The 71521-nt window shown below is 45.1% G+C and overlaps 2 protein-coding genes across 3 annotated transcripts; both read left to right on the top strand.

Annotated features, from left to right (window-relative positions):
- Positions 1-734: 734 nt before the first annotated feature.
- SLU7 (spliceosome associated SLU7) lies at positions 735-19824 on the top strand. Its single transcript, XM_075541923.1, has 16 exons — positions 735-842; positions 4148-4332; positions 5505-5658; positions 5930-6010; positions 6277-6441; positions 7702-7770; positions 12538-12585; positions 12743-12874; positions 13090-13187; positions 13353-13420; positions 13553-13692; positions 14734-14895; positions 16547-16651; positions 16758-16829; positions 16946-17056; positions 18197-19824. Exons 2-16 carry the CDS (start codon positions 4163-4165, stop codon positions 18374-18376), a joined length of 1755 nt encoding a protein of 584 aa, XP_075398038.1. The 5' UTR covers positions 735-842; positions 4148-4162; the 3' UTR covers positions 18377-19824.
- Positions 19825-42825: 23001 nt separating this feature from the next.
- Positions 42826-71027, top strand: C1QTNF2 (C1q and TNF related 2). Of its 2 annotated transcripts, none has more exons than XM_075541920.1 (3): positions 42826-42973; positions 67197-67449; positions 70253-71027. In XM_075541920.1, exons 1-3 carry the CDS (start codon positions 42827-42829, stop codon positions 70864-70866), a joined length of 1014 nt encoding a protein of 337 aa, XP_075398035.1. In that variant the 5' UTR covers position 42826; the 3' UTR covers positions 70867-71027. The 2 variants fall into 2 exon arrangements, with proteins under 2 accessions (XP_075398035.1, XP_075398036.1); XM_075541921.1 differs by lacking the exon at positions 42826-42973 and adding an exon at positions 52486-52558.
- Positions 71028-71521: the final 494 nt, after the last annotated feature.

Below are 71521 nucleotides of genomic sequence, written 5' to 3'. Positions count from 1 at the left end.
TTTCAGGCTAGTTTGGCACTTTTATTCCTTCATCTGTTATTTTGCAGTCTTTGAGGTAGGAATGTACCTTTTCTATGTTTTACTTTTAGGAAGGAGTACATATTTATTTCAGAAAAATTTAAAGTATCTAGAGCAGATATAAAAATGGAAATTAAACAAAATAACTATTTTTTTTCAGTAACATTTTACATGTACACCCTAAGACAGGGATATCATCATCTCCTTCCCCAAATGTAAACCATTCAATAGTATTTCTTCCCAATGATAAAATACAGATTATGAAACAGGGCTTCCTGTACAACTATTAATGATTTGAGTCATTATCTTGGTCTTTCTTTCTCGATATCGTGTTATACTGTAAAGGGACGTTTGTGTTCACATCCTCCGCAATTTATACAGTAGTTGGCAACTAATCACTACTACTAATTTTAGCCTTTTAAAAATAACATCAGGAACTTCCTCATTTATTTCATAGTTTTCTACTGAGGCTTAAAATCTCTGCACTTCTGTCTGCTCATGACATTGTTTTTCATTTATCTCCCTTACAGCCCCAAGAATCTGAGGTCCCAACACACGTTACAGCTAAAAAACCTAACCAATTCTAAAGCTCACAGGTAAGAGAAACGGGTCGCCCTCACCTCCAACCAAGGTAATAGCGCGACCCCTACGGCTCCAAATCTCGCGAGATCTAGAGTACGCTTGCCTGCGACGATTGCGCATGTGCGGACTGTCCGCGAATTGCCGCGGTGGCTGCTGGGAGGCTGGGAGACTCCGGGAAGTAAACATTGTGCAGTTGACTTTTTCCCGTCGTCTGGTTTTGGGGTCGGCTCCTGCGGGATTGGGTAAGTAGATATTCTGAGGACATGGGGCATTAAGCTGGGGATCCTTGGAATATGGGTCGAAGATACGTACTCGCTCCTGGGGATGAACGCTTAGGTTGAGGGATGACCGGAGGCCTTGACGGTGAAGGAAACCACTGTCCTGCCTCGCAGACTTGGTCCCGAGCCAGCAAGACCTGCCGCATTAGAGAAGGACCCGAAACTTAGCCTCTCCTTTGTTGGGGTGATATGAAGTATGTCCTCGGGAAGCCTCAGTACTCCCCCGACTGGGTGGAAGGATTCTTCCAATACCCAAATTGATAACCTACCCGCTGCTGTCGAGTCAATTCTGACCCATAGCGACCTTCTGTGTAAGCCTTTTAAAAAAAAAATCATTTTATTGGGGGCTCATACAACTCTTATCACAATCCATACTTCCATCAATCGTATAACGCACATTTGTACATTCGTTACCTTCATCATTCTGAAAACATTTGCTCTCCACATAAGCCCCGGGCATCAACTCCTCATTTTTACCCCACTCCCCCCGCTTCCCCCTCCCTCATGAACCCTTGATAATTTATAAATTATTTTGTCATACCTTGCCCTGTCCGACGTCTCCTTTCACCCACTTTTCTGTTGTCTGTCCCCCAGGGAGGAGGTCACATATAGATCCTTGTAATCGGTTCCCCCTTTCCAACATTTGCTCATGCACCCATTTGTCTTCAGCTATTGTATCTGGGTGGTGAGCACACAGTGATAGGATTTTTTGTTCTTTGATGCCTGATAACTGAACCCATTGGCACCTGGTGATCACACAGACTGGTGTGCTTTTTCCATGTGGGATTTGTTGCTTCTGAGCTAGCTGTTTTTACCTTCAAGACCCTAGATGCTCTGTCTTTTGATAGCTGGCTCCATCAGCTTTCTTCACATTTGCTTATGTACCCGCTTTGTCTTCAGCGATCATGTTGGGAAGGTGAGCATTATGGAATGCCAGTTAAGTAGAACAAAGTGTTCTTGCATGGAGAGAGTACCCTATGTAAGTCTTCAGAGGAGCAGATAGCCCCCATCTTTTTTGTACGGAGTGGATCCAGATTGACAAGCTATGCAAAGTTCCTTTCTGGAAAAATGCCCTCTGAGTTTCTTTACATTAAAAAGGACTGTAAATAGTACATTCCTGAACCACTTTGAAGATCAAATGAGATAAAACAAGTATAATGCTAGACCGTGTTTTCAGCCTTCCAGTAAGTGTTCAGTGAAAGAGAGCTACTATTATTACTTACAGAAGGTAGCATCTAGACCCTGAACAGAGTGAAATCCTAATAAATACGTCTTGGTGGCTGCAATACTTTATTTTGCTTTACTTTTAATATTGCTGTCCCAGAAGGCAATGCGAGATAGAGTAAAACAAAGCACATCTAAGAACCGACTTTGAATCCAATTTGGGTTTAACTGCTGCTGTCTCTTATTAGCATGTGGTCTTAGGATAGTCGCTGAACCTATTTCTGGGCTTATAAATGATAGTAATAATATTTGTCATAATGCTTCGGTGTATTAGAGCGAAGATGGTTAAATCTGCTTTTACTCCTCTTCACAATTTAGACTGTAACGCAGGTTTTCTGTATCAGACATAGAACACCTTTGAGTGGTCTCCTGGACTTCCAGCCATTGAGCAATTCCATTGCTCATGATGAAGAGCTTATTTAAAGATCCAATGACCGGAAAAAGCATATTTTAGAGGAAAATTATAATAAGCAATTGGAGAAACACTGTCTGGTATCGTAGCCACTTATGGCTATAGAGCAATTGTAATATAACTAGACCTAAGAAGTGTAAAATAATTTTAAAATGTATTTTAAAGGATTAGATGACTTTAATGTTGATTGCTTGGAGTGATAGCTCGTCTGGGTGCACAGTTTGCTCAAAAATAACACTATCATAATGTGGAGAATGGATTGGAGACTAAAGGTAATAGCGTTGCAGATCAAGTGGCTGAATATGAATGCTGTTCAGGAGATGAAAGTAGCCAGCCTCAGTGATGAAATAGATATGAAGTGTGAACGAATATGTGTAAATAAGTGGATATTGACATGCATTTAGAGAGATAGCATTGGAAGCGGGCCAGATTCCAGGGGCAGGTTGTGAATCTGCACAAGGACCCATTGAGTTTAGTGTCGCTAAGAGCACTGTGTGGCGATGTCAAGTAACAGTTGGGTGTGAGTCTAAATATGAGAAGGCTAGAGTAGAGAAGTAGATTGAGGAGCCATGAGTGGGGTGTTGCCATGCTGAAACCTTGAATATACATAACCTGGTCCACTAATAGAATTTGCAGTGAAAGAGACTGTGTCTGAGCTTTGAGGAATTCAACATTAAACAACAAAGCAGAAGTTGCTGAACATGCAAAGGAGACAGGAAAAGCAGCCCGAGAAGTACAAGAAGAAGCAGGAGGGTGTGATAGCACGTAGCACACGCAGTAGGAGTAGAGCTGATCAGAAGGAACAGACTGGAATTAAGACCTTGATCCTTGATGTTTTTTGATTTTTTTCTTCAATTTGCCATCGAGTCAGTTTTAATGCATAGCAACCCTATAGGACAGAGTTGAACTGCCTCTATGGGTTTCCGCAGCTGTACATATTTATGGGAGTAGATAGCCTCATCTTTCTCCTATGGAGCAGCTGCTGGGTTAGAAGTACTGACCTTGCAATTAGCAGCTCAATGCATAAGCCACCATTTCACCGAGGATTACTGATACTCTTTGTTGAAGTGCTGAGCAGAGAGTAGGTTCTCGGGGACCCTTTGTACTCTCCTACATAGTATGGAACACTAACCCAGGGAGAAATGCGCTCCTCGGCACAGCCGGCCGCAGGCCCCTCAGGAATGCAGGAAGGAGGTGAGAAGAGTGCTCTTACATTTAGGGATTGCAATCAGTGTCACACAGTAAACTATATAAATTACTGAATGGAAAACCAAGTTGCTCTGTAAACTTTTATCCAAACTACAATAAACAGTCCCCCCACCCGCCCCCCAAAAAGCAATTGTGTGATAGAAAAACTTAAGACCATATACAGAAAGAGAAAATCAGGTATATATGAGTCAATATGTATAAGAAAATAAACCTGTATGTATGTCTGTGTTCACATATAAATTGGGAGCAAGGAAGAAATTATGTTAAAAGCATATGGAAATGTCTCTTGAGAAGATACCATCCTCTTCCAGATCGATGGAAGAATAAGAACTTATGTGTAACCCACAATATGAATGTATTTTGAATAGCTTACGTGATGAACTCATGAAAGCCTAATGTACATGGTAAACTTTATTCCCCTCAGAGGAAACAAGTAGCCATGTCGGCTGCAGCTGTGGAAGCAGCTAATGCTGCTCCCCTGACCGCGTCCAAAGAAGTGAGTTTGGAGGAGCCTAAGAAGATGACCAGGGAGGACTGGAGGAAGAAGAAGGAGCTGGAAGAGCAGCGGAAACTGGGGAATGCCCCTGCGGAGGTTGATGAGGAAGGAAAGTAAGTATTTCATTTCTTCTGCACATGGTGTACTCAAAACTCGTGTCTACTTAATCACAGTGCCCCCTTCTGTAAATTGTCGAGATGATAGCCTTACCTTTTGGGGGAGAAAAATGAGACTTTTTGTTCCCATGAAGATTTACAACCCTAGAAACCTACAGAGGGAGTTCTACTCTGTCCTATCAGGCAGTATCTTTACCATTTAATCATTTTTTATTATTATAATAAAAAACAATAGTCCCTTTCCACTCCCTATCTGACTCTCCAGAAATAAGTACATTGAAGTCTGTCATTGTTGAGTTTTTCTGTTTGAGATCCCATAAATAAACCAAACCCAATGCTAGCTCAGCACCCCTGTCAGCATAGATCAGAACTGCCCCACAATCTGTTACTCAGCACCTCCCAGCAATGAAAAGTTTCTACTGTAGCCCAAGATCCAGGATAAAGTGTGATATCTGCATGCTGGTTCCAGCGACTCCGGGGTGGGGGTGGGGGTGGGCCCACTTTGGGAAACAGTGCCCCCACCCCTAGTTTAATGGGTTGAAACCACTTGCCTTCCATTAACGTCCACACACTGTAACCACCATGCCACCAGAGCTCCTTGGATACCTCCATATTTCCAGGTCATGTGCTTACACTATTGTATTAATCATTCAACTCTGGGCATGATCCATTACCGTAGATACTCATGTAAAAGTCGAGGTTTCCACACATTTTTTAATGCAATTTTTGTGGTAAAATTTGGTGGCTTGGCTGATATTCGGGTCGATTTATACTCAAGTATATACGGTAACTTCCTGCTGTGTTAGAAAACCAAGTGATTAGCAAAATTGCCCTGTCTTCCTTTACTTCTCTTCCCCTCAGTAGTTCTATTACTACTCTTGGTTTCCTTGTTGGAAATTATTAATACGATTCGATTCCTTTTCCTCGTGGACACGGCCTGAAGGAGAAGGCGGGCGCAGAGGACTGAGCATCGGTAGCAAGGGGGTTTGAGGTGGTTCAAAGAGGAAGTTGCAGAAGCATCCAGGGCGGCTCAGTGACGGGGGCCCTAAAAACTTTTTTAATTCCCCTCATATTTCCACTTCTTCTCCCCACTACAAATGTATCTGCAATTTTTTAATATTTCTTCCCATCTTTATCCTTACATTATTTTCTCACCCCCCATTCCACAGAGACATCAACCCTCATATCCCTCAGTATATCTCTTCTGTGCCGTGGTATATCGATCCATCCAAAAGACCTACATTGAAGCACCAAAGGCCACAGCCAGAGAAGCAAAGGCAGTACAGCTCATCTGGAGAATGGTACAAGCGGGGCGTCAAAGAGGTGCGTGGGCACTTGGTACCTGTCCTTGTTTGTGTGGAGACTTCATATCAAGTACTTAATATTGTTATCTGGTGTATACAACCTGAGTTCTGCATTTTCTTTCATCATCTATTTAAATCCTTAAACTTCCCTGTTTATAAATTGTGTAGCGATTTCTAACTGGTTTTTCTCATTAAGGAATAAATCATTTCATTAGATATTATTATCATGACAGCCAATGTTATTTCTAACTTCAGCTAAATAAAATGCTTTTCTTTATATCCACATATAGAATTCCATCACTACAAAGTATCGAAAGGGAGCATGTGAAAATTGTGGGGCCATGACACACAAAAAGAAAGACTGCTTTGAGGTCAGTCTTCGATTGTTTTGAAAATTGCTACCAGAATCTGTTTCCTTCTTGTCAGAAAACTTAGTTTTATTTGGGTTAATTACTGGCACAATTTCAGTAAAAAATAATTTGTGTGGCTTGCTTTACTAACAAAAGTTTGTGTTGAAGATTAAGTGATAACTTGAGTTGTCCTATAGTATGTTTCTGCTAAGAGTATAAAAATTTTATGAAATTATGTTGTGGGTTGCCAGTACTTAAGAAAAATCACTTCTGCATCGGGTTTTCAGAGACCTAGGCGAGTTGGAGCAAAATTTACTGGTACTAATATAGCCCCAGATGAACATGTCCAGCCTCAGCTGGCCTTTGACTACGATGGCAAGAGGGACCGATGGAACGGCTACAATCCAGAAGAACACATGACAATTGTGGAAGAATATGCCAAAGTTGATCTGGTAAGTAGTCTTTTGCTTTTCTACTGCCCTGAAATATGCACTCTTGCTGTAGTTCTAATGGAGCAACTATTTTTAAATCTTAAAGCATTATAAGAACGGCGGTTTCAAACTGCTGACCTCTCAGTTAGCTTGCAGATGCATAACCCACTGTGCCACCAGCCCTCCTTACCGTAGTAGTAGTAGGCCTAATTGAATAGTGAAGATAAAAATGTGCTAGCCCTATTTTGAAACCTTTATTTCTATTTGATTCTTTAAAAGGTCTATATTTTCATACTGAGATTGGAAAAGTTACTAGAACATGAAAACAGCTTGGTAGCTGCAGCTTTTGGCCGTTTGTCCTTGTTAACATTTTTTTGTATTTTGCCCATGAAGCTCTCTTAGTTGACGCACACAACACTTGTTCCAGAGAATTGAACTTTATTTCAATTCAGCCTTATTGTTTTCTGTTAGGATTTCACCTACTTACTCCCATTTGTTTAAAACTAGTCACACTGCATTATTCTTAAATTACATGTAAGGTTTAAAATTCTTGAGATTTCACATAAAAATCTGGGTTTTATCCTTTCTTGAACACTGGGGCAAGTAGTATAACTTGGGCGTGCCAGGGAGTCATCTGGAGGTAGGTGACTCCTACCCCTTTTAGACAGAGGGGATGCTCTATGAGGTTAACTCCAGATGCTGCTGGTCTCATTCTATATAAACTGTTTGGTCCAAACAGAAATTTACAACCCTCTTGTCTAGACCAGAGGGCTTCACACTGTTTAAACAGGGGGCCAGTTCACTGTCCCTCAGACCCGTTGGAGGGCCGGACTATAGTTTAAGAAAAAACTATGAACAAATTCCTATGCACACTGCACATACCTTATTTTGAAGTAAAAAACAAAACAGGGCAAAAACACCCGGCGGGCCGGATAAATGTCCTTGGTGGGCTGCATCCGCAGGCTGCAGTTTGAGGCCCCCTGGTAGACAGTCATCGCTCTTGGGGAAACGGCTGATTCTTGCCAGCATTCATGCTGTTATTCTGTTTACCTTCATTGAGCTTCCCTGTCCTTCTGAATGTCTCATCTTTGCTCTAGGGAAAATGCCAGGATGGTCCTAGATCTTACCCTAGATCTTAGAGCTAGAGAAGTCTTAGCATATTATTATTATTGGCCAGTGACCTTTTCTGGAAGTAATAAAGTTATTCTTTTTACGTAAATATAAAGTTAAATGGCCATCTGAATATTGTAAGTAAATTTTATGTTTCTGCTTTTTTCTAAGGCAAAACGAACACTGAAAGCCCAAAAACTACAAGAAGAATTGGCCTCTGGAAAATTAGTGGAACAGGCTGTAAGTAATGAAAGCAACCAGCTTTAAAAATGCTAAACTCGTGGTAATCTGAGAAATGAAAAATGAAATCGTTATATTTTTATCTTTCCAATGGAAAAGCTTTTAGAAGAACTGTTGAGGATGAAGAGTAAAACTGACATTTTTTTTAAAACAATTTATTGGGGCTCATACCATTCTTATCACAGTTCATGCATATACATACATCAATTGTATAAAGCACATCTGTACAGTCTTTGCCCTAATCATTTTTTTCTCTTTTCTTTTTTTACATTTTATTAGGGACTCATACAACTCTTACCACAATCCATACATATACATACATCAGTTGTATAAAACACATCCATACATTCCCTGCCCCAATCATTCTCAAGGCATTTGCTCTCCACTTAAGCCCCTTGCATCAGGTCCTCCTTTTTTTTCCCCTCCCTCCCCATTCTCCCCTCCCCCATGTGCCCTTGGTAATTATACATCGTTATTTTGTCATATCTTGCCCTATCCGGAATCTCCCTTCCCCCCCTCTCTGCTGTCCCTCTCCCAGGGAAGAGGTCATATGCGGATCCTTGTCATCAGTTCCCCCTTTCCAACCCACTCACCCTCCACTCTCCCAGCATCGTCCCTCACACCCTTGGTCCTGAAGGTATCATCCACCCTGGATTCCCTGTGCCTCCAGCCCTCATATGTACCAGTGTACAGCCTCTGTCCTATCCAGCCCTGCAAGGTAGAATTCTGATCATGGTAGTTGGGGGGAGGAAGCACCCAGGATCTGGGGGAAAGCTGTGTTCTTCATCGATACTACCTCACACCCTAATTAACCCATCTCCTCTCCTAAACCCCTCTATGAGGGGATCTCCATTGGCCGACACTTGGGCCTTGGGTCTCCACTCTGCACTTCCCCCTTCATTTAATATGGTATATATATACATATATACATATACACATACATACACACACTTATATCTTTTTTTTTTTTGCATGATGCCTTATACCTGGTCCCTTGGCACCTCGTGATCGCACTGGCCGGTGTGCTTCTTCCATGTGGACTTATAAAACCGACATTTTTAATACTGCTCACAGAATATAAATTGATGGAGCTAATATAGAAAGGAGAGTGCCATAAAGAATTTACATACTCCTTTAAAATTTAAATTATTAAATTGATCCATCAAAAAAATGTTCCAGAAGCCAGAATGATCATATGCAAAGATGTTCTTTGTTCTTATAATTGAACTACACAAAGTATCTTCAATAAAAAGTAATATCTTTTCATTCAATTTTTCCATCAACTTTGTAAAGTCCCTTGGATGTAATGCTCTGTGAAGCTTTTCCTGTAGTCACTAAATATAGAGCTGTAGCATTATTTAATTTTAGATAATTGAGCATTGTTGATATGTCAAAAACCGTTTAAGAAATTATGTGATCAAATTTCCCTCTCCTATTTCTGTTCACCCCATCTCTGTGTGTCCCACCCCAATAACTTTTGTTTTGCTTATGCAGTTATTTAGGATTTTTGTAGCTATAAATGCATATTATTATTCCCACCCCCATTTTATTTTTTAAAAAAGGTCGCAAATTCTCATGCATGTTCTAGCACCTCAGATACAATCGCTTTTCTTTTTAACATTGTGTTGTGTTTTAGGTAAACGTTTACATGGCCAATTAGTTTACCAATGAATAATTCTTATACAAACTGTTCCATGGCATTGATTTATATCCTCTCAATCTGTTAACTCTCCCTCCATTTGCACCCTGGTTCCCCTGTGTCTCTCCACCTTCTCCTCTAGGCTTTCGGGTAAATGGTGCCCCTTTGCTCTTGTGTAGTTCATTGCTCCATGGAGAATAGTCCTCGTAGGTGTTCCTGTTCACAGGCCAGTCTAGGGCTGAGACGTGGCCTCTGGAAGTGGCTTTACTTACAAGGTAGAAGGATGATCTAGGGCAGTAGTCTTAGGGTTCCTACCACCTCAGTCAAACTAATAAGTCTGCTCACTTTTGTTGTACATTTTCCTTCCTAAGCCAGGCTTCCTGTTCTGTTCCTTTGGACTAATGCAGCGGTGCTCAACCTTCCTCATGCTGTGACCCTTTCATACACTTCCTCATGTTGGGGTGACCCCCCCAACCACAACATTATTTTCGTTGCTACTTCATAACTGTCATTTTGCTACTGTTAAGAATCGGGCAACCCTGTGAAAGGGTCATTTGACCCTCAAAGGGGTTGCAACCCACAGCTTGAGAACCGCTTGGGCTAATGGCTTCTTTGAGTCTTTGGTTTCTTTCATTCTCCTTTCTTCTAGCTGAGACTAGGATATTGAATGTTATTTTGTATATATTTTATTTTAGAAGGTTATTTTTATGAATTATGTTATGCCAGTTGATCTAGATATCTCTTCCTCAGTCTTCAAGCCCTGTAGCTCAGTCCTGTGAGGTGTTTGTAAGATCTAAGATGTTCTCATAACTGTACCCCCTGGTACTCTATTATGTTTATAAATGTACATGTAGTACATAAAAATGTTAGAAATAGCCACAGCTGTGCCTGTGTATGCGCCAGGGTTGAATCCCATATGACCTCCCACAGCTATGTAACATGCATACCTGCTTATGATCCACTCCCAGATTCTTCATAGTGTTATTGGAGGATTGTATATGTGAATAGTATTTACTGTCATTGTCCTTCATTCTTGCGTACTTCTCAATGTCTTCCTTTTCTTTGGTCAGTTGTATATTCCTATGCTTTGTATTTCTGTGGTGTGTATTGACTTCCCCTTCAATATATCTAGTTAGTGTTTCTCTCTTCCTCCTACACCCTACCCTCATCCCTGATAACCATCAAACAATGTTCCATTCTGTGGGTACACCTGTTCTGTCTGACTTTTTGTAATTTCTGATTACATATTTGTTCTTTTGTTATTGACTTCATTTAGCATAATGTCTTCTAGACTTATCTACTTCATAAGCTATTTCACAGATTCATCATCACTTGATAATTATGTATTATTCCATTGCATGTGTGTAACATTGTTTATCCAGTCATACATTGATGGACACTGGGTTGCTTCTATCTTTTTGTTATTGTGAGTAATGCTACAAAGAACTTGGATATGTGTGTTTGTTCATGTCACAGCTCTTGTTTCTGCCTAAGAGTGAGACTGCTGTGTCGTGTGATATTTCCATTCTAGCGTTTTAAGGACACACTATACTGTTTTCAATAGGCTTATACCATGTTAATCTCACCAACAATGTACAGGAGTTCCAGTCTCCTCTCCCCACAAACCCACCAATGTTTGTTGCTCATTGTTTCTTTGATCAGTTTTCTATTTCTTTGATATTTCTGCGTGACATGGTATCTTGTAGTTTTGATTTCTATCTCTCTAATGAATAATGGTCATGAGCATCTTTACATGATCTCTTGACCTTCAAAATGTCCTTTTGGTGAATTAACTATTCGTGTTCTTTGCTCAGTTTTTAACTCAATTATTTGTCTTTTTGCTGATGAAGTGTTCTATACATTTTAGTTATTTGACCCTTGTCAGATAATGTCAATGACAAAAGTTTTTCTCAATCTTTAAGCTCCCTTTGTATTTTAATGAGCGTGCTTTAATTTTTAGGAGGTCCATTTATCCAGTTTATCTTCTATTGTTTGTATATTTTTTAGTTTCGTTTGATAGGCTGTGTGTGTCATAAATTGGGACCCCAACTTTGTCCCTGTGTTTTCTTCCATGCACTTTATGGGAGTTTTAGGTTTGAGATTTAGGCCTTTGATCCATTATGGATTTGTTACATGTTGTTGTGAGGTCTGGATCCAGTTTTACTTTGCTGCAGATGGACGTCCAGTTTTGCCAGCATAACATGTTAAAAAGTCATTCTCTTCCCCCATTAAATGAGTTTCAGGTCTTTGTCAGAGATCAACTTCCCTAGCTGGATGGGTTTCTGGGTACTCGCTTCCGCTCCATGGTCTACGTGCCTGCCTCTTATTAGTGCCAGGCTATGTAATAGCTTCTGAAGCCCCTTACTTTGTTGTTCTTCAGTGATGCTCTAACTATGGATGACTTCTTTCCATGTAAAGTTGGAGATTAGTTTTTTTCATTTTGTTAAAGGAATGCTGTTGGAATTTGCACTTAGAATCAATTGTTTCTAGATCATTTTGAAGAATACTGACTTTTTTATTGTGCTTAGTTTCCTATCCATGAGCATAGTATGTTTCTCCATTTACGTAGTTCTCTTTTGGTAAGATCACTTTTAATGGTTACTCAGTGTTCCGTTATGGTCATTAATTATACTACCATGCCTCTATTGTTAAAATAGATTTCCCCCCTAGTTTTTGCTACTGGAGGCAATATTATAAATCACATTGTTGTACATACATTTTTATATAATTGACCTATCAATGCATTCTTTTATCTTGCTGTTAATATGCAATCAAGTTGATTCCAAGGCATACAAGCATTGTATGGCAGAGTAGAACCTACAACCTTGATGGTAGCAGCTGGGTGATTAACCATTGTGCCACCCGGGTTTCTTATTGACGATCTTCATCATCTGATTATCTCATAAGAGATAATCTTGGGTGAGTGAAACTCTGTAGAAATTCTCTGGCTTTGTAAGTAGCCTAATAAAATTACTCGGGATATCATGCTTCTATTCAGAACTTCGGTTTTCATTACAACAGAAATATGAGAATTTGTTATGTTAGAAGTAAATATGTTTTTAAAGTATCAGTTAATCATTGATTCAGTTAATAAGATTACAAATTCTTTTTCTTCTTTCGTCATGCAGAATTCTCCAAAACACCAGTGGGGAGAAGAAGAACCAAACTCTCAGATGGTGAGAAATATTTACTGGGCATGGGTAATCAGTAGAGCTCTGTGCTGGCGTGAAGAAGAGCTTCACCTGTAGCTTTAAGTAACACCAGCGATGAAAGGAAAACAAGAATGAGATGGTGAGTTTTTCTCTTAACAGAATCCCCTCTGTGTCTTCTCAGGAAAAAGAACATAATAGCGAAGATGAAGATGAAGATAAATATGCTGATGATATTGACATGCCAGGACAGAATTTTGACTCCAAGAGACGAATTACTGTCCGCAATCTGAGAATTAGAGAAGATATTGCAAAAGTAAGTCTTGTCAGCGTAGCATATGTATTTGAAAAGACACTCGTCTTTTCAGCCTAAATTTTATTGACTGACAGAATTATTTAAAGATGAAGTATTGTCATCTGTATCCCATACACCTATTTAACATATCCTGAGTAGCACGTCCTACCAATCCACTCAAATCTTTTTGCTATAAGTAAACATTGATGTGGTCTTTAAACTTTTGTTTCTTCCAGTATTTGCGGAACTTAGATCCGAATTCTGCTTATTATGACCCCAAAACGAGAGCGATGAGGGAGAACCCCTATGCCAATGCAGGAAAGAACCCAGATGAGTAAGTAGCATGTTAAATTTATACATTTCAAGATGAGCTAGGGAAGATTGCAAGCATAAAACGAAATCTTTAAAATCAGATGAACTTCCTGTGTGATTGGGTATTAAAAGCATGAACTTTCCTTAATCAGTTTGTCTGAAGCTTTTTTTTTATTTGTGTTTACAGAGTTAGTTATGCAGGAGATAACTTTGTCCGTTACACAGGAGATACCATTTCAATGGCTCAGACACAATGTACGTAATGTTCTTATATTAAGACATTTTTACATCAACTCCTAAGATAATTGGAATCTGTTTTAAGCTGGTTTTCAAGAATGGTGGGACACATGTAACTGTCCACTCAGTGGATGTTTTTCATTACCCTAGTGTTTGCTTGGGAAGCCTATGACAAGGGATCGGAAGTGCATCTGCAGGCAGATCCTACAAAACTCGAGCTGTTGTATAGATCCTTCAAAGTTAAGAAGGAAGATTTCAAAGAACAGCAGAAAGAAAGCATCCTGGAAAAGGTAATTTTGGCAGAAATGCTTCGAGAAGAATGATATTGACAGCAGTTATTAGGTAACCGGCATTTGTTTTGCATTGGGAATGAAATAGCAAACATTCCCTTTTACAGCACAAGGATGATTCCTTTCTTTCCATTGTCTTAGTCCATTTTTAGACACTTTCTTAATGTGCACAGGCCTCCAATATTTTATAGTATATGCAACTTCCAGCCCAAACCAGCCCATTGATGTCGAGTCAATTTTAACCATAGGGACCTTGTGGGGCAGTACAGCTGTGCGGCAGGGCTCCAAGGCTGCCATTCCGGCAGCAGCAGACTGCCACATTGGTCTCTTACAGAAGACCACCAGCTAGGAGCTGAGGGCTTAACTACTTCTCCACTAGGGTCCCAAAGGGAGGGGGAGGCATCAACCCAAAATTAGGGAGCTCAAATCAGAAATTGGCTAGCTTTTACAGCAAAATAAACCATCTGAAAATATAGTCTCTTGGAATAAACGTCATTTCTCATGATCTGTATGTCAGCTGGGTCTCCTGGTGTGGGCCCACTCAGCTGTGGGGTGATCTGAGATGCCTCACTCATATATCCAGCAGTTACCAGGCTATCTATCCAAACCTAAGAGATTGTCACCTCTAATAGTCATCTCAGCACCATAAACACTCATCTCAAGCTGGCTAGTCCTTCCTGCCCCTCTCGTCCGTGGTAGGCGCAGAGAATAGCAGTAGAAAGCACACCTGCTTTTCGGGTGTTTGCTTGCCTCATGCTTTCCATTTTCCAGATGGGCAAAGCGAGTAGGAAGAGCCCATGTCTTCATAGGAGGAGCAGTCGGGTCATGCAGCACAATGCTATGCCCACAGGGACACGAGGAATTTAGGAACTGTGTTGGCATTTGTGTGTGTGTGTGTGTGTGTGTTTTCTCCACTTACTTTACAAGACAAAGCCTCACAAAGAATGTTCCTTTTGTCTTCTGTTTGGGACTAACCCTTCAGTAAAGATAAGAGTGCTCTTCCTTGTTCTGATTTCTTTAATAATGCCCAATTTCTTTTAGTATGGTGGCCAAGAACACCTGGATGCTCCTCCAGCTGAACTGCTTTTAGCTCAGACCGAGGACTACGTAGAGTACTCCAGACATGGGACAGTCATCAAAGGACAGGAGCGGGCTGTTGCCTGTTCCAAGTATGAGGAGGACGTCAAGATCAACAATCACACAGTATGTGCCACTGACAGCGTTTTTGCTCTGGGTTGAACTTTTACTGTAATGCACTAGCTAGCTATTGTTAGGCTGTTTTTCATTTTGAATTTTGATTTTGTATAATGTTCTTTTCCCCCATTGTATATCTACCCCTTAGATTCAGAATTTTCTTAGCATTTGGCCTATGTGCTTTGTCTATGTGTATGCACACACGTTTCTCATATTTATTTATGTACGTGTTTATATATAATTTTTATATTTAAAAACCTTGCTGAAACATTTAGAAATTACAGATAACGTAATGCTTCACCTTCAAACACTATTTTGTGCAACTTCTAAAAATATTTGTCCTACATAAATACAGTAACATCATATTTCAGAAAATTAGCGTCAGTTCTCTAATATCATCGAAAACCTGGCCTATAACCCCATTTTGAAAAATAGACCCCAAAATGTCTTCTTCCAAACCAAACTGCTACCAATTCAATGCCAACTCATAGTGACCCCGCAGGACAGGTCAGAACTGCCCTGTGAACTTTGAAGACTACAACTGTTGAGGAGTTGAAAACCCTATCTTTCTTCCAAGGAGTGGTTTCAAACTGCTGACCTGGCAGTTAACAGCCCAACATGTAAACACTACACACCAGGGCTCCTCAGATGTCTTCTTAATATCTCTTTATTTTCAAGTCAGTATCTATTAAAAAGTTTATGTTAGTTATTATTTTAGTTTAATAGCTAAAAGTTTATTTTAGTTATTATTTGGATATTATGTCTTTTTAGTCCCTGTTTTCTAAATGTTTCCCTCGCCTTTTTGGTATTGATCGTTGAATAGGTCCGTCTCATTGCCTTAAAAGACTCCTATGACTATTTCCTTTTAGTATCATAAGTTATAAATTGGAATTTAGGTCTAAAACTTGATTGGATAGGTATCAGTTAATCACTTTTTTCAGTAATACTTCATAGGTTGTATAAGATACTTCATATGCCATCTTAGCAGAAAGCGTATAATGCCCATTGCTCTTATCTTGAAGTAGCCAAACTAATTGCCTTTATAAATCTTAGGTCAAAAATTCCGTTACCCCTAGGAACTAGGAGCCCTGGTGGTGTAGTGGGTACGCATTGGACTACTAGCGACTGCAAGTCAGCAGTTCAAACCACAGCTGCTCCGTGAGCCTTTCAGCTCCCATAAAGAGTTCCAGTCTCAGACTCTCACAGGGGCAGTTCTTCCCTGCCCCGTAGGGTCGCTGTGAGTCAGCATCGACTGGACGGCAGGGAGGGGTTCTTTGTTTTTTAATATAAGCCATCCCACGTATGAGTGACGTGAACCAGGCAGATTATACAAACTGGAGAACACAGATTCAGCCTAATGGGGCCATCCATGGTTATTTTAAAAACCAGGAGATGCCATGTGGAATATAGACTAGCTTTCCCAACCCTTCTGAATTTTTCAGAAAAAGTTCATTGTGTGTATTAAAAGATTTGAGGGGATAGAACATCAGACCATTGAAACAAAGGGCTTTTTTCTCACATTGAGGCCCAGCTCTCCTCTCCCTGTCAGTCAGCCTGTTAGCCAACTAGTTCCCTTCCACATTACCGTCTCAAGGGACTGTGTTGTTTAGTACTCTTAGCCACTTGGAGATGTCTCTTAGCGTGTCGCCTCTCTTTGCAGCATATCTGGGGGTCCTACTGGAAAGAAGGGCGATGGGGCTACAGATGCTGCCACTCTTTGGTCAAGTATTCCTACTGTACTGGAGAAGCCGGGAAGGAGCTGGCTGTGAGTACTAGGCACCTGTAGGAAGCCTCTTATATTTCAAATTCTAACTTTGCCCCCGATGGTTGTAGCTGTCACGCTCAAGCCAGATTCTGCTTTTGTGTCTCAGAACGCAGAGGAATGTCTTCCCAGTGATGACGCCGGAGAAGAGCCCGTGAGAAAGCCGCAAACCCTCATGGAGGTGCGTCCACTCACTCTTCCTGAATGTTGAAGTCCTGGAAGGGGGACGGCTTTTAAATGTGACACCCGAAGTTTGTTTTGACTTCTGTAACGCTGTTCTTCAACCCTCCCTCTCAGATACACCAGGAAAAACTGAAGGAGGATAAAAAGAAGAAGAAGAAGAAGAAGAAACATCAAAAGAGCAGTTCTGACAGTGACAGTGAGGAAAAGCGGGAAAAGCTGAAAAAGGTACTTTGTGACGTCTGGGTAGGAAGCTCTCTCGGAAAACCAACCCTAGGGCCTGCGTAATTGCCTGACTCCCTGTAGAAGGTTTGGAATTAGAAACGGGCATCCTGGTAGTACAGTGGTTAAGGACGTGGCTGCTAACCCAAAGAACCCACCCAGCCACTCCACCGGAGAAAAGATCTAGTGATTTGCCTCCTACCAAGGCTTCAGCGTAGTGAATCCCAAGGGACAGTTGGTCTGCTCTGTCTCTAGGGTCTAGAGCACTGGTTCCCAGCCTTCCTAAGGCCGCGACCCTTTCAGACACTTCCTCGTGTTGTGGTGATTTCCCCCCCCCCCCAACCATAAAATGATTTCGTTGCTACTTTATACTGTAATTCTGCTACTGTTATGAATTGGACGACCTCTGTGAAGGGGTCATTCGGCCCCCAAAGGGGTTACGACCCACAGGTTGAGAACTGTTGGGGTCTATAGAAATTGAAACCTACTCGATGTAAACAGGTAACAATTAGAGTGCATATTTTTGTGGGTCTAAGAATTGAGTTCTTGTGTTAGAATGCGCAGAAGAAATGTGTTTTGCAGTTGTTATTTTAGAGTTATAGACATATTTCCCAGAGTGAATGACCTTCCTAACTACTATCATTTTAAAATTTCACTAAGTTTTTGGGAAACATCAAATTCAGTCTCCCAGAAGCATTAGTTGCAGGCTTGTATCAGTAAAAATTGAACTCCATTCAGTTTTTCTTATTAAATAGCATTTTATTAGTAATGACCACAAATGGCAGAGACTGTTTGTGCTCTATGAAAATATTGCACCAACCGAACCGCCCTCTGTAGAGCGACTCCACAGGAGTCTGCCATTGTGAGTTTCTGAGACTGCACCTCTCTGCGGGGCTAGGAAGCCCCATCTCTCTCCCTCGGAGCGGCTGGTGTGGAGATGCTCGCTGTGCAGTTGGCAGCCCAGTGAGTAACCAGTATGCCACCGGAGCTCCGTGAGGCTGCCAGTGGATGCGCAGCCTGAGCCCTAGCATACCCTCCAGGTTTGGATGCAGTAGATCACGTTCAGGGGACCTTGGTACTCTGCCCCTTGTGAGCAAAAAAGATGTGCTCTAAAGCCGTGGCACTCATTTGTCCCGCTCATTACAGGCACTGAATGCAGAAGAGGCCCGTCTTCTTCACGTCAAAGAGACCATGCAAATTGATGAGCGGAAACGGCCTTACAATAGTATTTATGAAGTCCAGGAACCGACGGAAGAAGAAATGGAGGCTTACAGGATGAAGCGGCAGAGACCAGACGACCCCATGGCCTCTTTCCTTGGCCAGTAGAAAGGAGTCAGAAGATCATCCAAAACGGACACAACTTTCATGTTCCTCTCAGCTTCTGGCTGATCATAGTAGAGGGCAAATCCTTTTCCGCTCTTGTTCCTGTTGCATTATTAAAGCTCCCAGAAGTTCCGTAGTACATTTATTCCCTTCCATGCTGAAGAAACAAAAGAGAACATACATAAAATGAGATTTCAAACTTTCGTTTTATGAGGATAATGTGGAAGAGTCCCAGGTGGGTGCCTGAGTGCCCTCTGCCCAACATGTCTTACTCTCAAAATTAATCCTCAAATGGTGAAGCCTTTTAATGTTTATACACACATTTAAATGGAGATTAATTTTTCTCAAAAATGCTTCCTTTTTTAATTACTGGTAACTCTAAATAGAGTTATTTGAAATATGTATTGGCTTTTCTTAAGGTAAGGAACTACAGCTGAAAACATTGGTCGCCCTGGGCTTTGGATCGCTGAAAGGAAGTCTCTGTAACCTGAGAACAACTTTTTCGCTACATCAGTGTGAATGGCAGTATTCTGTGATTTACTTGTTTATAAAGTTTTATTTTTTTAATACCCTTTCTTTTTAGTACACTTACAAACAGAACTAAATATCTTAGCCTTGACCAATTGAAACTGTCGATGGAAAATTAATTATCTCCTCATCCTTAAACCTGTGTTGTCCAGTCAGCACTAGCTTTTATAGCCTTCTGGACATGAACTTTGAGGCATAAGAATCCTTCATCTGTGAGGATATAGATTTGTGATATTTTTTTGTTTTAATTATGATTGCCTTTATGGAATAATTGTGAAAATTAAATTGAATAAAGAAAATCGGAAATCCATTGTACTTTACAGCCAGCAGATGTCGCTTTCTATGTAAAATTGCCACAAGGCAAACCTGGAGTTTTCTTCAGCCAACTGTCAGAAGCAATTGTGAGAACATGTATAACTCCAACTGCCACAAGCCTCAAGCCTCTGCTAAAAGCGTCGTGAAGCTGATGACTGAGAAACACGGGATCAGTGCCAACCGGTTAGGAATCCCTGATGTGAGCTCATTGACAATACAGCTCTTTTACCAAACACCACTTGAAAGATAGTGTGTTAAGTGAGCATCTCAGAAATCAGGCCAGAAGAGTGACTGAGGCGGTCTGTCAGACGCTACTAGCGTGCATGCGCTGGGTGGCGCTTGGCTGCTCACCACAAGTTGGAGTTTTGAGTCACCCAGAGAGCTTTGAAGGAAGGCCTGCAGATTTGCTTCTAGAAAATCAGCCACTGAAAACGTTCAAGTACAATTCTACTCAGAATTACATGAACCACTATGAACAACAGCAAAAAGTGGAAAATACATGGTAACGACTCTGCTCACACTATTATGAAACCTTTAAAAATGGAAATAATTTCATTTTTTAATGTCAAAATTAACATGGAAACAATATAGTGCAATGTAAAACTTGACACTGGTGTGTTGAATTTTATTTCTCGTGTCAGTAAAAGTATCTGAGAATATGTAGTAATAGTATTTTGTAGCCTTATTTCAATTAATTGGTAAAAAAGGGCTGGCAGGAAGCTTTGGTTACGTGTATCAGAAAATGTCATGATCTTTTAGCAGCGAGAGCAACACAAACCATATTCCCTACCTTCTTTCTGGGCCTCAGTTCTTTCTATGAGGTTTAATTTTACTCCTGTTCTCTGAGACAGGGGTGCCTTACACCCAAGTTGTTGGTCATAGTCTCTATCCATAGCTTAGGTCAGGCATACTCAAATTTCCAAAGTGATATCTTTGCTCTTTAACACTTTGAATAGATCTTTGCCACAGACTGACCCCTTGCCGTAAGTTTACTGTACCGCCTGCTGCTTCCGAGAGTATTGATGGTGGTCCAAGTAAAATGAAATATTTGACAACTTAAATCTGTTCTCCATTTACTATGTTTTATGGTCCCGTTAGGAGGACTTTTTTTTTTACATGCACATTATTTTTTAATTCCTCTTTTTTTTTCTTGTATTTTTATTTGGGGCACATACAGCTCATCACAATCCATACATACATCATTTGTGTAAAGCACATTTGTACATTCATTGCCCTCATCATTCTCAAAACATTTGCTTTCTGCTTAAGCCCCTGACATCAGCTCCATGTTTTTTTTCCAACCTCCCTGCTCCCTGCTCCCTCATGAGCCCTTGATAATTTATCAATTATTATTTTGCCATATCTTGCCCTGTCCGACATTTCCCATTACCCACTTTTCTGTTGTCCGTCCCCCAGGCAGGAGGGCACATGTAGATATTTGTAATCGGTTCCCTCTTTCCAACCCACCCTCCCTCTACCCTTCCAGTATCACCACTCACACCACTGGTCCTGAAGGGATCATTCACCCTGGATTCTCTGTGTTTCCAGTTCCTATCTACCAGTGTACATCCACTGGTCTAGTCAGACTTGAAAAGTAGAATTTGGATCATGATGGGGGGTCAGGGAGGAAGCATTTAGGAACTAGAGGAAAGTTGTATTTTTCATCATTGCTACATTGCACCTTGACTGGCTTGTCTCCTCCCCTAGACCCTTCTGCAATGGGATGTCCAGTGGCCTACAAATGGGCTTTAGGGCTCCACTCTGCACTCCCGCTCCCCCCCCCGCCCTCCCCCTCCGATTCACTATGGTAAGATTTTTTTGTTCTGATGATGCCTATTACCTGATCCCTTTGACACCTTGTGATTGCACAGGCTGGTGTGGGCTTTGTTGCTTCTGAGTTAGATGGCCACTTGTTTGCTTTCAAGCCTTTAAGACCCCAGACGCTATACCTTTTGATAGCCAGGCACCATCCGCTTTCTTCACCATATTTGCTATGCACCCATTTGTCGTCAGCAATCAAATCATGGAGGTGTGCACCCAATGATAAGATTTTCTGTTCTTTGATACCTGATAACTGATCCCTTTGGCACCTCATGATCACACAGGCTGGTGTGTTCTTCCATGTGGGCTTTGTTGCTTCTGAGTTAGATGGCCGCTTGTTTACCCTCAAGCTTTTAAGACCCCAGACATTATATGTTTTGATAGCCAGGTACCATCAGCTTTCTTCACCACATTTGCTTATTCACCCGCTTTGTCTTCAGCGGTTGTGTAGGGAAGGTGAGCATCATAGAATGCCAATTTAATAGAAGCAAGTATTCTTGCATTGAGGGAGTACTTGAGTGGAGACCCAATGTCCTGCTACCTTAGTACTCAACCTATAAGTATAGGTACATAGATCTAGTTCCCCATCCTCATATATAAATATAATTGCATATGTACATGTCTTTATCTAGACCTCTATAAATGCCCTTTTCCTCCCAACTCTTTGCTCTATTTCCCTTGACTTTCCTCCTGTCCCACTAGCATGCTCAGTCCCCATCTGGGTTTCAGCGATTCTTCTTGGTTACATTACCCTTGATCATGCCCTACCAGGCCTCCCACACCCTCCTCACCATCAATTTGGATCACTTGTTCCCTTATCCCTGGGTTTGTTAACACCACTTCCTTTCCCCCATCCCCTATCCCATGTCCCCCCAGAACTGTCGGTCCCATTGTTTTCTCCTCCAGATGTTCATCCAGCCTATCTTATTTAGACAGACCTGTGGAGATAATAACATGCACAAAAACAAAACAGAGCAAAACCAAGCAACAATATACAACAAAACAACAAACCACCGACAAAGAACAAAACAAAATACATCAAGAAAGAAAAGCTTGTAGTTAGTTCAAGGATCGTTTGTTGGCCCTTAGGAGTGTTTTCCAGTCCAGTCTGTTGGGGTACCACGCCCTGGCCCCAAAGTCCACTTTCAGCATTCCCTGGGGACCTTGCAACTCCATTCCCTTGCTGTTCCGCTGCACTCCTTCAGTGCTTTGCCTCGGTGTGGTGGGATCAGGTCTGGTGCAATTCCCACACTGTCTCAGATGCTGTCCTCTGCAGGGCCGTGGGTCAGTAGGGGGTATCATGTTTCATAGAGGGGATGGCCATGTGGTCCTCTCTGTGAACTGGCTGCTCTAATTGGGGTCATCGTCCTCAAGGCCTGGTGGACCAGGATGTGCTCCAGTCTCTCCTACTCCCTCTTCATCTGCTCCCATGTGCTCCGATCAGATATGTCCCTCTCCTGGAGCTGCAGATTCAATGCTGTCCTTTGAAATAAATTTTTCTGGGGGGAGGGGCAGCCATCCACTTAGTATTTGGAACTGGGGCCAGCCCCCAGAACTCTCCATTGGCTCCCTACTCCACACGGGAATGTTGCATTCACACCTTAGGGCACTGGGTTGAAGTCTGGTCCCTCTTTCCCTGTGGAGATATAAACAATAGCCTCCCCTTGAGTGAGTTAGCACCCGGTGCCCCACTACCCATTTCTTCCTTATTTTCGTCATTTTTTTTCCTTTCCCCACCTCCTCCCAAGTTTTCTACCATGTGCATCCCTGCATTTGATCTGGTCCCTGCCATACTACATGATCCTCACCCCAAGAATGTTTGTATACAGTAGCTTTTTCCCTATGCCCCTTTTGCATTTTTTTATTGCTTACCTCAGCAGACTCATGTTGTACTTGTCTTTTGTGCCTGACTAACTTCGCTTAGCATGATTTCCTCCAGTTCTTCCCATGCAGCGATATATGCTTCATACGTACATCACTGCTTTTTAGTGATGCGTAGTACTCCATTGTATGTATATACCACAGTTTTTTAATCCAATCGTCAGTTGATGGAAGTTTGGGTTGCTTCCAGCTCCTTGCAATTCTGTACTGTGCCGCAATGAACACTGGAGCACAGATGTCTGGCCTTGGTTTGTTTCTTGCCTCTCCTGGGTATATGCCCAGTAGGGGATTGCTGGGTCATATGTTAACTCGATTTCCATCTTTTTTAGATATCGCCAGATTGATTTCCATAGTGGTCATACATACTTACAAGTCCATCAGCAGTGGATGAGAGTTCCTATCTCCCCACAGTCCCTCCAACATTTGTAGCCTTCTGATTTTTTTAATTGGGCTACCTTTGAGGGTGTTAAGTGGTACCTCATTGTTGTTTTAATTTGCATATCTCTATGGCTAAAGATCAGGAACATTTTCTCATATGTTTGTTGGTCATTCAGATTTCTGCCCCTGTGAAACTTCTGTTCAAGTCCTTTGCCCACCTCTCAGTTGGGCAATTGGTTTTTCTCTTTTTGAAACCTAGCAGAGTATTGTAAATTTTAGTAATAAGGCCTTTGTCTGATGTGTCATTGCTAAAGATGTTTTCCCAGTGATAAGCATGTCTTATGCTCATCTATTAGTCTTAATGTCATCAATTTGTAAGAGTTCCAGTCACAATCGACAAAAGATGACATAAGAGCAACTCTTTAAACTTAAGATCCATTTTATGGGTTGACAGACATTCTCTAGTATTTAACTGGCTCATCTGACAGGTCAATTGATTAGTTACATAAAAGTATATTTTGTAATTAGTTTTTCTTGCAGATCCATTAGAAGGCTGGTACTTAAATTGTTTTCACCACATTCTGTCCCATGGAACTTAGGAGATGACTTATTTATCTTTGAGACACTATTTTCTAAATTATATTTAAGCCTACCTATGGATAATAACGTTGCTTGTTGGTAAAGAGGGAGGAAAAGAAAACGTGACTTTCTAGATCCCACCTCTCACAACACTAACTTTGGGCTGAAGCATTTGGATCATTCACGTGGCTCTGGAGTGTCCTGCCCCAGGGATTGACCAAAAGGTTGTGCTTGTTTCCTCTAAATCTGACTACTCCCTAGAAGGTTCCTCAGAATCACCTGCACAACGTTGTTTCCCATTCTTTTGCTCTACTGAGATGATTTATTATTTCTGAGTTAGTATAAGGACATGTATGCATATACTTTCAAAAAGAATCAATGATGTGATACGCATCGCTTCTTAGGTATCACGGTTTGAGTTATAATTCATAAGAATTACTTATTCGGACAAATGCAATTGTGATAAGTTGGATCTAAGAGTTTAAAATACAAAATCTAAGGCCATAATCCAGAGTTAGAGAATCAAAGTTGCTCGGATTGAATTCTAGGAATACTCATTTTACTAAGAGACTCAGAAGGTTCTACCATTTACAAAACTGGAGAACCACTGCCTGCTGCCCCTGTGTTGCTTGAGAGAAACTTCACGGGGTGGAGATTTATTTCCATTCCACTGTGCAGGCTTATTTCTTGATTACTTTTGCATTGGGCTGGTAACGTGAAAAAAGTCATAAGATTTTTTTCTTAACTAAAGTTAAGATTTCCCTATAGAAAACTTTTCTGAAGTCCCAATAACAAGTTCAATGGTTGTTTTTCTCCAGAGCACCTTCTTCTGCTTTTATTATGTGAATAGTGTGCTCGTGGACTGATAGTGTTTTCTGTGGCGCCCTAGCCACAGGAAGCTTTACAGTTTCACCTTACCTGGGTGTCGGTGATAGCATTGAAAACTCTCTGCTTACACTGAAGTTAAAATTGCTTGTTTAAATTACTTTGGCAGACCATAGCTACTAAAAAGAATGAGTCGCCATGTCATAATTTGCCCTGCCTTAGAGTACTCAGTAAATGGCTCTTTTCTCTTTTCACTGGTTCTTAACAGAGGATGCATACATCCTTGAGATAAGATGGAAGGCAGGGTGGGGGTGGTAGTAAGATGCTTTTTCTAGGAATACAAAATATTCCAGATTTGTTTGGAGCATAGAACATGGAAAACAAATTTAGACATAACTGTACAACTTGTTTATACTTAAATTTGCTACCTATAACTTGTGGCAAGCAATTTATTCTAAAAAACTACCTATGAGTTGTTCAATTGGACTGCCTTGGACTTTTAATTGGCATGTCATAGTTTATTACTTGTCCACAGGTGACAGTACTATGTGATGTGACTTTGTTCAGGCATTATTTTTATTGTGTTGGGCTATATTTTTCTCCCAAAGCAAAATTCTGCAGCATCCCTGGATACCACCTGAGAATTTTTTTATACCATGTCAAAGAGACACAAATGGGATGATGATGGTGTCCATTACTGGTTCACTTGCACGACAGAGACGGATGGAACTCAATGTCCACAGTGTGTGTGGTGTAACTCCGTGTTTTCAAATGCTGATCTCAGACCATCAAAACTGTCTGACCATTTGAATAGACGTCACGGTGGGCTAGCTAGCTGGCTGTGGTCTCAGTAACCTAAAGCATATGCCAGCACCATCTGACCAGAGTGAAACTTTAAAAGCACTTGGAGTTGTAACTCAAGAGGATGCCTTATTACAAACCTTGTAGCCATTTGCATGTTTATGTGCCAAGGAAAATAATCCTCATACAATAGCTGAAAAATTAGTGAAGCCATGTGCATTGGAAACAGCACAGATAGTTTGGGGACCAGATGCACAGAAGCAGCTTCAGCAAGTTCCGTCATCAGATGATGCGCTCCATTCTAGAATTGATGAGACGAGCCAGGCTATCTTACAACAAGTTCGGGAACATGTCAAAGCCAGTCCCCTTCAGGTGGGGATTCAGCTTGCTGAGACAACTGGCATGGGTGGCTCAGCCAGCTTATGGCACTTGTGCGTTACGCAAAAGAGAAGGCGATCGTACAAGAGCTGTTCTGTGAGCCTCTGCATTTAACCATGAACGGAATCCATGCGTTCAGGCGCTTCAAAGACTTCTTTTCGAAGCACAAGATGGCACTTGATGGCTGTGGCTCCATTTGTACTGGGGGCGCCTCCCCTGCGCTAGGACATGACTCTGACTTGGTGAGCTATGTGAAGGAAAGCGCCGCCTGCCCCGGTCACACGTTGTATGCTGACCCTCGTGCCTGTCGCAAAGACTGCCGTCAGAATCGAGGGATGCTCTGCGACCTGTTGTGAGAATAATTCATTTCATCCAGGTGTGAGCTCCAATCATCGACTCTTTCAGGGGTTTTTAAAGAATTGGTAGAGAGAACAACGTGCTCCTTTTCCATACTGATATGAGGTGGCTTTCCCAAGGCCAGATGCTTACTCACGCTCCAGAAATGTATGAAGAAATAAATCAGTTTCTTCACCACCAAAGCAGTAGTTTAGCAGATGGCTTTGAAAAGAAAGAATTTAAAATTCACCTTGCATACCTTGCAGACTTATTCAAACACCTCAGTGAACTCAGCGCCTCTATGCAAAGAACTGGGATGGACACAGTATCAGCCAGACAGAAGTTAGCTGCTTTGGTCACGAAGTTTCCATTTTGGCTAAAGCAAACTGAAAAGGAAAACTTTACCAACTGTCCTTTACTTGAAGAAATAGCTATTCTGATCATGAAGGAGCTTTCATTGGCGCTGAAATAACACTGCATCTGCAAGTTGGGTCCCTTCTTCGAGGGATATTTTTCTGTTGGAGACCTTGAGGCAAGCAACTGGATACTGGATCCATTTCTTTTTCATCTGGATTCTGTTGATGGCTACTTAATGAAGAAAGAGCTTGCTGAATTATGAGCTAGCGGGCAAATGCTAGAAGAATTTGAGACACTGAAACTTGAGGATTTCTGGTGTGCTGAGCTGACCGTGTTTTCGAACCTAGCCAGGCCGGCTCTAGAAGCGCTGGTGCCGTTTGCCACTCCATACCTTTGTGAGCTGGGCTTTCCTCGCTTTTCCATTTTAAAACAAAATCTGGAAGCTGCTCTAATGTGAGTGAGGACATTCATGTGGCCATTTCAAAAAAGGTTCCTCGTTTTTCAGACATTGAACAAAAGTGGCAGCTCCCAGCAGGAGTCACTGTGAGCTGGTGCACTTTTACGTGTAATTTTAAAGTGTTCTCAGTGCTATTGCAAATCGCTATAATTGTCACTCTCTTATGTTTGATATTCCAAATCCTACATTTGAAAAATTAAGCCGCTTCAGCTTTCAAGGAGGCATGTGAACATGTTTGGAGAATAAGAGGAACTTCATAGAAAATATGAAGTACCACGACCTAGTTGATATGGTAATACACATAAGATTTCTCTAATTAAAAAAAAAAGATTAAGGATCTACATGTGACCTCCTCCCTGGGGGACAGACAACAGAAAAGGGGGTGAAGGGAGATGCTGGACAGGGCAAGATATGATAAAATAATAATCTATAAATTATCAAGGGTTCATGAGGAGGGGGTAGTGGGGAGGAAGGGGAAAAAGAGGACCTGATGCAAAGGGCTTAAGTGGAGAGCAAATGCTTTGAAATGATGAGGGCAAAGAATGTACAGATGTGCTTTACACAATTGATGCATGTATGGATTGTGATAAGAGTTATATGAGCCTCTAATGCTTTTTTTTTAAAAAGATTTCTCAAATTCTGAGTATCCATTTCACTCATGATGTCATCAGAAAGAAGTCTCCAGAGCCACCAGAATAAAAGACAGCTTATTTCCAAAGAGGAGGATAACCCCAGGCATACTGAAAATCCCACTGCCCGATCAGTCCGCTCTGACCCAGAACAGCCTATACAGGGACAGTAGGGCCACTTGGCAGCGCTTCTGAGGTTATGGTCATTGCGACCTCATTTTTCTCTTGGGGAGCGGCTGGTAGGTTTGAACAGCTGGCCTGGTAAGCAGTCTAACACTTAACCTACTGTGTCACCAGTGTTTCTCCACAAGCATTTACAGCACATTTTTCAGGAGCACAATTCAATCCATAACATATATGTTTTTTTCTAAGATACTTCAAAACGTTTGGAAGGACTATAGTAAAAATTAGCGGGAGGGGGAGAGGGGTGTGTGAATCCTAAATACATTAACATAAAATTACTGGAGTAATGCAGTCATCAAAAAAATCAAGAAAAGCTAAAATATTTCTGTATGATAATTTGATAAAATATTTTAATTAAATTTTATTTTTAAATTTAATGTTTTTTCAAATCATTACATACTTAAGGCTAGAAAAAATAGTATGAAGAGTCCTATAAAGTAAGATCATAGCCTCCTTCCTTCCTAGATAACCATTCTATTTTCATTTCCTTTGATTTTATCCCTATATCTACATAATGTCTTCATACAAAGTGCATATGCCCATCTTCCTTTCTCAAGCTTCAGTTAGACATTTATAACTTGGTAGAGTTACAGATTTACTCTGTAACAAATTAGTCACCTTTCCTATTGCTCCTATTTTTAAAATCATTTTATTGGGAGCTCTTACAGATACAGCATTCCATAGATCAGTCACAGCAAGCAGTGCTGTACAATTGCTACCACACTCCGTTTCCAATCATTTCTTCCTTGTTGAACTCCTTGATAGCAGTACCCCTCTGCCCCTCCCTCCCCAGCCATGCCCCAGGAGCCTTTACTCCTTTTTTTCTATCCTAGTTTTTGTTTTCTTTTTTTGCCATATCTTACATAATCCAGTTTATCTATTCACATAAAAGTCTGAGGTTTGATCCCATCTTCTACTAATTCTTTTAATAGTAATGGCACTCATTTTCATTTCTCCCTTGATGACTCAGTAAGGAGCTCTGGTGGCACCGTGGTTCAAGCACTGAGCTGTGAATGGAAAGGTCGGCAGTTCAAACCCACCAGCTGCTCTACAAGAGACAGATGGGACATCTGCTTGCAGAGGGACAGTAGCGCAGAAACCCTGTGGGGCAGGTCTGTTTTCCCTAGAGGGGTCATTGCGGGTTGGAGTTGACTCCTCTCCTCGGCAGGAGGTGGAACAATTGTAACAAGGATTCGAGATAGGATGGAGACCTAATCTTGATGGCCAGCAGATGGCACTGTGTGCGAGACTGGCTGCTGAAAGCAAACATACTTTGCCCATTTTATGAAATAATCAGATGCCAAACATCTATAATGAAGGGATTGTCGTTGAAATTAAAAATGCCTTTTAAAAAGCCTCACCTGAGCCTCTGCTGGCTCAAAATTATCAGAGAGAACTCTGGAACCAGATTTCAAGTGGCCACCAGATTCTACACTTGGTTAAACTAGCAGGAGGTAAGTGTGACATTCCCAATGGCTAACTTTGCTACCTTATACAAAGAGAAGAGACAGCAAGACAGGGAAATATATTCAGCACCTAGATGTGATCAAACTTTCTTTTTTACTTTGTATGAACTAACAGACCTTTTTTTTATTAAGCTTACTTGTTTACTGTCAAAGAAACCTCCTTATACTTAATTTCTAATTCAAGTTAACTCCATCATTTTCATTAGATCATTTTTAACAATTCTTTCCTTGAGTCCTGGGCCTTGGCTTTCTCCCTGTGAGATGAAATAGTTGGGACAATGTTTCCCTAGGGGATTTTTAAATTTTCATTGTAAAGAAGTATTGTACATGTTCAGTGGTGGGATTCAAATCATTTCAGTTTGCTGCCCTAATGACCATTTTAAGTATTAAAAATATGCTGAAAGGCAGTTTATTATTTTGTACAGCTAATAAGAAACTATAAAGAGTTTTAAGATGTTCTGATAAAATATTAATACCTGACAACAGTAAAACTTATTTAAGATGTTCCCATGTTGCTCCTTGATTCACGTCCTTGCTTGCAAAATTCTTCACTTTCATCTGAGAAGCTGTGTGGGTTATCATTAGCCATCTCTTCACTGTAGGAGTAGAATCTCCTTCCTTTAGAGGTGGGCCAATCAGAGAACAGTCACTGTGTGAAGTACTGGAAACAGGCTACTTCTCTGAACATATGCTCATCTTTGAACCCCCTCCTGCTTCTGCTGAACTTAGAGCCGTTGTTCTGACAACATTTTTAGCTCTTTGAACACTTTCAGCAATCGCATAATTCAGTCATCATAGCTCATGGGATTTGGGGCTTAACAAAGCTGAAATGAATGACAGCATGTCACCCTCTGGTTTTTAGCACTTTTTCTTTTACGTTATATGCTTGTTTACTGAAGTAACAAACGCAAGGGAACAAAAATGTATTTTATCAAAAGCGTAACAAGTTTTATGAAGTGAATAAGTAAATTTTACAAGTGTGGTTCCATCTAATTTTTCATGCCTATGGACGAAATGAATTTAACTGTGGGTGCTTAGACTATGCTGCTGTGCAGATAAAATGCTAAAAAAGAGTCAGGAATGTAAGAGTGTGAATTTATATTGGGTGACTGCCCAGCCACCCACCATGGAGCCCTTATTACAAATACCATTTTAATAACCTGTTCTCCAAACTCCAAAAATTAGGTATCGTTTCTGCTAGACTGTTGCAAACCAGCTCAGCCCTACTGCTGTACAGGCTCCTTTTTGTTACTGTGGTGGTGCTGACATTAGTATGAAGAATTTCTCAATTATAAAGTGAAAACAAATTTTTGTTGTGTGTGGTTTTCTGGTAACGGCAACAGCTTGGCTTCTTATTAATAATTTCGCAACAAAAGCCCTAAGCTCCAATTTTGGAGATTTAAAAAAATCATTTTATCGGGGGCTTATACAACTCATCACAATCCATACATACATACATTGTGTCAAGCACATTTGTACATTTGTTGCCATCATCAGTTTCAAAGCATTCTCTTCCCACTTGAGCCCCTGATATCCGTTCCCCATTTCCCCCTCCCTTCCCCGCCCACCCTCCCTCCCTCACGAACCCTTGATAAGTTATAGATCATTTTTTTACATATCTTACATTGTCCTACGTTGCCCCTGACCCACTTTTCCATTATTCGTTCCCCTGGAGGGAGTCCTAGTTTGATCCTTGTGATCGGTTGCCCCTTTCTCCTTTCTCTGCCTACCATCTCCTAATCTTCCTGGTATCTCTACTCTCCTTGTTGGCCCTGAGGAGTTTGTCTATCCTGGATTCCCAGTGTTGTGGGCTCTTATCTGCAGCAGTGTGCATGTTCTGGTCTAATCTGATTTGTAAGGTAGAACTGAGGTCATGGTAGTGGGGTGAAGGAAGCACCGAAGAACTAGAGGAAAGCTGTGTTTCATCAGTGCTATACTGCACCCTGACTGGCTCATCTCTTCCACATGACCCCTCTGTAAGGGTATGTCCAATTGTCTACAGATGGACATTGGGTCTTCACTCCATGCCCCACCTCCCCCATTGACACTATATCTTTTGATAGTCGGGCACCATCAACTTCCTTCACCACATTTTCTTATGCACCCCCTTTGTCTTCAGCAATCATGTCAGGAAGGTGAGCATCATGGAATGCCAGGTTAATAGAACAAAGTGTACTTGCATTGAGGGAGGACTTGAGTAGAAGCCCAATGTCCAGCTGCTACCTTAATACTAAATCTATAAATATATGTACATAGATCTATTTCCCCATCATCATATATAAGTATATTTACATATATACATGCTGTATTTAGACCGCTATAAATGCCCTTTGTCTCCTAATTCTTTCCTCTATTTTCTTTTACTTTCCTCTTGTCCCACTATCATGTTCACCCTTCATTTGGGTTTCAGTAATTCCTCTCGGTTACATTGCCTTTGATCAATCCCTAATAGGCCTCCTACACCCTCCTCGCCATTGATTTTCGATAACTTGTTGTTCCCTTAATTTTGGAGATTTTTATCCTTTATCATATTTATATATTTATAATAAATGTCATACTTATCTAATTTTTAGAGGAGTATCCCCAGTTTTTTATTATGAAAGATTTCAAGCATACAAAAAAGTTGGAAGAATAATGTGCCTATTTTCTAAATTCCAAAATTGCTAATATTTTCCTTATCTACTTAGATAGAGATGTATATGTATCAGTGTATCACACAGTATCCTTTCAGAACAGAAACCATAGCAGTTTTTCTTAACAGAATCATTAAACAATAAGAATCAAAGGTTTTGCAGAACTGCAAAGACAAAAGAACACACTGAGATGTAAGTGTAGGAAGGGGCTCAGGGAACATGGGAAGAGATTGGGATTATTAAAATTTGAACGCTTGGATGAGAGATCCCTTGGAAGTGGGAACTGAGATATCTGAAGAGAGGATGCTACCTGACCAGTAAGTGTTAGGGACTGATACGTATAAAAAATAAATACCAGCCAGCTGGCACCTTTGGATATGGGGCAAAGCCAGTTCTGGGTGCATGAGAAAAGTACAATTTGAAACACCTGCTGCTACTGAAACTCTCGTTGCGGGATGAGGAACCCTTGCAGAAATAAGACTGGCCTGAACCAAGAGCAGGTAGGTAGTAGTAGCAAGCCCATCTCCTCTCTTCCAAACGTCCAGTATCTCTCTTGAGCCCCTTGTTTACATTGCCTAAACAGAAGGAGTGATTTGGTGACACAGTGGTCATGCATAGGGCTGCTAACCTCAAAGTCCCCAGATTGAAACTGCTAGGCACCCTGCTGCAGAACGAGTTTCTCCCATAGAGTTGAAGTCTCGGAAATCCACAGGGCAGTTCTACTCTGCCCTATATGGTCGCTGTGAATCAGAATTGACTCAGTGGCAGAGAGAGAAGTAGAAACTAGATAAGGAAATGTAGTTTGTGCCTGTCCCAGCATCACAAAACTGTAGAAAAGGGTGGGTCTGGAGATGAAAGGCAATAGCCTAATAAGTAGTGCATTTACTTCCTTTAATATTTACTCATACATATTTGAATGTCTACATAATAAGCATAGGTTCATCATTCTCTTAATAGATGTTGACTTTGTACAATAAAGATGTTCACACTTTGTCTCCAGAAATGAGGAGCTGATCTTGTACCTGTGATTGTTGAGGTGGTGTGACAGCTTGGCCATTCCAGGACTCTGAGGTGTTTGACAATTAAGGTGCCATCATCCTCTATGATGAGATCTACTGTCATGTAGTTACACCTTCATGAGGAGACACACTGTGAGATGCCAATACACTCGAGATGCTTGCTCCAGGATGTGGCAGGCTTCCAGGGTATGTGGCCTTGATTATTCTGTGGCCTTAAGACTAGATTGTGAAGTTAGCCACCAACATAAATCCTTGTGTGAAATAATAACACATGCCTCAATAACCAGTAGATCAAGGGAGAGTTGACCATCAAAAAGAATTGGAAAATACTTGCACATGAAAACAAAATTACAGCATTCTGAAATGTAAAGGATGAGATAAAGCAGAGCCCAGAGGGAAATGTAAAGCTGTAAATGTCTACAGTAAAAGAGGAAAGGGCAAAGAGTTCCAAATAGACCAGATTATCATGGAAATAAAACAAAAGTAGGATGATTCACACCCACCACAGTTCCTCATTGTGCTGGAAGTTGCACGAATGCTAAGAAAAAGAGCGTGCCTAGGAAGAAAAGAAGTGAAGCCGTGCTGTTCACAGGTTACATGACTGCACACATAAAAAATCCCCAGGAACCCCCTCACAAGACGAAAGAAAAATTCTATTAGGACTCACAAATCCATTATGGTTGCAGGATTTTTTTTTAAAGTCCATTGTATTTCTGGGTAAAACATAAAATACTTAGGAATAAATTTAATCCCAAAGTGTAAAACTGTTTTTTAACAAAACAACCTTATCACCTTCAAAGTACTCTCCATTACACTTAATACATTTGTCAAATCTGCGATTCCGTTCTTGGAAACAGTTTTCAATCTCATCTGTTTAGATGACTGACAGCACCTCCCCTATTTTTTTCGCATCTTCTACATTGTCAAATCACTGTCCTTTCATGACCCTCTTCATTCGAGTAAACAAATAGAAGTCACACGGAGCAAGGTCTGGCGAGTCAGGAGCCTAGGACAAGAGAGGCATTCTGTTTTGGTTTGTTTTTGATCTTGTTTTCCAAAAATTGGTGCACTGAGATGGCTGTGTGAGCAGGTGCATTGTCATGGTGGTAAAACCAGTCCCCCAACTACCACAAATCAGGCCTTTTTTGTTGCACACTTTTGCAATCTTTTCAGAACCTCTAAAACAAAATTTATTACATTGGGCCTCTACTCAAGTTCTCCCTCAAGGCAAGAACATTTTGTTCTAATAACCTGGCATTCTGTGACACTCACCTTCCCAACATGATCACTGAAGACAAAAATGGGTGCATAAGCAAATGTGGTGAAGAAAGCTGATGGTGCCCAGCTATTAAAACATATAGCATTGGGGTCTTCAAGGGTTGAGATAAACAAGCAGCCATCGAGCTGAGAAGCAACAGAGTCCACATGGAATAAGCACACCAGCCTGTGTGAGCATGAGGTGTCAATGAGATCAGGTATCAGACATCAAAAACCTAGAACAAAAAAATCCTATTGATGTGAATGAGGGGAAGTGCAGAGTGGAGATCCAAAGCCCATCTGTAGACAATTGGACATCCCCTCACAGAAGGGTCACAAGGAAGAGATGAACCAGCAAGGGTGCAGTATAGCACCAATGAAACATACACCTTTCCTCTGTTTCTTTAATACCCCCCCCCCCACCATCATGACTCCAGTTCTACTTTACAAATCCGGCTAGACCAGAGCATGTACACTGGTACAGGTAAGAGGGCTCAACACGTGGAATCCAGGACAGATGAATCCCTCAGGAAGAGTAATGGGAGTAGCAATACCATGAGGGTAGGGGGAAGATGGGGGGAGCGGGAGAGGAAGCCAATTATAATGATCGCCATATAACACACACACACACACACACACACACACCACAAGGACGAACAACAGAAACATGGGTGAAAGGAGACCAAAGACAGTGTAAGATATATATATATATATATTTATAATTTATCAAGGGTTCATGAGGGTGGCAGGGTAGGGGAGGGAGGGAAACAAGAGGAGCTGATACCAAGGGCTCAAGTAGAAAGATGTTTTGAAAATGATGATGGCAACATATATACAAATGTGCTTGATATAATTGATGTATGGATTGTTATAAGAGCTGTAAGAGCCCCTAATAAAATGATTTATAAAAATTTTTTTAAAGAAAGCTTGATTAAAAGTCTGGCCTCTGGAAAGAACTCCCAATGCCCTACAGTTGACATTTTTGTCCGTTGAGGAAGTTGACGGATGTCCAGAACAAGGTTTTTTGACAATCAACATTTCACCCTTTTCTGAAATGAGAAAACCATTTGTACACTTGAGTTTTTTCCATAGCGCTGTCCTTGTAAGCTGTGTTCAAAATCACACAACCATTTCTGCGGCATTTTTCCTGATCAGAAAACAAAATTTCCCAGCCTGACCGGTCATCACAGAAACGAGGTTCAAGCAAAACTGCTTTAAAGAAAAATCACCATGACCAGAGAGAACCTTCCCAGGCCATGCAGCTGGGTGCACTGAGTCAGGGTACATAAGTCGCCCGTGCTCGCCGCTCCACCCAGTGCAGTTCTGTTTTCTGAGGGTTACCCCTTGTATGCGCTAAGTTCTTAAGCATTTATTGCATCGCTCTTTAAAAATGTGAATGAGACATGTAAAACTTAGAGAATGTTGTCTCATGCTTTGCAACAGTTAACAAAAAATAATTTCCATTTATGAAGCTTACTCTCTTTTTCCATTCTGAAATGCCTACTTCTCAGCAAAAAGACAGAGATGGGTCCTCTTTTTCTCATATTTTCTCCCAAAATTGTGCTGGGAAAAAAAAAACATGACAAAGCCTCAGTTCCTAGGTGTATTCATTGGTTATGCTCTCAAAGCAAGACATGCTTGGTTCCATGAAGCAGACGCCGTCGACTTGCTCTTCGCAGAACAGAGCAAACGTGTGTGCACTCCTGGTCCACACACTGAGTGAGGAGCCTCATTAAGAGCCCTTTGTTTCAAGTTCCAAACTGAAGTCTCTCCAGCTGGGGCCTTTCCAGTGCCCTCTGGAAACTAGTTGGGCTCTTTGAAGTCATTTCCCTTGAATATAAGCAGTGTCTCTTTTGATCGGATTTCATTTGTGTGAGGACTTTAGCCGGCCCAGGCAGCTAGACCTCTCAAAACTTAAGTCTCCTGCAGCCTCAGGCCAGCAGACCTCGAGGAACTTCCTGATTATTCCTCTCCTTCTCCTGAAAACCACTAGGAAGCCTTCTGCCCAACCAAATACCGGCTCTTAGAGTGCGAGCCTAGGTTTGAGTTTCCATCCCAGCTCTGTCCCTCCCCATCACTGTGTGACCTTGAGAAGATGACTTGCCTCTGCCTTAACTGCTTTGACAGGCCTGTGGGGAAATGTTTTGGAAATTGTTATTAAAAAGCTTATTTTTAATATTTCCATATAGTGCCAAATCTATAAACTCATCAAACTTTCCTTGGGGTTGAACTGCCACCATGGTTTAGTCTAAGTGACTTAATACACCTAGCAGCCAACATTTACACCATCGTGGTCTTTTAGGCTGAGACGATTGGCAACCTTTTCCCTCAAATGACATTGCAAAAAGGACTACAATTTCCTGCTCTTCCTGACTGAAAAGCCTGTGGCAGTAGCAGCAAATCGTCTCCTGAACAGCTGTTTTCTCAGCGCTGCCACATCAGCGAGACCACATCTGGAATGACCTCATTTTGGAGAACTTTACAGTCCCAAAGCCCCTTCTTGAAAGTAAGCATCCGACAACTTGGGTCTTGGCCGTGACGTGTTTGGTTAATTCAATAGTCATTTTCCCCAAAATGGGAGAAAGTAAAATATTTTTAAAAGGCCAAAAGAGGAAGGTGAGAACGGCCTGCATTTTAACACCAGATACGAGTATCAAGATCTGAAACTTTCTTCATCTTGGCTCCACAACCAGCCTCCAAGTAGCTGAATGTCTTTGGACTCTTTGTCCTCTCGTGGAAAATGAGAACGACGGCAAGCCAAATGCCGCATGTGCTGCAGTTGCTTAATATTGGATGAATTGTTGAATTTGAAGGGTGATTGCAGGATTCAGGCATGGGATGGGAGGTGAGTAGAATGAGGGAAGGAAGTTCACACTAGAAAAGGCAGTCCCTTGGATTCCTTCCCTCTCTGTTCTGATTCACAGTCTTCTCAGACTTCCACGGCACCTACATTTGTGCTTACACTCACTCACCGGCGACCTGTAGGACGGAGGGGAAGTGCTTAAGGGTGTTCAAGACTGTAAATCCGAATGGAAGTCAATGACTGCAGTTTTCTCTCACGGAGCAGGTGGTTTGAACTACCTTTTGGTTGATATGAATTGGAATCAATTTGGTGGAAATGGGTTTTTGTTGTTGTTTTGTATCATCAAATAGGATTCAGGTGAAGGTAAGAGATCCTTCTAGTACAGCGGGCAGGCATGGTCTTAATCAAGGGAATTAAGTGCATTCAGAATCATCACAGAGCAAAGACTTTGAGAACGACACCCACTACTCACCCTCCAAAGGAATGGCTACTTCTGCCACAACCAGGAAGCAGGGTCAGAGGGCCACTGGCCCATTTTCTGACTATAGGAACACACCTTCTGAGGTATAACCTGTGGACCAGGAAAGTCATAGCAGAATTCTAGAGCAATATGACTCTTTCCAGATCTGCATCAACAAAATGAATTCATCTGACACTGCTGCCTTCTCCCTACCTGCCTCCGTTCTGAATTCAGGTCTTACAGAAACGTATGTGACTCTTGCAACGTTTAAATTATGATGCGACCATTAACCAGGAGTCTTGCAGTTGAGTCTTTAGCCTTCCAACCTTGTAGTATAGGCAGGCACATCCAGAAGAGGTTTGCACAGGTGGAGAACAAGACTCTACTACATCGGCCACACCATTGCAACCTCCTGTATTGCCAACTCAGTGGCCATCGGTACCACATGCCATTCATCTTTTTGTGATCAAGGCTGGGCGTGTTCTCTAAAGACCAATTTAAGTAAATTGATCTGAATCCAAAAAAAGGATAAAATTCTCCTTGTTTCCTATAACACTTCATGTCTTTCTCATGGTAATTATCATATTTTCTCTTAAAAATAATGAAGTGTCAATGGAGTCAGGTATCAGGCATCAAAAGCCCAGAAAAAAATCATATCAATGTGCATAAGGGAGAGTGCGGAGTGGAGACCCAAAGCCTATCTGTAGATAATTGGACATCCCCTTACAGAGGGTCACAAGGAAGAGATGAGCTAGTCAGGGTGCAGTGTAGCACCAACAAAACATACAACTTTCCTCCTAGTTCTTTAATGCTCCCCCCCCCACTATCATGAACCCAATTTTGCCTTACAAATCTGGCTAGAATATACGATGTTCACTAGTACAGATAAGAGCTCTCAACACAGGGAATCCAGGACAGATAAACCCCTCAGGACCAATAATAAGAGTAGCAATACCAGGAGGGTAAAGGGAAAGTGGGGGGAGGAAGGGGAAACTGATCACAATGATTTATATATAACTCCCTCCCAGGGGGACAGACAACAGAAAAATGGGCGAAGGAAGACAGTGGTCAGTGTAAGACATGAAAAAAAAATTATCAAAGGTTCAAGAGAGAAGTAGGGTGGGGAAGAGGGGGAAATGAGCTGGTACCAAGGGCTCAAGTAGAAAGAAAATGTTTTGAAAATGATGATGGCAACACATGTACATATGTGCTTGAGACAATGGGTGTATATATGGAATGTGATAAGAGCTGTAAGCCCCCAATAAAATGATTTTTTTAAGAAATAGTCATTTGTGTTCTTGCACATCCTCTCCACTGGAGCAGAAGTTCATATGCTTATCCCAACATTTGAGACAGGTGATCGCTGTTTGTTGCCTGAAGAAAAGCATCAATGGGCTATGTAGAGGAGGGGCTGAGTGACATGGAACTGGAGTAACGCCTGCAGCCCTTGGAGCCGCCGTGCAACGAGTGCTGAGGGCCCGTCACCTGGAGTCTTCCCCACTGCAGGGGGCTTGCTCGATGCTCACTGGCGTCATGTGTGCCATCAGTGTCTCGTCCTACACCTTGCATTGACCTTTTCCTCGTCAAGGTGTCCCAGTGTCCATGTCTTTTGAAGGGGACCACGTAAGTAATCGTTAGATTCCTATGGTGGTGACATGAGTTTCTTCGTGTCATCGTGTGTCTTGGTTTTTCGGGAAAACAACTTGCCTTTCTTTCCTCTAAACTCTACCGTTCTGCCTTTGCCCTGATTTTCTACCCAGAGGGTCTGTTACTTTTACTCTGGTTGATTTACATTTCCTGGGTAAGCTATAAACAACTTGGCTTGATGCTTTCTCTGTGTCCCTGGAGCGCGGCCTGCCCTGTGATTGGTACCCACCCTCCAAGGATTGCTTGATAGACTGTGACCTGAGCAGAAGACTAGCTGCACCCACTATGCAAACGGAATGTCTGTGGCTTGCTGAGAGGGGACTGGTCAGCGTGTGGCCTTGGTGGAAGGACCATGCTGTGAAATGTAGGAAGAATTTGTAGATATGAGCAGCCAGCCCCAAGGAAGTTGTTCAGATAATCAGTAAGATGCAAGGAAGTAGAAAGCAGTAGAGAAAGAACAGACAAAGAACTTCCTAAAAGACCTTTAACCCTGAAAATAGCAAAGGCCTGGCAGGGGTCCAGCAGTGCAGCCAGGGGCAACAGGCCCAGCAGAGTCAGTGGCAGAGTCGGTGGTGATAGATGGCAGGGCTGAGAGCACCCTGTTCTGAGGAGGTGAAGAGGAGACCTGTCCCACACTGAAGAAGGGATACTTACATGCTTGCTGGTCCTGACTCCTGACATGTAGTCTATTGATCCTGATCCTAATCCTGACGTGTAATGTATTCCTTAAATAGCCACTTAAGTGTCAATATGGTCTGAGCGTTCTATGTGGCCACGGCAGAAGATTATCAAGCCAAAAGGAGAAGCAGCGAGTTCCGTGGGAGGGATGGCGCGGAGAGGATTGGTCAAAGGTGTGAGAGTAGAGGCAGGTCTGACCTTCATCTCATAGGGATCAGCCTCTCTCGCCGGTCCTCCTCGTGAAGCTAGCCAGTTCTGATGATGCTACCACCACCAGCTCTACGACTACCAGGCATTGACACGGACTTTACCCTCGGAGGGGAGCCTCGGTGCCGTAGGGAATACACCTTGGGCTGCTACCCGCAAGATCAGTAGTTCAAAACTACTGGGTGTTTCTGGAGAGAAAGACGAGGTTTCCTTTTCCTGTAAAGACTTACAGCCTCAGAAACCCACAGCGACAGTTCTGCTTTGCCCTGCGGGTTTCCATGACTTGGAATAAGGTCGATGGCAGTGAGTCTGGTTTTCCTTTTTCTTTTCTTTTTGCCCCAGGAGAGGGCTTGCAGGGGGCTTTTGATTTTGAAGAGCTCATAGACTTCTAAGCAGCTTTCCTCGTGTGTTCCATTCCTGGCACATGTGGGAACAGACCAGGATGCCCTAGGTGGGATGGTACAGAGAGGTTCCTGTTCCAGCCGTTGCTGAATCAATAACCCTAACTCTACTGCACATGTCATCTTTCATTCCTGTCTCAGGCTCACACCTACCAAACGCCCACAGCAGCCTCAAGTACCTTTCAGAAGTCAGCCACCACCTCCCCTCCCCAGACCTTCCCTTGACCACCCAGTTTTGAGCTCACTGTATTGGTCTTCTCAAATGCCCAGCGTCCATTGCCCTTTGGGTCCCTTGTGCCATTCCCATTAGACTCCACGTTCCATGAGGTCAGACACTGGGCCTACGTGGCTTACCTCTCTGCAACCCCAGCAGCTCGCCAGGGACTGACACTTCATGAGGGCTGATTAAGCAGTTGTTGAATGAATACTGAGCTCACGGATTTTCAACCTCAATATCTGTTTAAGGTTAGTAATAATTCTTTGTATATACAATGTTTGCTGAACAGTATTATAGGTGAGTGTCCCAACTGTGGGGGGGGGAGTACAGGCAATATTACAATTATTCCCCTTACTATCTAGAAACTATGAGTTTGAGTGACTTGTCCAAGGTGGTGGAACCAACGTCAGAATCCTAGTGACAACCTCCATTTGAACTGCCTGCAAACTCTGCATGACCTCCCAGCTGCCAGTCAGCCACACTGGCGGCCTAGTAGACCCCTGGATAGCTAGAGGCAAACAGCTGCTGATTATTTTTCTTTCCTCCACTGTCTGCTTGCTACCTACACAGGCTCAGCAGCCTATTGGGGGCGGGGACCCTCACTACATCTCTCTCGATGTACCCAGGTTTTGCCAGAGAGTTTGTGAGGCCAGTGAAGCCTGGCCTTCTGGAGTGGAGGGAAACAGTGGGGAATTCATCCCCACCCTTATGTACCTGTGCATCCAGACAAAACATACACGATGGCACATATGAGGTCAACAGTGTGAGCCGCTGCCACTTGGACATGCACAGACACAGGTGCACACAGACTTGGTGAGTGTGCAACCTCCCTGCAACGTCTGGCGCCATCGTCACAATTGCTGCTGTTGGCGCTCATTGTCGCAACTACTGGGCCACTCCAGCTCCTTGAGAGCTTCCCTCTGCTTTACCAAGCAGGATGTCTCTCTGCAGGGGCCGGACCCCCTGATGACACGTCCAAAGTAAGCTAGAAAGGCCTCCCCCTCCTTGCTTGAAGGAGCATTCTGACTGCGCTTCGTCCAGGAGCAATGTGCTCATTGTTCTTCTGACACCGGAGCGCTCTCCGCCAACACCATGATCTGAATGCAGAAAGTGTTTTCCTCTTTCTTTCCTTTGATCTTCCATCACTGCATCTGAAGTGACGGAAAGTTCAGGGACGCTTTAGATCTCAAAATGGTATCCTTTCATTTTAGCATTTTGAAGAGGTGTTTGCAGCAGATTTGCCTAATGCGGTATATAAGTCGATGCACATTAGAATGTGGTTATGCACCTTCCATACATATCCAGCCACTACCACGCGTAGCCAGAAACCAAGTTATGCTTCCATCACACACAAGCCTGCAGTCTCCGGGATGTGTAACAACGCCTACATGCAGGAGTTGTTATGCATGTTACACACACACACACACACACACACACACACACACACACACAGCCCTAAACACACGATTCGTAATCTTCGGTATATGCCCTGAGGTGCAACGATTCATAATCTGCAGCATATACACAGTACCAGAGGCGTAGCTATAGAAAACAGTGCCTATGGCAAACAGTGAAAGTTTGTTCTCGCAAAGACTAGGAAGGGTATCAAGAGCCTAGGGGGCAATCTCTAAATTGTAATAGGCCCCTCCTCTCCCATTGCAAGAAACCATGCTGCCAGAAAGTGCAGGCAGCCAACAGGCCCCAGGAGCTTCAGCAAGCTTCTTTCACACCTGTGGCTCCTCGTGGGCACCCCGAGTTCTTGCAGCCCGCTCAGCCCCACCCCACGCCTGCGTCGCCCACACTGGAGGAAGGCCTCTGGGCAGAGCAGGGGTTAATGGGCACTGCGCAGGGGCGCCCAGGGCACGCGCTATGCCTACCCCACCTTAGATGTGCCTCTGCTCAGTCTATAGGAGGGGAACGTACTGTTAGAAATCGTCTTACTCATGCGCACTCTCAAATCCACACGGGGGCAAATGCTCACAGGCACGCGCACACATATCCCCTCAGGCACAGCGCTTGCGGATTCAACCACACACACACACACACACACACACACACACACACACACACACGTCGTCAGCGGCGCTGGAAGTTCTATCCAAACCAAAGCCGAAGAGCGAGCCCGCGGGCGCCGCGCGCCGCCGGCGGTGCACGTGACCTTGCCCGCCCGCCAGGACGATGACGGGATGGGGAAGCTATGCGTGGGGCTCCGGCCTCGCGTGCGAGGCGCAGGCGGAGGTGCAGGCGGAGGCGGAGGCGCAGGCGCAGGCGCAGGCGGAGCGCGGGGAGAGGTGCTGGCTCCGACGCCCGCCGGGGACCCGGGACGTGGCCTGCGAGGGCGAGGGTGAGTGCTGGCCCGGCCGCCGCGCGCCCACGGGCCAGGCGGGTGGGGGCTCTGGGCGCTGCGGCGGGGGTGGCGAGGGCCCGTCTGCCGGCGTCTGCCCGCGGTAGTGTAACGTGGACGCTAGGCTGCGCTCCGTGGATGGTCATCAGAGTTGTAGTGTTTAGTGAGCGCCTACTACCTGTGCCGCGCGTTGCCAGCCCTTGAAGTGCACCCTTCTTCGTGACAACTCGTTCTCGCCACGCGCAAGGGGATCTGGGCTCAGGGTCGCCAAAAGCGACCACAGCTCATGACTCATGGGAGGGCGACCTGCACGCGGGCAAATATGAAAACAAAGTCCGAGTTAGGCATCGCAGCTCGTAGTTTCTGAGTATGAGGCGCGGTCTCGGATCGTTTGAGCTCATTATTTCTTTGCTCTTCACACACTTTCAAATGAAGTACTCTGTGGGTGCTGTTCACTGGGTTCTGGCTCAGACTCGCTCACTGCCATCGTGCCGGCCCTGAGGACGGGGTGGAACTGCCCCTGTGAGCTTCCCAGACTGTAACTGGCGATGGCAGGAGAGAGCCCGTCTCATGGGGACCCTATGTGACAGAGCTGAACGGACCACAGGACTCCTGTGGAAGCAGATTGACAGGTCACCTCTTAGGTAAAGATGCTGATGGATTCACACTGCTGACTTTGCTTTAGCAGCCAGTGCTTACGCCTTGCACCACCCACCCACTCACCCAGCCAGGCCATCGAGTCCTGGGGACCCAAGACTGTCCATCTTTCCAGGACCCGGCAGTCTCATGTTTCTCCCAGAGGGTGGAATTGAAGCACCAACCTTGAAAGGGTTAGCAGCTTAATGTTTAGTCCACTGCATCACAAAGGTTCTCAAATACATTATAAAGATGTATTTTAATTACTTGTCTCTAAGGCCTGTCTGAATCCTGCTCTACTTTCTCTAGCCCCATGGTTTCTGTATCTAATCTCAGAGCTAAACTCTTGCTCCTAATGTTGGGCTCTCCCCTAACACCATCAGTGAGCACTTCACAACCTCAGTGTGGGCCTCCTCGGCTCTTTAACCACAGGTTCCTGCTTGGAACCGTTCAAGGGGTCACCATGTTTAAAGATGAGATGGTCTCCTTACACTGGCTACCTTCCCCAGCTGCCCGGTATTCCGCTGCTGGGCAGAACTAACAGCAGTGGCTGTGTTAGCCTAGGGCAGTGGTTCTCAACCTTCCTAACGCTGCGACCCTTTAATACAGTCCCTCATGTGGTGGTGACCCCCAACCATAAAATTATTTTCATTGCTACTTCATAACTTTAATGTTGCTGCTGTTAGGAATCATCATGTCAATATCTGCTATGCAGGATGTATTTTCATTGTTACAAACTGAATGCGATTAATCACATGAACAATATGTAATTATATATTGTGAAGTATTTATTTCTAATGACAAACCAATGAAATTTTGTCCTGATGCATGGTGTAGCATGGGTAACAGTCTTCACCCGGCGTGATATCTGTATGTGGGCAGACCCGTCTGGAGATGGATAGAGGAGCGATGTTTCGGTTCCTAAGACTATCAGAAATATGTATTTTCCGATGGTCTTAGGTGTTTTCCGATGGTCTTAGGCAACCCCTGTGAAAGGGTCCCAGGTTGAGAACCGCTGGCCTAAGGGGATGATAGTTAGCCAACCAGTTGCTGGTCAGTCAAGCCAACTCATGGCAACACCTGTGTGTCAGAGTCCACCTGTGCTTCATTGGAATTCCAGTGACGGATATTTTGAAAGTGCGGTAGATTGCCAGACCTGTCTTTGCAGAGCTCCAACCTTTTAGCAACCACTTGCACGACTCAAGGACTCTGATGCTCAGCTCAAAAAGCCAAAACCAAAGCTCACTGCCATCGAGTCAGTGCTGACAGAGTGGCCCCCTGGGGGTTTCCAAGACTACAACTCTTTACGGGAGGAGAAAGCCCGGTCTTGCTCACTCGGAGCTGCTGGTGGTTTCAAACTGCTGACCATTTGGATCACAGCCCAAGGTGCAACCACTATATGACCTGGGCTCAGTAAGTAGAGCTTAAAGCCTGTCTCTCATACCCTCCATGCGCCCACCCACCCTTCCCTCGCCTCCTCTGTCGTCTGCTCATCAGACCCATTACTCCCACTTTGTGCTGCCCACTCCACAGCCAGCCCCGCTCCTCCACGTTTCAGAACTCTCACTCGGACACATCCCACTCCCCTCAATCTGTTTCCTTCCTCTCCATCTCAAAGCTGTGAGACCAGCTCTTTCATCCTTAAGCCTCAGAGTATCTTTTGTTAAACTTTATTTTAAAAAATAACTCTTGCTCATCATAAGAGAGCCAAATAGCACAAAAATGTTGAAAATGAAAAGTAAAACTCCACACATTCCAGCCCCTTAATCCTTTATGTCCTTTTGGAAACTTCCCACACATACAAGCACATTTCTCTTTATTGACATCATTCTTTTTTTTTTTTTTAACTCATGTCGCAACTTGGCTTCTCCCCTTAACTCTGTCTCCTGGTCCTCTCACCATAGCATGTTTTCAGACCCACTCTGTCATCACCATGCGGATGGACTGTGATTGCTTTCACAAACCTGGGCTCACCGTTGAGACCGCTAGGTCTCCATCAGATACTCGGCTCAGCTCCCTGAGAAGCAGTTACTTGCTTATTGCAAGCACTTCCATTCTGGACTGCCTCGCTATTCCCTTCGTCCCACCTCGTCTGGCTGGACACAGGTGACTGGTGCTTCTTTCCTGCAGCCCCAGGGCTTCCTACCCAGAATGCCCAGCCCAGATGACAGCTCCTCCTCCACACCCCCACCTTCCCCAACTCCAGCCTCCAGATCAAAGGCCTGCAAACCTTGCTTTTCTTCCCCGGGAGATGGCTTGCCACATACCTCATATTCCTATAAGCAAGTTCTAGTCTTTATTTATTTTTCAAAAGAATGATATGCTAAATCTTTTTCAGAGCAAGTAATCTTCCTGGATGTGTGTGCCCTGGTCAATGCACTACTTGCACACAAGCGTCCCTCGGAGCTAATGCATCCTTGGTTCTAGGACAGAGAAATAAAGTGAATATCATACCAAGTTTTTGGTTTCCCAGTGCAGATGAAAATTGTGTTTAAACTGTTCTGTAGTTGATGATGAAATTTGTTGAAAAGCATGGAGGTAACTTGTTAGAGTAAGCCAGCCACTAACAACTGCAGGCTCTATAGGTGCAACTGTACGCCTATAATATATAATGACTATAGTAAAGTCATGGAAAATAGGTGGGATAGGAAAGAAGATAAAGGAATCAGATACATTTCATAGTCATATGCTCATCTCTGGGATGGCCATGATCTCAGCAGCCAGGTCCACGCAGACAGACAGAATCTTTACTGTCTTGGGATATTTGTAGGTAGCAATAAGGCATGCATATTCGGTAGTTACATACGTCTCGAGGTGGGTGGTGCACCAGTAAAGGCCCTGAGCTCACAGGTGAGGAAACCTAATGCCTGAATTGGGGAGAGGCATGAGGGGGGATGGGTGCCACAGCGGGAGGAGATAGCAAGAATGTCTGCTTCTGTAGGGAGACAGAATCAACCATGTGCTCACTTTAAGGCAGCATAACTGTTAGGGCAAAATCTGTGGGAGTGATATTTAAAGCGGGATAATGTACTTGGACTTTATCTCTAACTTACTAAAGTGTCTTTCTTACCGTGGAATATTTGCTTTCCAGATTCCCTGTTAAAAGTTAGGGAATATAGTCTTGGTCATATTTCCTTCAGTGTTCGTTTCCCAGTTACTTTGTGAAGTAAGGTGCGCCTTACCCAAGTCATGGTATTTTCAAGGGCCGCATGTGCATGTGAGAGTGGGACATTGACGAAGGAAGACAGCAGAATCGATGCATTTAACTGTGGTGCTGGTGAAGACTATTGAGAGTGCCACAGATTGCTAAAGGACAAACCGACCTGTCTTCAAAGAAGTACCGCCAGAATGCTCCTTAAAGGACATGTTGTCAGGAAAGATCAGTCCTTGGAGAAGGACATCTTGCTTGGTAAAGCAGAGGGACAATGAAAAAGAGGAAGACTGTCCATGAGCGAGGTAGACATAGTGGCTACAATCATGGGCTCAAGCATGAGAACCATGGTGGGGCTGGCACAGGAGTGGGCAGGGTTTCTTCCTGTTGTGCACGGGGTTGCTTTGGGTCGGACCAACTTGATGGCACTTATCAGCAACGTAGTTTATGAAATGTGCACGGTCACTATGAAAAGTTTGAACATTGTGAGAATTACCGAAATGTGACAGACAAGTAAACACGTACTGTTGGAAAACTGACTGACAGACTTACTCGACACTGGCTGACCACAAACGTTCAATTTATAAAAATATCAGTATCTACATCATGCAAGAAAACTAATCACAATGAAGCAAGATATGTCTGTAACATGCACGTGTACACACACACACACACACACCTGCCCTCTCGATGAAAGCTTTGTGTACACTTGTCCTGTGTACATGCCCAGGCTGTGGTAGAGCTGCTGAGCCAGGGCCCGAAGTCAGCAGGCCTGGCCTCCACCTGAGTCTTGACCCAAGAAAACTGATTTCCATTTCCTGAGGTCTGTTTTCTCACCTGTTAAGTGGGGATGCACGAGTCAGACGAACCTCAAAGCTTGAACACAACTTACCTGGAGAGTCCGTGCTCTTTCCTTCCAGATTGGGGATTGCAAATTCAGATGGCAACAGGAATTTGCAAACAGAAACCAGTGGGTGGGATGCAAGGGGCTGGGTGGTGGGGTGGACTGTGGACACTACACTATGTACTCCATCGCAAGGGGGCGCCAGTTGGTACCTGAAGCAAATACCAGGTTTTTAAGAAAAGCTGGAAATCTACGTTGTAACCGAAAATCTCCAGCGTTTGACCTTAGCAACAATTTCATGTAATAATATTTTAAAAATAGTAAACAGAATAACAGAACTGTCTGTGGTCTGCTTGAGGCCATTGACCAGCCCACCAATCAGTTCTCGCCTAGATTATAATCTCTATAGTGGCAGGCAGTGTTCCCTAGCTTTTAACTCTCTTCACAGCCAGGGGTCCTCGCCATGGCACTCTGAGTGAAAAGCTGATGATCAATGGACAGAATTAGAGTTTCTACAACCTTGTTTAAACTAGGGTGACCACTCAAGTACTCCCTCAATACAAGAACACTTTGTTCTATTAAACTGACATTCCATGATGCTCGCCTTCCTGATAAATGATTGCTGAAGACAAATGTGTGCATAAGCAAATGTGGTGAAGAAGATGGATGGTGCCCGGCTATCGAGAGATATAACATCGGGGGCCTTAAAGGCTTGAAGGTAAACAAGCAGCCATCTAGCCCAGAAGCAACAAAGCCCACATGGAAGAAGCGCACCTGCCTGTGTGATTACGGGGTGTCGAAGGGATGAGGTATCAAGCACCGAAGAACAAAAAATCATATCATCATGAATGAGGGGGAGTGCGGAGTGGGAACCCAGGGCCCATCTGTAGGCAACTGGACATTCCTTTGCAGAGGGGTTGCGGGGAGGATAGCAGTCAGTCAGGATGCAGTATAGCACCAATGAAACATACAACTTTCCTCTAGTTCTTTACTGCTTCCTCCCCCCAACTATCATGACCCCAATTCTACCTTACAAATCTGGATAGACCAGAGGATGTACACAGGTACAGATTGCTGGAAACACAGGGAATCTAGGACAGATAAACCCCTCAGGACCAATATTGAGAGTAGCCATACCAGGAGGTAAGGGGAAGGTAGGGGGAGAAAGGGAGAACTGATCGCAAGCATCTACATATAACCCCCTCCCTGGGAGACGGACAACAGAAAAGTGGGTGAAGAGAGACGTTGGTCAGTGTAAGACATGAAAAAATAATAATTTATAAATTATCAAGGGTTCAGGAGGGAGGGCAGGTAGGGGAGGGAGAGGAAACTGAGAAGCTGATACCAAGGGCTCCAGTAGAAAGAAAATGTTTTGAAAATAATGATGGCAACAAATGTACAAAAGTGCTTGACACGTGGATGTATGTATGGATTGTGATATGAGTTGTATGAACCCCCAATAAAATGATTAAAAAAGAAAAGAAACAAAGGTATTTGCTATGAACAAATTGTTGCTCTTGCAAAATGCTACCATGCACTCTCCAGCTTCATTTCTATCAACAAGGCCGTATTTTCCAAGACTGTTCATTCTTTTGTTTCCAACAATGCATCCCACCCCCATCCTTTTCATTTTTTAAAAATAATTTTATTTGGGGTTCGTACAGATCTTATCACAATCCATCCATCCATCCATCCATTGTGTCAAGCACATTTGTACATTTGTCACCATCATCATTTTCAAAACATTTTATTTCTACTTGAACCCTTGGAATCTGCTCATTTCCCCCTTCCCCACCTTCCCTCCCTCAAGAACCTTTGATAATTTATTTTAAAATTTTTTTCATGTCTTACACCAACCTGTCTTCCTTCACCAATTTTTCTGATGTCTGTCCCCCTGGGAAGGGGGTTATATGTAGATCATTGTGATCGGTTCCCCTTCTCTCCCCCCTTACCCTCCTTGCTACTATCATTATTAGTCCTGAAGGGGTTGTCTATCCTGGATCCCCTGTATTTCAAGCTCTTCTCTGTACCAGTGTACATGCTCCGGTCTAGCCAGATTTGTAAGGTAGAACAGGGTTCATGATAGTGAGGGGAGGAAGCATTAAAGAACTACAGAAAAGTTGTGTTTTGTTGGTGCTATACTGCACCCTGACTGGCTCATCTCTTCCTTGTGACCCTTCTGTAAGAGGATGTCCAATTATCTACAGATGGACTTGGGTCTCCATTCGGCACTCCCCCTCATTCACATCAATATGATTTTGTTTGTTTTGTTTTGGGTCTTTGATTTCTGATCCCATGGACACCTCATGATCACACAAGTTGGGTGCTTCTTCCATGTGGGCTTTGTTGCTTCTCAGCTAGATGGTCGCCTATTTATCTGCAACCCCAAACGCTGTATCTTTTGATAGCTGGGCACCATCAGCTTTCTTCACCACATTTGCTTATGCACCCATTTTGTCTATAGTGATCGTATTGGGAAGCTAGGCATCATGGAATGCCAGGTTATTAGAAAAAAGTTCTTTGCTCGAGGGAGGACTTGAGTAGAGGCCCAAAGTCCTTAATACTTAACATATAAATATATGTACATAGATCTATTCCCCTATCATTATATATAAATAGATTTACATATGTACGTGTCTGTATTTAGACCTCTATAAATGTCCTTTGCTTCTTAGTTCTTTTCTCTATTTCCTTTGACTTTCCTCTTGTTCTGCTGTCATGTTTGGCCTTCATTTGGGTTTTAGTAATCCCTCTTGACTACATTGCCCTTGATCAAGCCCCACCAGGCATCCTACGCCCTCCTCACCATTGATTTTAGATCCCTTGTTGTTCCCTTGTCCTGGGTTGGTTGACAACCCCCTTCCTTTCCCCTACCTCCCCCTCTCCTGTTCTCCCATGTCCTCCAAGAACCCATTGGCCCTAGTGTTTTCTCTTCCAGATTGTTTACCCCACCTAGCTTATCTAGACAGACATGCAGATACAATAAAGAGCACAAAAACAAAACAATTACCAAAAAAGAAAAGCCTATAAATAGTTACAGGTCTGTGTGTTGACCTTTAGAAGTGTTTTCGGTAAAGTCTGATGGGGTGCCACGCCCTGGCCCCAGAGTCTGTTTTTGGTATTCTCCAGGGAATTCATTGCTTTGCTCCCCTGACTGCTCTATTGCACACCCTTAGTGTTTCACCCCAGTGTACTGGGTTTCGACCACACACAATTCCTGAATTGTATCTCCAGTGTTGTCCCACGTATTGCTATGGGTCAGTGAGGGACATCGTGTTTCGTGATGGGACCAGCGCTATGGTCCTCTCTATACATTGACTGCTCTGAGCAGGAATATCATCCTTGGGGCTTGGTGGACCAGCATGTGTTCCACTCTCTCTCCTTCCCTCTTTATTTGCTCCTGTGTGCTCTGATTAGACGCACCCCTCTCCCTGAGCTGTAGTTTCAGTGCTGTCCTCAGTAGTGCATTCTGCTGGGGGGAGGAGGGATCAGTGCATCTTGTTTCATGTTGATCTATTTCAGACGGAAGATATTAGAATTCAGTTTCTTCCTCACTAACTTTAATAGTTAGTGCATAAAATAAGAAAATGGAAATTAAGAAATAAAACTCACTCTATTGAATTGAAAAAATAGTTGGTGCATAAATTTCAATAATATTTGTATTGATGTTTTCCTTATCACATTGAACTTCAAGGTAACTCTTAAAATATCTTTTTGACAATGAACGTCATATCATATCTCACTAGACATTCTATTTAACTCCATTTTGAAATATTTTATATGTGTTGCTTAATTGATGTCTTCTGTTTATGTGTGTTTGGTTTGGTTTTTGTTTTTTTTGCTTTATAATGTGGCAAGTAACCAATTTCATTTACAAATGTGGCTGGCATAATATTCCTATTGAGAAGCCTGCTGTAGCCTATTCCCTCTGCCTTCTTATTGCCACTTTCCAGTAACCATCGCGAAGCTCATTATGAGATATCAACACCACCAGCCCTCCTTCCCACCCGTCAGAGCTTCTGCATCAGCCACACTCTGCTTCTCACTTGCAGCCATTTTCTCCAGGTTAAAAGCAATGGTCGGCCGCGCCCAAGGTCATTTTCTTTGGCTGAAGTCATCTTCTGATCCCGACTCTCCCTTCAAAGTACAGGCCATACCCCAAGCTCAAATGTTGTGTTAGGTTGGGTAGTCTAGAGAAACAAAATTGGTGACACTCATGTATGTATAAGAAAGAACTTTATATCACACAGTGATTTTGTACCCAAAAAGGCATCCCAGCCCAGTCCAACTCAGGTCCATGGGTCCCATGCTAGCCGGGGCTCTCTTCAGACTCCTGGAGCTGTAGGCTGAGGATACAGAAAAACAAAGTGAGAAGCAGGGATATCAGAGGCCAATGGACACAGAGTCTTGGGGATCCACAGTTGGTGGAGACATAGCAGGCACCCCTGGAGGCAGACTCAGAATCCCAGCAAGGAGGAAGGTGAAGGGGCTAGAGAAGAAGAAGTTCTCAGTGTCGCTCTTTATTAAAAGGCCACACCCCCAAGGAGACATCATCAACTTATGACCTGATTGGTAGGTTGGACTCCACCCCTACACTTTCACACAGGTTCAAGTTGACATAAAAATCTGACTGCTGTAGATAGGAAGCCACTTGAGCGTGCCTAGCATGACAGCTTCCACGTGTACCACTGAGTCTGTTGGGTTTTAAGGACTTTGGGATGTATACACCAGAAGATGCAGTCAGTCCTTCAGTTTCATAAAGTGGCAACCAGGCGGGCTTGCTGTGTGCTCTTGCAAGTTTCCACTGCTGCAAACCTCGAGAGATCCTGGCTTCTGAGATCTCGTGAGGTCACAGTTTGTCCTTGGATCTCTTTTTTCTAGGCTGTGCCAGAAACACCTGGGAGCAAAAGAAAGAAAAAGCAGCAGCGAGTCTATTTTCAGAGCCTCCTGGCAAGTGAGTCTGTGACTTTGCGTTCTATTAAGAATCCAGTGCTGGAGAGGCCCCAGATGAGCATGGAGATCCCAGGGAAGGGGACTCCCTGGTGAGCACAGTATGAGGAGCAGGAAGAGAGCGCTCTCCTCGGGGCGGCTCTCCGCTCATCAATGATGGAGAGGGCTGTTTCTAATTTGCTTCCTGGAATTTGGGAAGGTGTGGAGTGTTTTTCATTAGCGAATTCTCACTCCCACCAAAGCAGATTTTCAGCTGAGCTTCATCTGCAAGCAAGCACCACCCGCTCCAACCAGAGCCCATTGGACTCCAAACCAGGAGGAGAATGGCTCTGTTGGCCAGTCAGTCCTCCTCCTCCCTCCACGTCAGGCACTCTGGCCTCCACTTGAAGTGCTGAGGGAGGGGAGCTCCTGGGAGGGGTCCCCTTTAGCTTAACTGCAGTCACGGCCATTGAAATTTGAAACATGCCTCTAACTTGTATAGCCTTTTGTTTGCAAGTCAACAGTCTTCCTTGATTCGCAGAACCATCCCACAAAACAGATAGGGTGCGCGTTATTCCCATTTTCCAGGTAAGGAAATGAGGTCCAGATGGGATAAAATAGCTTGTCCATAGTCACACAACGTGGTTGTGACAACTCAGCTGTAGCCCAACCTATGAGTCTTTGTCCCCTTGTATTAGCCAATCAAGCAAGGTGGATGCTGATTCGAAAAGAAGGGAGACATATCTGATCGGAGCACACGGGAGCAGATGAAGGGGGAGGAGGAGAGAGTGGAGCACATCCTGACCCACCAGGCCTAGAGGAAGATGACCCCAATTAGAGCAGCCAGTCCACAGAGAGGACCACATGGCTAGCCCCACTATGAGACATGACTCCTCTCACTGACCCATGGCCCTGCAGAGGACAGCACCGGAGACACAGTGTGGGAATTGCGCCCGACCTGATCCCACCACACCGAGGCAAAGCGCTGGGGGAGTGCAGCGGAACAGCGAGGGAATGGAGCAGCAAGGTCCCCAGGGAATGCTTAAAGTGGACTTTGGGGCCAGGGCGTGGTACCCCAACAGACTGCACTGGAAAACACTCCTAAAGGACAACAAATGATCCTTGAACTGCTTTTCTTTCTTGATGTGTTTTGTTTTGTTCTTTGTCAGTGGTTTATTGTTTGTTTGTTTTTTGTATACTGTTGCTTTGTCTTTTTCTGTCTTGTTTTTGTGAATGTTATTATCTCCACAGGTCTGTCTAAATAAGATAGGCTAGATGAACTATCTGGAGCAAAACAACGAGACTGACAGTTCTGGGGGGGACTTGGGACAGGGGCAGTGGGGGGTGAGGAAGTGGTGTTAACAAACCCAGGGACAAGGGAACAAAATGAGACCCAAATTGGTGGTGAGGGGGGAGCGGCAGGCCTGGTAGAAAATGATCAAGGGTAAAGTAATGTAACAAAGAGGTATAGCTGTAACCCAGGTGGGGACGGAACATGATAGTGGGACAGGAGGAAAGTCAAGGGAAATAGAGGAAATAGCTAGGAGGCAAAGGGCATTTATAGAGCTCTAGACAAAGACATGTACATATGCAAATATATATATATGAGGATGGAGAAATAGATCTATGTGCCTACATTTATATGTTTAGTATTAAGGTGGCAGAGGACCTTGGGCCTCTACTCAAGCACTCCCTCAATGCATGAATACTTTCTTCTATTAAATTGGCATTCAGTGATGCTCACTCTCCTGACACAACCGCTGAAGCCAAAGCAGGTGAATAAGCAAATGTGGTGAAGAAAGCTGATGGTGCCCAGTTATCAAAAGAGATAGCATCTGGGGTCTTAAAGGTTTGAAGATAAACAAGCAGCCATCTAGCTCAGAAGCAACAAAACCCAAATGGAAGAACACACCAACCTGTGTGATCACGTGGTTCCGAAAGGATCAGTTATCAGGCATCAAATAACAAAAAATCATATCATTGGGTGCACACCTCCATGATATGATCGCCGAGGACAAATGGGTGCATAAGCAAATGTGGCAAAGAAAGCTGATGGTGCCTGGCTATCAAAAGATATAGCATCAGGGGTCTTAAAGGCTTGAAGGTAAACAAGCAGCCAAGCCCACATGGAAGAAGCACACCAGCCTGTGCGATCACGAGGTGTCAAAGGGATCAGGTATAAGGCATCATCAGAAAATAAAAATCTTACCATAGTGAATGAAGGGGGAAGTGCAGAGTGGAGACCCAAAGCCCATTTGTCGGCCGCTGGAGATCCCCTCGCAGAGGGCTCTAGGGGAGATGAGTCAGTCCGGGTACAATGTAGCACCGATGAAGAATACAGCTTTCCTCCAGTTCCTAAATGCTTCCTTCCCCCCAACTACCATGATCCAAATTCTACCTTGCAAGTCTGGATAGAGCAGAGGATGTACACTGGTGCAGATAGGAGCTGGAGGCACAGGGAATCCAAGGCAGATGATACCTTCAGGACCAGGAGTGTGAGGGGCGATCCTGAGAGGGTAGAGGGTGAGTGGGTTGGAAAGAGGGAACTGATTACAAGGATCTACATGTGACCTCCTCCCAGGGGGATGAACAACAGAAAAGGGGGTGAAGGGAGACGCCGGACAGGGCAAGATATGACAAAATAATAATTTATAAATTATCGAGGGTGCATGAGGGAGGGGGGAGCGGGGAGGGAGGGGGAAAAAGAGGATCCGATGCAAAGGGCTTAAGTGGAGAGCAAATGCTTTGAAAGTGATGAGGGCAAAGAATGTACAGATGTGCTTTACACAATTGATGTATGTATGGATTGTGATAAGAGTTGTGTGAGCCCCTGATAAAATGTCTTTTTAAAGACAGACAGAAACAGAAAGGGATTTGATTGTCTGCTTGGAGAAGGAGCAGCTCAGGGTCTCAAGACCACAGAGGGCTCCCCAAATTGAGGCTGCTGGGTCTCCTACCCCCTTAAACTTACAGGATCCTGACTCCTCCCCACCTCTCCAGGCCTCTAACCCACCTCCGTCCATAAACGGAGAGCAGCCAGTGCGTCGTGTCTTCTGCTTGGTCTCTAGATGGGCTTGGGGAGAGTGGTGGGTCCGAGAACACTTTCCCTAATGGTGAGTCTTGAGTCTGGGGTAGTTGGAGGGCTGGGGTTTGGACTGTGCCGACTCTCAGACCCTGAGCAAGCTGCAAGGAGCCTGGGGCCATCCTGTGCTGGTTGGACTTAGGATGGACTGCTGATGACTGGAGTCACAAGATGGAGAGATGGAGATGACAGAAGGATGGGTCCCAGAGTAACCATCGAGGAGCCCTAGAAAGGGGACTTTGATTTAAGAGTTTCACCAACAAGTTTCACCAAAATCAGGATTGGGACTCCATCTTCCGAATCCTGCCTGCCATCTCACGGAGGTCCCTCCCTTTGTTCAGTTATAAGAGTGGCATTTTCATGGAAGGTTTGGGGGGAACTATGTTTTGACCACCTGCTGTGGTCCAGGCACTGGCGAGGGCTCCGGGATACAGCAGAGAGCAAGCAGACAGGGCCCTGCTTTCCTGGCACGCCCATTGCAGAGGAAGAGGTAGCCATTACGTCCAGAAACATCTATTTGATCAAAATGGGTTGTTTGCATTGAATGGAACAAACTGAAGAAGCCTGGGGGTGACTGATGGGGGTGCTACTTTACATCACGAATACAAGGCCAGCCCAGGCTTTTCTGAGGAGATGATGAGACAGGCAGCTGCCTTGGGGGGTTCAATGGGGAAGGTTTTCTCTTCAATTGTTGAGCGCTTGTTGTGTTAAACATTGAGCAACACAGGTGAAATGCCATGAGTTTGGCATAGGATTGCCCCACTGCAAAGTTCAGGAACAGTGAACTGAAGTGACAGATTGCCCTTGACTCTTAAGCATTGAGCTGACCATTACCCCTACCAGACAGGGTGGAATAACTTGATAGCAGATCACATTTATTTGGGCATGATTTATATCACTTAGTGATGAAAATGATGACCTGCATGATGGATTACACCTCAACATAAAGAAACAAATATCATCACAACTGGACCAATAGCAACATGATAGATAGAGATTGAAGTTGTCAAGAATTTCATTCTGCAACAGAAAAGTGGGTAAAGGATGACAGAAGATGATGTAAAATATGGAAATAATAATCTACAACTTATCAAGGGTTCATGAGAGAGGGAGGGTGGGGAGGGAGGGTGGAGGAAATGAGGAGCTGATATCAAGGGCTAAAGTAGAAAGAAAATGCTTTGTGAATGATGATGGCAACAAGTGTACAAATGTGCTTGACATGATGGATGACTAAGGATTGTGATAAGAAATGTAAGATCCCCAATAAAAGTATTTAATAAAAAATAAATTTTAAAAATTTTAAAGAATTTTGTTCTTGTGGAGGGAGGGTAAAACGAGGAGCTGATACTCAGGGCTCAATAGAAAATAAGTGTCTAGAAAATAATGATGGCAACATATATATAAATGCTCTTGATATAATTAACATATGGATTAATATATGAACTGTAAGAGCCCTCAATAAAGTAATCTTTTAATACTTCTTTTAAAAGAAAAGAATTTCGTCTAACTAGGATGCACTATCACCACTGAGCAGTGAGGAAATCAACTACCGTATTGTACTGGACAAATCTGCTGCACAAGACCTCTCTGCAGTTTTAAAGAGCAGGTGTGGTAGTCACATAAGCTGGTGTCAATTTGAGGATTCAGAGTGAAGGGATGGAGTCTAGCCTGTCAATCAAGTCATACCAGTGAGACCCTGGGTGGGCATGGCCTTCTGAGGATTCTGGGAACCTCTGTCTTCTCCCTGGAGACGGGACACACCTACTCTGTCTCTGCTCACTCCCTGTGAAGCATTGCAGCTGACAAGACACATGGAACTATGCTAGGGCCCTGAGCTGGAGAAGCCACATGGAGAGCCCTGCCAGCGCTGAGATGTTTACACCACCACTGCATCTACAAGACTCTCCACTGACTGGCCTGTGATCTTCCTGCATTCAGCATCATTGCATATTTTTTGTGAATCTGAAGAGGACTTTAAGGATTGGTATCGACATATGGGGTAATATCAGACTTATGGACTTGATCTGGACGGGGCTGGGATATTTTCTTTTTGTATAATTACTCTTTATATGAAGCCCTTCTTATACACATATGAGTGTCTCTCTGGATTTGTTTCTCTAGTCAAGTGGACTAAGCCAGCAAGGATGTCACATTGGGAAGTAAGGTGTGCCTGACTCAATTGTATCATACGCATGTGAAATTTGAGCAATGAATAAGGAAATCACAGACTATGGTGTTGGTGAAGAATACTAAATGTATCATGAACTGTAAGAAGAACAAGCAAATCTGTGTTGGAGAAGTATATCCAGAATATTCCTTAGAAGGGAAGACGACCACTCTGTCTCACGTGCTTTGGGCATATAATCAGGAAGGACCAGTCCCTAGGGAAAGCCATCATCCTTGGAAAAGAGGGAGAACTAGAGGGTCGGGGAAAGGAGGAAGGCCCTGAATGAAGTGGACTGGAATATGGGTGGTGACCTCGCCACAGTGGCTGCACGGTGGGCTCCATGGGGCAGAGCCATGACTGTAAGAGCACGCGGTGTTTCATCCGGCCGCACACAGGATGATGGTGAGCCAGAACTGATGCAATGCGATCTCACCTACCAACAAACACCACATAGACAGCACAGTCCCCTTCCTTCCAGGTGAGAGAGGCCCCCCTCCCCCGCCCTCAGCCCCGCCCAGTTGCCTCTGGAAGTGGGGGCTTGCATGTTGCCGTGACGTTGAAAGGGCTTCCGCAGCACTTCCAAGTAAGGAGACCAGGAAGAAAAGCTTGGCACTCTTCTTCCGAAAATCAGTCAATGAAAGCTCTGTGGAGTGCAGCGGTCCAGTCCACAAACAATCAGGGATGGCCCAGAGCCAGGCAGGGTTTGCCTCTGTTCAACACAGGGTCACCACGGGGCGAGAGCTGACTCGATGACAGCTCACAACAGCAACCTCCACAGAGGGATTGTTCCAGAGCCCTGGCGCAATGTCCGGACACCTTTTTCCTCCCGCCCCCCCCCCCCCCAGCCATTCCGTTGATTCTGACTCACAATGACCTCAAAGACAGAGCAGAACTGCTCCGTGGGGTTTCAGACGTTGTAAAAAACGTTCAGAGCTGAAAGCGTCATCGCTCTACCTGGGAACAGCCGGCGTGTTTGAACAGCTGTCAATGCCTTGCAGTTAGCAATCCAGTACTCGACCCACAGTGCCACCAGGGCTGCAAGAACAACTGTTTAGAAACGAAGATAACAAAAGGTGGGGGAAGGTCAGAGGGAGGGCAGCAGAAACCAATGCTTTTACTTGCTTGCTTGCTCTTTTTGTTCCTGACCCATTGAACAAGTACTGGTGAGTCCCTCCTACATTCAGTGGAGCCTTGGCAGTACAGTGGGTTATGGGTTGAGCTACTAACCGCAAGGTCATTGATTTGACACCACCCACTTCTCCTTGGGACAAAGATGAGACTCTCTGCTCCCATCAAGAGTTACGAAGGACAGACTCTGGGGCAAAAGCATGGTACCCCATCAGACCTGACTGAAGGACATGCCTAGAGATAAAAACTCAGACCTTGATCTATTTACAGGTTTTTCTTTTAATTAATTTATTCTTCAATGGGTAATTGGTTTCCTTTTTTGTTGTCATCGCTGTGTTCTCACTCATCACCTGTCTTGCTATGGCTTGATTTTTTGGTGCATATTATTATCTCTGCAGATCTGTCTAGATGAGATAGACTGGATGAATAGTCTGGAGGAGAAAACAATGGGACCACTGGTTCTGGGGGCACCCGGGAGAGCGGGAGGCGGGGCTAAGGAGGTGGTGCTGATCAACCCAGGGACTGGGTAGCAACAAGTGATCCAAAATCAGTGGCAAGGAGGATGTGAGAGGCCTGGTAGGGATTCCCCAAGGGCAAGATAACCGAGAGAAATTACTGAAACCCAAATGAAGGCTGAGCATGATAGTGGGACAAGACGAAAGTAAAAGGAAATAGAGGAAAGAACAAGGTGACAAAGGGTATTTACAGAGGTCTAAAGACTGGAATGTACATATGTAAATATATTTATATGAGTGTGGGGAAACAGATATATGTGGATATACTTATAGGTTTAGCATTAAGGCAACAGATGGACATTGGGCCTCCACTCAAGCACTTACTCAATGCAAGAACACATTCTATTAAATTGGCATTCCAGGATGCACACCTTCCCGACACGATTGCTGAAGAAAATTGTGTGCATAAGCAAATGTGGTGAAGAAAGCTAAAGGTGCCTGGCTATCAAAAGATATAGCATCTGGGGTCTTAAAGGCTTGAAGATAAACAAGAGGCCATATGGCTGAGAAGCATCAAAGCCCACATGGATGAAGCACATCAGCCTGTCTGACCACAAGGTGCAGAAGGGACCAGTTATCAGACATCAAAGAACTAAAAATCATATCAGTGGGTGCCCACCTCCCTGATATGATCAATGACGACAAACGTGTGCATAAGCAAATGTGGTGAAGAAGCTGATGGTGCCCGGCTATCAAAAGATATAGCGTCTGGGGTCTTAAAGGCTCGAAGATAAACAAATGGCCATCTAGTTCAGAAGCAACAAAGCCCACATGGAAGAAACGCACCAGCCTGTGTGACCACAAGCTGACGAAGGGATCAGGTATCAAGCATCAAGGAACAAAAACTCATATCATTATAAATGTGGGTGAGTGCAAAGTGGAGACTCAAAGCCCATCAGTAGCCAGCCAGATACCCCCTTAATGAAGGATTGTGGGGAGACAAGCCAGTCAGGGAGCAGGGTATCAACGATGAAACATATAACTTTTCTCTAGTTCTTAAATGCTTCCTTCCCTGCCACTATCATGATCCCAATTCTACCTTACAAATCTGGCTAGACCAGAGGATGTACATTGGTACAGAGAGCAACTGGAAACACAGGGAATCCAGGACAGATGACTCCTTCAGGACCAGTGGTGAGAGTGGCGATGCCTGGAGGGTGGAGGGAATGTCGGGTAGAAAGGGGGAACTGATTACAAAAATCTACGTATAGCCTCCTCCCTCGGGAATGGACAGCAGAAAAGAGGGCGGGGAGAGACATTGGACAGTGCAATATATGACAAAATAATAATTTATGAATTATGAAGGGTTCATGAGGTAGGGGGAGGGGGAGGGAGGCGGAAAGCGAGCAGTCGATATTAAGGGCTAAAGTAGAAGACAAATGTTTTGAGAATGATGATGGCAACAAATGTACATATGTGCTTGACACAATGGATCGATGTATAGATAGTGATAAGAATTGTATGAACCCCCAATAAAATGATTTTTTTTTTAAGTTACGGTCTCAGGGGCGGGTCCACTCTTTCCTGTAGGGCCACCTTGACTAGGAATCAGTGGCAAGAAGTGTGTTATTTTTGTGCGCATTCTGTGAGTTCTCAGAGCTGAAAGAGCCAGCCTCAAGGAGCCCAGAAAAGGTTTGGGCTGGAAAGAATGGGTGAAGCAAGAGAGCATATGTGGGTCCAGGTGTCTTTTTTGAATTTAGGCCAAGTGGCTCGTTTTCACTGTAGATTTTTCTTGAGGGCTGAATCTGGGTCTGAAACATTCATCCATTAATTAACTATTTATAGAGGCTCTGAGGGGATAGCAGGTAAGCGACCAGATTCCCTGTCCTCATGGGACTTCTATTTTAGCAAGAAGGCCTTCAGTAGGTGATGGGGCAGGGAATAAACAGGTGAGCTGGCAAATAAGTGACTACCAAGAGATAGTCGGAGCCAGGAAAGAAACAAACATTGAGCTGGGGCAAAAAAGGGAAGCTGTTCGAGAGGAGCTATCAGGGGAAACCTGAGCAGAAGTGATGTTTAAGCGCCCACTCAGACAGTACGGCATGGACACGAGGGTGGAGCCAGAGGGATGCTGTTGAGGTCCAGAGGAGCTTGACCTGAAGACAGCCCGGTGCCTGGGCCCCAGGAGGAACTGAGACTGGGACAGTTGCAGGTATTATTTAGGGCTTTGTGGGAGCCGCTGGGTGAATGCTTCATGCTGTTACCCAAGAACTTACAGTCTCAGTTCCATGCACAGGCACCTGGGAAACAAGACTGCCTGGTGATGTGCTTCCATTGAAAACCCTGTAGCACACCGCTCTAGTCTGACTCACGTCAGAATGAACCCTACAGGCAGCTGGGGAGGTTTTTTGTTCTTTATTTGGGGGGTGGTGGTGCTGGTAACATATTAATGTTTTGCAGCCAGCAGCCTCTGTGGCTGACTATATTTTGTTTGTTTGTTTTAACTTATGTTTTTAAGTGATCGCTCTGACAGCTTCCAAGAATGCCTTCTCTGTGGGGTTGGGAGGTGGTTTCAAAGTCCAAGTGAGGGAGGAGTGGGTGAAAGCGTTACAGTCCCTGGTCACTTGGGTCAGCCCCTGGGAAGGTCCATGATCACTCTTCCAAGGGACTCGGTGGGGTGTGAGCTACACCAGGGCAGTGTGGACATCTCAAAAAGCAGCATTAATTTACTCCAAGAATCCTGAAGGAGAGAAAGTGTTACTTTTTTTCAAAGTCGTATGTGTGTCAGTATGTGTGTGTGTGTGTGTGTGTGTGTGTGTGTGTGTGTGTGTAAATCATAAGTATATGATCTCAAAGAGATTTCTTCATTGCTCTCTGTGGCTTTAGCATCAGCTTCAAGGTCTCCTCTGTAATTCAGGGTAATGGGAAGGGAAAAACTAAGAAACGCTGACATCATGGAAAGCATCTGGACACTAAGGTTAGCCAAACCCAAGTTCAAATGTAAAATCTGTCATTAACTAGTTGTCTGAACATGGACAAGTTACATAACCTCGCAGAGCTTCTGTGCCCTCTTCCGCAGACAAGATAAAACCACAGGGGGCAGGGGCATGTCCTTATGGACTAGCTGTGGGCATCAGAGGTGCTTGGACGTGGCTCCTCATGCTGTGACCTCGGCTCGGTCTTCCTGGAGCCTCCTTGTCTTCATCTGAAAACTGGGAGGACAAGCAGTATGCCTCCTTCCCAGGCTTGATGATGAACTCCCAATGAAACCCTTCCAGAAAAGACCAATGTCGGGAAGATTTTAGTTGTCCAATAAAGTCATGTTGCCCCTGACTCAGTTTCCCCATAGGTAACAGAAGAGGTTAAATTAGACAGTTTCTCCAGGCTCTCACAGATTAGTCATTTGAAACTTATTTAAAAGGCCCTGAAAGAGTTAACCCATCTGAATTCCTTCCCATACCCCTCAACTCGCCTGTCTCCACACAGTGGAGTGGAGGGTGGAGTGGACGCTGGTCCCAAGAGGGTAGGAGCACAGCCAAGAGAGCAGAGCTATTTGGAGACTTTCTGTTTTTGGAGGTGCCCCAGAGGCAGACACTCTCCCTCTAGGGTTGGAACTGAAACCCAGCCTTCCCGTCTTTATTTCCAAAATAGTTCCTGGCTCCAGCTGCCCCAGCTCCCCTGGGCTGTGGGAACCTCCAGGTTCCAGATGCGCCCCGCCCCTCCCTCTGTGCTTCAGCTCGCCCTTCATCCACCCCAGGCGCTGAAGCTGCTTGTCACAGAGAGGACAAGGGGGGCACTGTGGGGCAGCTAGCAGGCCCTCCTCCCTGCCTTGGCCTTGGAGCTGGGCGTGGAGGTCAGGAGCCGAGGGGAGAGGTAAATGGAAACAGATGGCCCTCCTCTCCCTTCCACCCGCCCGCCTGCCCGGGCTTGTCATCTCGCTGGCTGTTCGTAGGATTCACTTAATCCTGGAACCTTGTTCTCACCCTCCTCCTTCCTCCTCCCCTCCTGCAGCCTGCACCATCCACCCCATCTCTCAAACCTGGGAGGACTTGGAATTTGGTTTCTGGGCCCCAGGTCTGTTGTGGCAGCTCACAAATAACCCCGGCCTCTGCTTGGAGATGGGGGGCTCAGTGGGCGGGGCAGTGGGTTCCGTGGTGAGCTGCTTACCTTGAGGTCGGTGGTCGACTTTCAGAAAGACCTACAGCCCTGGAAACCCCCTGGGGGAATTCCACTCCGTCCTCCAGGATGGTGGGACCTCAGATGTGACTCTGCTGCATGCAACGACTACAGGAAGTGCCTAGGTCACAGGGTTCCCAATGTACCTGTCAGTCACCATGTTTCCCATCTCTGCCTGCCACTGCTGCCGTTGCTGATGCACCGCTCGAACAAGGGGAAGCCAGCGATATAATCGAATGCAGCGCTGCCACTCGGTCAGTGGGACTGCAGTCAGGCTTTCCTCACCACGCAGGTGCTCTGACCTGCGGGGATGAACAGGTGAGTGTAGCCGGCAAGTCCAGGCATCCCCCTTGCCTGCTGGCTCTCGGGCCCACCTGTGTGGTTTTCATTCTTGGGGCCCCTTACCTCTGGCAGAATCCCTCGGGCCTGAGCTGACTTATACTGCAGGATGTCTCATCGCTGCCAGCTGCTCTCGAAGGCACGTGGGTAGGCCCTGGCCCACGTAGCAGCACGTGAGCCGCCCACCATCCTTCCCCCTGCTGCCCAGCCGGCCCTCACCCTTGAGCTGCCCCAAGCAGGCGCGGACAGGTCTACTCGCCCACCACCCTCCCACTTTCAAAACCTTAATCTGATGAGTGTGTCAGAGCCTGCACTCTGGGGGCACCCTGGATGGAGCGGCCGGAGTGAGGGGTAGCACCTCGTGTCTGGTGCCCAGGGATCCTATGTTAATCTCACGGGGAGCCCCTGGATGTTGCCAACGATTAAGCCCTTGACTACTAACTGAGGTGGGTGGCCTGAACCCACCCAGAGGTGCCGCAGAATGCAGGCCTGGCGATCATAGCCTTGAGAATCCTGTGGTGCCGCTCTGCTCTGCACCCTCGGGGCCGCCCGGGGCCCGTTAAGTAACTCTTCGCAACTTCTTCACATCTTCCATCTTTTTCTTTAAATCATGCCCCCGGCCTCCCGTGCCCCCTCGGACAGCCTCTGCCCCAGGTCCCGACTCTGTGTGTCTGTCTGGAGCTCTCTAAGGGCTCCAAGTGGGCCTGTGGCCGTCTGCCCGCCCAGGAGGCTTTAAGAACATTTGCAAGAAATGAGGACTGGGGAAACAAAGGGTGGGGGCACTACAACTGATTGTGATTGCACAATTCACTTTAAAGGCGATTTAACCATGGGGGTAGGGAATGTTCTAAAATTGATGTGGAATGACTGCACAATTTTTCTTGATACGATTGAATGATGGAACTATTGAATTGTGTGATATGTAAATTGTGTGCCAATAAAACTGTTGGGGGGGAACAGAAAAAACAAAACATGGAAGAATAGCATTCTAATCTTTGAAGTGGAAAAAAATTCTTAAGAAAAAGCATGTTTGAGAATGATAAGGGCAACGAATGTATAAGTGTGCTTTACACAATTGATGTATGTGTGGATTGCGATAAGAGTTGTATGAGCCCCAATAAAATGATTTAAAAATATATATATAAAAGAAAAAAGCCTTAAAAAAGAAAAAGCATGGATGTTTACATTGCTACAAACTGAAGCTGCGCTTTGTTAAAAGGGATTATTAAAAATGAGTACAAACATGTTAACCAGAAACTATAACTAGGCTAAGACATCTTTCTTGATGGAAGCAGGTTTGTTCCCATAGGGTGGTGTGGGCTGCTGGGTTGTGCTGTTGATTCGGTGTCGGCTCATCGCGACTGGCTGCGACAGAGCTGAGCTGCTCCTGTGCGTGTCCGAGGCTGTAATCTTGATGGGAGCAGATCTTCCACCCAAGGAGCTTCTGGAGGGTTAACAGTGGAATGCTTAACCCCTGAGCCACCAGCGCCCCATCCTGCGGGTGTCATGTTATTTAAATCAGCAGGGGCCTCTCCATCTCTTTCCAGAGTGACGGAGTCTGGACGGGCAGGAAGAGAGGTTGGGCCACCAGCCCAGAGGCCTGGATGCCCAGTGAGCAAGTGGGGTCTGAAGAGAAGGAACATTGAGGGCCTGGGTGGGAAATGCACGACAAAGGCCAAGACCATAGCAATGTGTCCACCCTGTCCCCAGCGCCCTGGCTGCCAGAGCCCCTGTGCTGGCAGGCTCTGCACCCAAGCCTTTGGGAGTAGGGAGGGCGTGGTACCAAGGAGAGAGGGCAGGCTCACCGGAATGTGAGAGGCTCGGCATCCAAGCGAAAGGAACCCTGGGGATCACCATCTAGTCGAATGGATCTGGGGAGAGTCCCTGGACCACCATCAACACTCTCTCCTAGAAATTTGTTAAAAATGCACATTGTGTTTCTACCCCTGCCTTTCTCGGTCAGTCCCCAGGGGCGGTGTTGGGGGTGGGGGGGATCCCAACCATCTTTAGTAAGTTCTCCAGGTGAGTCTGATGCCAGTTCAAGCATGAGAACCACTGGGCTAGGCCCAGAAGACCTGGGGTGGTGCACACAGTGACGATTCCAGCTGCTAGCCCTAAGACCAGGATTCGAATCTACCCAGAGCTGCCTGGGAAGAAAGGCCTGGCAATCTACTCCTGAAGGGTCACAGCCATTGGGAACCCCGTGGGCACAGCTCTGCTCTGACTCAGCTGGGGTCACCGTGAGACTGGAGTCGACTAGGCTGGATCTGTTTGGTTTGGGATCTCATCCAATGCCTCAGTGTTCAGGTGTGGAAACCGAGGCCCGGAGAGAGGAAAGCACGTCCCTAAGGTCACAGAGCAAGCTTTCACTTCTGAGCTCATCCCCAAAGCAAGAAGTCATCCCCATTTTGGGTGGAGAAACTGTGGACTGCAAAGCTGACTGCTTGAGAAAACTTGGGCAAGCCGCTGGTCCCCGGACCTTGGTTTCTGCATCTGCACAGTGACGGCTGGAGAGCAGCTCCTACCTGAGACAGGAGCACGCTCGTCTCTGGAGTGAACATCCTGCTCTCTGCCAGCTTAGCCTGAGCCAGGAGGGCACAGCCCTGCCTTAGACCACCTGGCTCCGATCCCAGCCCTGCTGGTTGCATGGCAGGAGTAGGCTGCTAACTCCCCTGAGCATCTCTATCTCGTCTACAAGGATGTGGCAAGGCTGCGTAATGTGCGGAAGCTCTTCCTTGGCCTGTGCCCGGTGCCAGTAAGGACTTGGGAGAGGAGTGCTGTCAGGCTGCCCATGTTCCTCGGGTAACCATACACCTCGCTGAGTGTCTGCACCCTCCCGTCTCCTCGAGCTCTGGCTCCTACCCCGAGCCCCACAAGAGAAGCAGCCAGACTCACATCACCCCTTGCAACCTGAAGCATTTCTGCCTCGTAACGTTCCATGTGTGCTGCCTCTTTTGAGTGAATACCTGGGTCATTTCTGTCCATCCCCAGCTCCTCCTGGGCGGCAGTCCCTGAGCTGTGGGCCCTGCCTCTGTTTCAGCCACTCAAGGATGAGAGCCTTCACCCGCGAGGCCCTTCCCAAGTGAATGCTGGGTATCAATCAAGCCTTTAATGTAACTTAGTGCATCCAAATGTGTCCACTTGTTCACCTATTGGGGTGTGATGCTGGAAAGAGGAAGAGACAGAGCGACATATAGCAGAGTCTGTCCTGGCTGCCACGTCCTCCTCCCTGCGCCCCCAACTAACTGCCCCCTGCTCTGCTCAGCTCAGCTCAGCAGCTGGCCTCACCTACTCACGACTCTCTTGCCTTCCACAGGTGGCCGCCATGATCTCCTGGGTGCTCTTGGCCTGTGCCCTTCCCTGTGCTGCCGACTCACTGCTCAGCGCCTTAGCCCGCAAGGACTTCCAGAAGGGTTCCCCTCAACTCGTCTGCAGTCTGCCTGGTCCTCAGGGTCCCCCTGGCCCCCCAGGAGCCCCAGGGCCCTCAGGAATGGTGGGCAGAATGGGCTTTCCTGGCAAAGATGGCCAGGATGGGCAGGATGGAGACCGGGGTGACACTGGAGAGGAAGGTAAGAGGTTCAGGGCCTGTCCCCCTCCCAGGCATCACTGCATCTGGTACAGAGGGGGTTATGAAGAATCCCTCTTAATTATAAACCGAATTGGTGTCTCTTTATAAACAAAGCAGTGCATTCAACTGAAAGGGACCAAACCCAAAACGGCCATCGAATCCGTTTAACTGGTGGCGACCCTATAGAGCAGAGAAGACTTGCCCCTGTGAGCTTCCAAGCCTGTAAACTCCTGACAGAAGTACACAGCCTCATGACTCAAGCAAACACAGACAAAACTCGCTACCATTGAGTCAATGCCGACTCCTAGTGACCACAGAGTAGAACTGGCCCCTGTGAGTTTCTGAGACTGTAAGCCTTTACTGGAGTAGAAGAGCACCCTGTCTTTTTCCTGCAGAATGGCTGGCTGGTAGTTTCGAACTGCTGACCTTACAGTTAGCCCGATGTGTAACTGCTCTGACAGCAGGTCTCATCTCAGTGGGTATCAAATCGTGTATTCATCCCTGCCCAACCTGTGCCGTCAGCTTCCCAGGTGACTTGAAGCAAGTCTCTGGAAATACTATCTAGAACTCTCCCGGTTGCAAGAGACAGAACCCCAATATGTGGCCCCCAACTGCTCTTTACTGACTCGTGTAAGTGGGAATCCGGGCTAAGTTTAAGGAATCCCGGGGTAGAGGAGTTCAAAGAGGACTGTTAGGGCTCTGCTTCTCGGGGGTTGGTTCCATTCTCATGGAGGCTGCAGCTCTGTGTCTGCACAGCTGGATCCAGATAGCAGATCTCAGGATGAGTGACCCTCCTGGGATTAATCACGTGTAGGGGGCCCCGGGTGGGGCAAATGGTTTGTGTTCTGCTACGAACCTAACGGTTGGTGGTTTGAACCCACCCAGAAGCACTGCACAAGAAAGGTCTGGTGACCTGCTTCTATAAAGATAGTGAACAAGAAAGCCCTCTGGAGCGGCTCCACCCACCCCACATCCCCTCCTCACTTACCAACATTGCTACGTTCCAAAGTCAAGGTCGCTATAGGAGAATTGGCATTCTTCAAAAACGGAGGATGGCCACATGAGGTCACAAATGGGAGGATTATGGCATCCTTACATAACTGACAACTTACATGATTGCAGAATTGCCGGACCACTGAGGATTGTGTGGCCTCGCCAGCTGACGCATAACCTTAGCCATCACAGCCAGTCCTACTCCTGCCCTGTGCCTCGGGGCCTGGGTCCCTGAGGAGAGCGCTGCTGACTTTCCCCTTTTGATCTAGAGCAACAGGGCGTAGGCTGGGAGCTGCTGTTGGCCCGGAGACACACACACCAGTCACATGTAGCTCCAGAAAGACCTAGAAAAGTAAAACCAGCTTTTCCTGATCCAAAAGGAAGTGGATCTGGTAACACCGAGTTGAGCCCTCGGACACCGTGTCTATGCCTCTTTGGCTCCCCACCCCCCACAGCTCCCATCCAACAGGAGTCTGCCTCGACCTCTCCTCTTAGCCTGGACTCCTCCCACCTTTTGTTTATTTTCATTTTTCCCAAGAGCACCTTTGTGACCTGGCTTAGTTTTATTCTCCTCCCCTTCCTCATTCTTCCTATCTAATTGCATAAGTAATGTATGAATACATCTTCATTGCAGCCTATTCAAATAAAAATAAAGCAAAATTGTTTGCTTACCCCTTTCCATGGACACCTCATGCTTCAGAGACCATATTAATTGGATAAATATGTGTCCTTTGCAGCTCTTTTCCGTGTATTTACAGATAGAAGGGTGCCCGCTGGCAGAGGGGGTTATGTGTTGGGCTGCTAACTGCAAGGTGAGCAATTCGAACTCACAGGAGAACGATGAGGCTTTCTGCTCCCGCAAAGATGTACAGTCTCGGAAACGCACAGGGCCAGTTCTCTGCCCACAGGCCTGTTCCAAGTGGAACGGACGCGTGGCAGTAAGTGGAGTTGTTGAGCAGTGGCCAGCCACTACCAGGCATGCGATCTGCCCTGAAAGTTAGCCATCGATTCCCCAGATCTTGGGAGTGGAGAAAGTGGAATGTATTACATAGTCATTTCAAACCCTAAAACATGGTCAATCTCGCATATTCATATGAGACAAAGTACCTTATTACAAAAACAAAACTCACTGCCATTGAGTCAATTCTGACTCATAGCCACCCCACGAGACCGTATTAGGATGGAGAAATGTTGGAGGAGCTTTGTGGTTTCCTGTTATCCTAAAGAGCTTCTCTCCCTGCTCCGTCCTTCTGACTCCGTGCTTTAAAGAAAGTTCCAGATAGTAGCTCCAGATCTTTTTGTTCAGTGCTGCACAGAATCCTGCTGTTTTGCTAGACCATGGTTTCCGGTCCTTTTGGAATGGCCATTTCATTGTTCTAGGCTTTGGGTGGGACAAGCAGTGCCACACTAAGACCCTGGTGCATGTGGGCAGGGACCCTGTGCCCTTGGCCGGCAGGGGTTGCTCTAAGATCAGAGGATTGGAGTTCGCCCGTTGCAGCACGGCCCAGTGAAGGCTGAGTCTGGCAGGGAAGCCGGAGGAGGGAGGCAAGGCTGTGGCCTGTTGTCAGTGACTGTGCCCTGGTCCTCCCTGATTCTGGAAGGTATGCACTGCGAGCCCCACTTTCCAGATAAAACTGGGAGAGGACCCCAGGTTATACCAGCAGGATTCGAACCCCATAGCAATGGAACTATAAAGCCTTCCAGTTTTCCCTATTATCCAGGGGCTCCTGCTCCCGGGATGGAAGGCCCACGCCCGCAGCCCCAGCCATGGCCTCAGACACCATTATAACAGCAGCTACTCTGTCTTCCAGGTGCGCCCGGCCGGACAGGTAACCGGGGAAAGCCAGGACCCAAGGGCAAAGCTGGGGCCATTGGTCGGGCCGGCCCTCGAGGCCCCAAGGGGCTCAGCGGTGCCCCAGGAAAGCATGGCACACCAGGCAAGAAAGGGCCCAAGGGCAAGAAGGGGGACCCCGGCCTGCCGGGCCCCTGCAGCTGTGGCAGTGGCCATGCCAAGTCGGCCTTCTCGGTGGCAGTGACCAAGAGCTACCCGAGGGAGAGGCTGCCCATCAAGTTTGACAAGATCCTCATGAACGAGGGCGGCCACTACAACGCGTCCAGCGGCAAGTTCGTGTGTGGGGTGCCAGGCATCTACTACTTCACTTATGACATCACACTGGCCAACAAGCACCTGGCCATCGGCCTGGTGCACAACGGCCAGTACCGCATCCGGACCTTCGACGCCAACACAGGCAACCACGACGTGGCCTCGGGCTCCACCATCCTGGCTCTCAAGGAGGGGGACGAGGTCTGGCTGCAGATCTTCTACTCAGAGCAGAACGGGCTCTTCTACGACCCCTACTGGACCGACAGCCTCTTCACAGGCTTCCTCATCTACGCCGACCAGGAGGACCCCAATGAGGTGTAGTGGGGCTGGCTGGGGCTGGGGACTCTGGACAGGGGGCTGTGATTACAGAGTAAGACCCCACAACAGGCTGTTGTGTGTTGGGAGCCGAGAGCTTCTAGCTTCAGGCCGACCTCTAGCCCCTCGCCCGCCCTGCCGTCATTAAAGCCAAGCGTTTCCATCCACTCTTCCTCTTATCCAATCACTGTGCTCACTGGCCTGACATTCTAACGGAGACAGTTTCTGAGTCAAGAAGCAAGCGTGTGAGTCCGCGTGCATTGGAAGTGCGGCACGGGAGGGGGGTGCAGCGTAAGACCGCGGTGGGGGGGGGGTCATAGGAGTGGCGGGGGCACAGAGGAGGTCGGAAATGGTTTTAGGCTTTATTTTCGTAGGTCTGCTTATGTACATATGAAGACACACATGTCCTGTAGACAGTCGATATGCTTTAATGTGTGTATACAGCTTGTACTCCCCCACACTGATAAAGACTGTATTTCAGTGCCCTAACCCCACCCTGAGTTCCCCAAGTCAACCTTCTACCCCACCCCCTTCAGTACCCTGAGACAGAGCCTGCAGAGTTCTGGAGGGAGGAGGGGGGGGAGGGGGGTGCCTGCAGAGGGAACTACGTGCAAAGGCCTCGAGGCAGACAAGAGCTTCACTAGTTCAGGCATCGAAGAAC

The sequence above is a fragment of the Tenrec ecaudatus genome, chromosome 2, assembly GCF_050624435.1.
Source record: "Tenrec ecaudatus isolate mTenEca1 chromosome 2, mTenEca1.hap1, whole genome shotgun sequence".
Lineage (NCBI taxonomy): Eukaryota > Metazoa > Chordata > Mammalia > Afrosoricida > Tenrecidae > Tenrec > Tenrec ecaudatus.
Note: the sequence above shows the minus strand (reverse complement) of the source record. Positions and strands in the feature narration are given on the sequence as shown.

Coding starts and splice junctions, on each gene's coding strand:
- SLU7 (XM_075541923.1), top strand. CDS start 4,163: ATGTCGGCTGCAGCTGTGGAAGCAGCTAATGCTGCTCCCCTGACCGCG. Junction 13,188..13,352: donor GCAGGAAAGAACCCAGATGA/GTAAGTAGCATG, acceptor TTGTGTTTACAG/AGTTAGTTATGCAGGAGATA. Junction 14,896..16,546: donor TCAAGATCAACAATCACACA/GTATGTGCCACT, acceptor CTCTCTTTGCAG/CATATCTGGGGGTCCTACTG.
- C1QTNF2 (XM_075541920.1), top strand. CDS start 42,827: ATGCGTGGGGCTCCGGCCTCGCGTGCGAGGCGCAGGCGGAGGTGCAGG. Junction 42,974..67,196: donor CGTGGCCTGCGAGGGCGAGG/GTGAGTGCTGGC, acceptor TGCCTTCCACAG/GTGGCCGCCATGATCTCCTG. Junction 67,450..70,252: donor GGGTGACACTGGAGAGGAAG/GTAAGAGGTTCA, acceptor TCTGTCTTCCAG/GTGCGCCCGGCCGGACAGGT.